Source organism: Bidens hawaiensis, unplaced genomic scaffold (genome assembly GCF_021521415.1).
Source record: "Bidens hawaiensis isolate Kalapana, Puna unplaced genomic scaffold, B.hawaiensis_p1.1 tig00041143_1, whole genome shotgun sequence".
Taxonomy (NCBI): Eukaryota; Viridiplantae; Streptophyta; class Magnoliopsida; order Asterales; family Asteraceae; genus Bidens; species Bidens hawaiensis.
Genome location: NW_027497272.1, coordinates 60,757 through 125,780, shown reverse-complemented (window position 1 = coordinate 125,780; position 65,024 = coordinate 60,757). Strand labels below are relative to the sequence as shown.

The 65,024-nt window shown below is 38.7% G+C and overlaps 1 protein-coding gene and 1 pseudogene across 1 annotated transcript; one reads left to right on the top strand and one right to left on the bottom strand.

Moving 5' to 3' along the window:
* The first annotated feature begins 5,157 nt into the window (after window positions 1-5,157).
* On the top strand, window positions 5,158-9,125 carry LOC143592674 (uncharacterized; annotated as a pseudogene).
* A 3,724-nt stretch (window positions 9,126-12,849) lies between these two features.
* Window positions 12,850-34,067, bottom strand: LOC143592673 (uncharacterized). The gene is made up of 2 exons (XM_077072542.1): window positions 32,876-34,067; window positions 12,850-13,983 (listed from the first exon to the last, which is right to left on the bottom strand). Exons 1-2 carry the CDS (start codon window positions 32,915-32,917, stop codon window positions 12,850-12,852), a joined length of 1,176 nt encoding a protein of 391 aa, XP_076928657.1. The 5' UTR covers window positions 32,918-34,067.
* Window positions 34,068-65,024: the final 30,957 nt, after the last annotated feature.

Below are 65,024 nucleotides of genomic sequence, written 5' to 3'. Positions count from 1 at the left end.
GGTGGTTAGACTTAACATTTGGTTGAACCCATGTTTAGAGATACTAGATCTAGAATACTGTAACGACTTTGTAGAACTGCACACGCCTGTTGAATACCCAAAGCTCAAAGTGCTCAACCTAAGTCCTTCATTGTGAGAAGTCTTTACATTGGGTCGGCCCCATGTTTTAGAACAGTTAAATATAGCATACTGTAAAGATTTTGTTGAACTACACATGCCGGTTGAATGTCCAATGCTCCAATTCCTTGAACTTAGTGGTTCTAACGTGAGGAGCCTTAACATTGGGTCGGCCCCATGTTTAGAGAAGTTAAATCTAGCATATTGTTATAAATTAGAAGAAGTGAACATGCATGTTGAATGTCCAAAGCTCAGATTCCTCAATCTTTGTGGTTCTAACGTGAGGAGCCTTAACATTGGGTCGGCCCCATGCTTAGAGGAGTTAAATCTGAAGTGTCAAGTGTGTAGAGAGTACAATGAATGAAAAGTGCATACTAGTTTCATTAATCGATTGGCATTAATAGCTAGAAATACAACTGCTTCAACAACTACCTACTAATAAGGAAATACATAGAAATAAAAGGAAGACTTAAACAAATTAAATAACGTGCCAATTATCCCCTAAGGAACCGGCTTATTTAAAACAAACTAGAACTTGAGCCACAAGGAGAATAACAGCTCCTTTGACCCAGGCTGACTTTGACCAAGCAAACCAACAAATCCTCCCCTAAACAAGAATCCTTCAAGTTCTTGTTTTAATCATGCATACTCCATTGCCTCTCGTACCTCTTTAAATGTTTCTTCCTTGATGGGCTTTGTCATAACATCTGCCATTTGCTGTTTTGTACCACAAAACTCTAACTGAATTACCTCCTTTTCAGCCAACTCCCTTAGATAGTGATAACGAACATCTATATGCTTTGTCCGCCTATGCATAACGGGATTCTTCGATAACTTAATAGTAGAAGTATTATCACATTTAATAATCACCATTACAGTGGCTTCTCCATTCCTTTAACAAACCTTTCATCCACACACAATGACATGCACATAAACTTGCAGCTACATATTCCGCCTCGGTCGTTAATAGAGTCACAATCTCCTACTTTCTAGAACACAACATACAGCTGCGCCGCTGAACAAACACACATAACCGGATGTACTTCTCCTATCATCGTTGTCTCTAGCATAGTTACTATCCGTGTACACTCTTAGCCCCTTCTCGTCACCTTGTCATACCTTAAACCAAAATAATATGTGCCGATTACGTACCTTAGAATTCTTTTGCAGCAATCAAATGATCCTCCCTAGGTTTCCCCATAAACCGAGAAACAAGACTAACAACATACATAATATCGGGCCTAGTAACAGTTAAATACATAAGACTTCCCACCAGACTTTTGTACCACGATCCATCAACCTCTTCCCCTGATCCGGCAAAACCGGGTACCATTGGAACTTGTACCGGATTCGCCTCTTCTAACCCGAACCTTTTGACTACCTCCCTAGCATCTCTTTCTTGACTCAATGATATAGCATCTTTAGTTTGACTTACTTGCACCCCCAAAAAATACTTCATCCTCCCCAAATCGACATATCAAACTCTTTTTTCATCGACTCCTTGAACTCGAAACATATCTTTTCATCACTTCCGGCATAGATTAAATCGTCCACATATAAGCTCACCATTAAAGTCTTACTTTGTGCCTTTTTAATAAACAACGTGTGATCATAACTACTTCTTTTGAACCCTTCCCTCTTAAAGTAAGCTTCGATTCTATGATACCATGCCCTCGGAGCTTGCTTTAATCCATATAAGGCCTTTCTTAACTTATACACTTTATCTTCCTCACTTTTCTTACGAAACCTTCCGGTTGTTGAACGTACACAACTTCCTTCAATTCTCCATGTAAAAAGGCACTTTTTACATCAAGTTGGTACACGGTCCAGTCTCGTTTAGCAGCCACATAAAGAAACAAACAGATAGTATCCCACCTGGCTACTGGTGCAAAAACTTCACCATAGTCAACTCCTTCCTTTTGTGCATACCCTTTTACAACTAATCTTGCTTTATATTTATCTACTTCACCCCTTTCGTTCAACTTTGTTTTAAACACCCACTTTACCCCAATTGGCTTCACACCAGCTTCAACTTTAACAAGCTCCCAGGTATGTTTTTCTCTATCGCTTCTATCTCCAATTTCATAGCTTCACCATTTTTCTTCTTTAACAACTTCTTCATAAGCGGTAGGGTCTTCAATAATACTCATCATAATCATCACATCATCCTTTGCAAAGTTAGTGTGATAATCCTTTAACCAACTTGGTGCCCGCTTAGTTCTACCCGTTCTTCTTGTAAGTGTAGCAACTTCTTCTTCTTGTGAATCTTCCCTTCTGACCCGTCTCCATCTTGAGAGTCATCTACCACTTGAGGACTCTCTTCCATTTCTCTTTCTTCATTTTCACTTATAGGATATTCCTCAAACGGCTTTCTCGGAATCTCTTCTTCTTCCAAAATCAACTCTTCTTTTTCTTCCTTTCCTAAATTCCATCCCACTTTCTTTCTTCATCAAACGTAACATCCCGGCTAATTACAATTTTCTTAGAATTAGGATCATAAAGCCGATAGGCTTTTGATTCCGTACTTACACCCACAAAGATACATTTACGACTCTTGTCATCCAACTTACTTCTTAGTTGTTTCGGTATCTGAGCGTACCCAATACACCCAAAAACCTTGAAGTAATCTACACTCGGCTTCCTACCCGTCCATAACTCTTGAGGCACCTTCTTGTCAAGACTTCTACTCACACACCGATTAAGAACGTGGCACGCCCAACATACGGCTTCGGCCCAGAAGTGTTTAGGCATCTCTTTTTCGGTTAAGAGACACCTAACCATATTCATGAGTGTCCGATTACGCCTCTCGGCCACCCCATTTTGTTGGGGTGTATAGGCAGCCGTTAGTTGACGTTTAATTCCTTCTTCTTCACAAAATAACTTAAAATCTTTTGAAAAAATTCTCCCCCTCTGTCACTTCGTAAACACTTAATGTAATTCCCAGTTTCTTTTTCAACCTCTACTTTAAACTTTCTAAACATTCAAATGCCTCCCTTTTTTTCTCCCAAGCATAAACCCAAGTTTTTCTAGTAAAATCATCAACAATACAAGCACATACCTCTTATTGCTCAAGGAGTTCGGTTTGACGGGTCCACATATGTCGGTATGAAGGAGTTGTAACTTCTCAGATGCATGCCACTTGCTTTTCTTTGGTATTTCAATTCTATCTTGTTTACCGAGGGAACACACTTCACATGCTCGTGTTTTCTCGGTCACCTTTGAAAGGCCTTCAACCATACGGTTAAACTGCATCGTTCTTAAAGCTTTATGATTAACATGCCCGAATCTCCTATGCCATAGATCTTCTCCCACGGCAGCATGCATACAATCGGCTCGGGTGTTTACGTTGACAAAGATTGGGAACATCCTGTTCTTTGTCATTGTAGAAGTCATGAACAACCCTCTCTCTTGATGGTAAGCATTCGCCTTCCCATTCTTGAATATGAACGTAACCCTTTTTCTTGTAACTGACCCACACTAAGTAGATTTGCTGTTAGTTCTGGGGCATAATACACCTTACTCACCACCTGACACACCCCATCTACTTGCAACCGTACGTCACCAACACCTTGTACCTCGAGCCTTTTATCATTCCCTAGCTTTACCGAATGTGAAAAAGTTTCAAGTCTTGTAAACCAAGTTTTATTTCCCGTCATATGATTCGAGCAAGCCGAATCTAGAAACCAAATTCTTTCTCTCCCATTCTTCATTGAACCCGACTCAGCCATTAGAGCCTTCTCTTCAAGCTCGAACTTCTCAATATCTATTTCTACCATCAGATTTAATTCTTTATTCTCGTCAAACTCTGCATAGTTTATGGCTTTCTCTTCCGATGGACATTCATACTGAAAGTGCCCCAGATTGTGGTACTTATAGCACTCCACACCACTCTTATCGAACGACCCGCGGCCTCTTCCTCTTCCTCTACCTCTACCAAATGAAGATCTTCCCCGTCCTCGACCCCTTCCTCTTGAAGCTTCCTGTTAGGCCGTAGGGCCTGGTCTTCGGGTGACTTTTTCATTAGCTTTTGTTCATGGACTAAGAGAGAACTTTGCAGCTCGTCCACGGACATTGTATCAAGATCTTTGGATTCCTCTATGGAGCACACAATGAAATTGAAGTTTTCAGTGAGTGTCCGAAGAATCTTTTCTACAATCGTAACGTCCGTCATTACGTCTCCACAAGACCTCATCTCATTTTCTATGACCATTACCCTTCCCAGATAATCGGTCACCGTCTCCCCCGTTTTCATCTCCAGCACTTCGAAGCTTCGTCGGAGTCGTTGTAACTGTGCTCTCTTGACACGAGCACTACCTTGATATTTAGTCTTCATCGCATCCCAGACTTGTTTAGAGGTTTCCTTTGAGGTAATAGTCTTTAGTATTGATTTATCAATTGACTGGAAAAGATAATTCAATACCTTCAAGTCTTTCAACTTGTTTTCTTCAAAGTTCTTTCTTTGAGTTGCAGTGGCTTGTTCTCCTTCTCTTATCACAGCATACCCAACATTCACAATGTTCCAACATTCTTTCGATTGGATCAAATTTTTCATGACCATACTCCAATGGTCGTAGTCCCCATTGAATTTTGGAACGTAGGTAGATTGATAATTACTTCCTCCTTCTTCCGCCATCGCAACAGCCTTTGTTACACTTATGAATCGAGTTGTGCTCTGATACCACTTGAAGTGTCAAGTGTGTAGAGAGTACAATGAATGAAAAGTGCATACTAGTTTCATTAATCGATTGGTATTAAATAGCCATAAATACAACTGCTTCAACAACTACCTACTAATAAGGAAATACATAGAAATAAAAGGAAGACTTAAACAAATTAAATAACGTGCCAATTATCCCCTAAGGAACCGGCTTATTTAAAACAAACTAGAACTTGAGCCACAAGGAGAATAACGGCTCCTTTGACCCAGCTGACTTTGACCAAGCAAACCAACAAAATCTATCATATTGTTATAAATTAGTAGAACCGTACATGCCTGTTGATTGTCCACACCTCAGATTTCTCAACCTTTGTGGTTCTAAGATGACTAGCTTTTACATTGGGTCGACCCCTCGTTTAGAGATGTTAAATCTATCAAATTGTTATAATTTAGTAGAATTGCACATGCCTATTGAATGTCCAGAGCTCAGATTCTTCGACATAAGTCATTATAAGTTGAGTAGCCTTAACATTGGGTCGACCCCATGTTTAGAGATGTTAAATATAGCATATTGTAAACACTTAGTAGACCTGCAAATACCGTTCGAATGTATAGAGCTTCAATTCCTCGAAATATGTGGTTCTAAGGTGAGTAGCTTTAACATTGGGTCGGCTCCATGTTTGGAAACACTAAATCTAGAAAATTGTAATAACTTAGTAGAAGTGCACATGCCGATTGAATGCCCAAATCTTAAATTTTTCAAACTTTGTGGTTCTAAGGTGAGTAGCCTAAGCATTGGGTCGACCCCATGTTTAGAGATGTTAAATCTATCATATTGTTATAACTTAGTAGAACTGCACACGTCTGTTGAATGGCCAAAGCTCAAATTCCTCAACCTAAGTTATTCTAAGGTAAGTAGCCTTAACATTGAGCATGCCCCAAGTTTAGAGAAATTAAATCTAGCATATTGTGATGACTTGGTAGAACTGCACATGCCGGTTGAATTTTCAAAACTTTGAACTCCTCGAACTTTGTGGTTCTAAGGTGAGTAAGCTTAACATTGGTTGGCCCCGTGTTTAGAGACGCTTAATTTAGCAAATTGTAATGAATTAGTTGAACTGCACGTGCCAGTTGAATGTCCAAAGCTCAAATTTCTCGAACTTAGTTATTCTAATGTGAGTAGCCTTAACATTGGGTCGGCCCCATGTTTAGAGATGTTAAATCTATCACACTGTTATAAATTAGTAGAACTGCACACACCTGTTGAATGGCCAAAGCTCAAATTCATCAACCTAAGTCATTCTAAGGTAAGTAGCTTTAACATTGGACAGGCCCCATGTTTACAGAATTTAAATCTAGCATATTGTAATGACTTGGTAGAACTGCACATGCCGGTTGAATGTCCAAATCTCGAATTTCTTGAAATTTGTGGTTCTAAGGTGAGTAATCATGACATTGGGTCGGTCCCTTGTTTAGAGGCGCTAAATCTAGCAAATTGTAATGACTTAGTAGAACTTCACTTACCGGTTGAATGTCCAAAGCTCAAATTCCTCAAACTTTGTGATTCTAAGGTGAGTAGCCTTAATATTTGGCCGGCCCCATGTTTAGAGATGCTAAATCTAGCAAATTGTAATGACTTAGGAGAACTTCACATACTTGTTGAACTTCCACATCTCAAATTCCTCAACCTTAGTTGTTCTAAGGTCAGCAATGTGAACCTTGAGTTGACTCCACATCTGGAGAGGTTAGATCTTCAAAATTGTTATTTTCTTCAAGAAATTCACGATCCGATGGGATGCCTAAAAAAGCTTGCCTTTTTAAACTTAAGAGGTTGTTCAAGGTTGACTTTTCTTGATTCTGTAGTTACCATGTTAAATTTAACTGCAGAATAGATATATGCCCATTGCATCCCAACAGCAATTTTCCAAAGTTCCAGTTTAAATGTGTATATTATGAAGATCTGCCCTCATCAAGTGGAAATATTGAGAAGCTTCTTTCATTTGGTCTATGTGCTTGCACAAACCTTGAGTCTCTTTCAGCAAGCGTATGTGGTTTACATCATTTAAGAGATCTGACACTTGAAGGCGATATTCCAGAAGTACCAAAGCATCTATACCTATTAGAAAGTCTAGAGTACCTAACTTTGACAATGAAAGAGATTAAGCATCTTCCAGATAGCATTTGCATGTTGAAACATCTGAAATCTCTTAAGCTTAGATATTGTGAGCTTCTCGAGCAGCTACCAAAGAATCTTGGCATATTAGAGGATTTAGAGGAGTTACACGTAACGGATTGTATATCCTTACGAGGCGTTCCAAACAGCATCTGTAACATGAAAAGTTTAAAATACTTAGATCTCCACTTTTGTATTCTTATTGAGAAATTACCGGAGGAATTTGGACGTTTGGAAGAGATTAATATAGAAGGTGCAGGCATAAGGTATCTTCCGCGGAGTATTTTTCAGCTGAATGGTCTGTATATTGTTGGGTCCACCTGGCGGCTTGAGTCGTATGGGTTTACATCCTTAAAAGAAATCTCAACATACACGGCCTCCTGCTACATTGGAGACTCACAACATGAGTCTATTCTTCCAACTCAAGGGATGATTTAGTGGAGGCAATTTACTAACAAGTATCGCAACAGGTATTCTGTTAAATTTTGTCTTATTTTTGTTTAATCTTTTTGTAGGGTAATAATGATTGAAAGTATCAATTTTGTCTAGGTGTTAAGCTGTCCAAAGTCAATAATTAATCAATGATATTCAAGCGGGTGTGCATTGATTTTCTAGCAGGTAATCAAAGTTGAAGCAATCGATGAAGTAAATGTGATTGCATCAAGTGCCCTATTATTGTTTTTTCTCAAATCCATCAAGTGTTAGTGATTTCAAATACTTTTTAAAAAATGAAAGCATTTTATTAGTTGGCGTTCAAACAATTTGTGATTTACTTTTGTAATTTCTGAGAGTGTCAGCCCTTGAATATTTTTTGTCTGTGATTTCAGGCAATCAAATGTTGAAGTACTCAGTGTTAGTATATGCTCTAAACCAATCAATCGAGTTCAAGCGATGCCATTATGTTTTGGTAATTTTTAGAATGTTTCTGTTTATAATTTATGGTATACGAAAATGCGTATTCCTTATGTTTCATATAACTTCAGGCATATTTACAATCGAATTTTCCAGTAGCGTAGCTGGATTCATGGAAAGTCTGCAAAAGAAAATATGGATTTGATGTTAATGTCAAGTCTGCAAGTGAAAATTGAAGAAAATTGGAAGCTGGGGGAAGTCAGCGTTGACTTTTTGGTCAAAATGAGAGTATCAATGTTGCTACTGCTGGTAATGAACTAAATTCTGTAGTTTTAAAATAGGTACTGTTTTGGGCTGTATAAACTGTTTACGGTTAGCGTTACTTTTTTTCAAGAGAGAATATGGTAATCAGAGACAAATTAAAGCCAAAGGCGGGATGTAATATATAGAGTTTTGTGTAATAATTGTTCGTCTGTAGATTTGTGTCTTCTTTTGGATTTTAATACGATGGTGAGTATATTTTAATACAAGGTTAAATTCCAGCATAAGAAAATATGTTGGTTTTTTATGATATTAGCTGGTTTAATTGCTTAAATTGTTTTCTTTTTTTTTCAGATTTGGAGTATGGGAAGCTGCAACATGGGTTGTACGTGTACGTGACTGCACTGATTATAATCCAGGTCATCCTATACATCTTAGTTAACGACCGATAACATATTCCTAGACGGTGTATATTGGAGGTCAAAATGATTGAGATCTTTTGTGTTGCTGAGACCTTAATTCCTGATGCTGCTATTCATGTTGCTGTTGCGGTTATGATCTGGTTTGGATCTTGTTCTTTCTTTTAAATCCTCTAGTCAGCAAACAGTACGCAGCGTTTTTAATCATATATCATTTTAGGACCTAGTAACAATGGCGTTGGGCAGTGGCGGTCTGGTGGCGCTGGTGGTGGCAACAGTGGTGGTGTTGAATTAAGGCACCTACAATGATGATGGAGTTGGTGGGTTGAAGTGGCGGGAAGCGAGGCGGGGTGGCTGCGGCAGCAACGACGGTGGTATAACCAGTGCAGCGATGACCAGTAGGTGGTGGAAACGGAGAATGGTCAATGGTGGTGCTGACCCATTCGGACATGTTTCAAGCGAGCAACTATCATAATGATGACCAAAGTTGAACCCTTTGTATAATTCGAGTTAGACCCTATGACAAACTTCCTTTTAACCAAAAGTCAACTCAATTATTAAAAAATGAGTCATGATTGACACAACACCCTACACATTTATATGCATAAAAAGATTTAGTTTATAGTTTTAGCCATTGTATGATATGATAATGAGTGAATCCGTTGTTTTCTGAAACTTGTGGCAGATGAACCCGGGCAGTGCATTATTTGCACTTATAATGTTTGATGGTTAAGTTAATTTTTAACGCCGCGCGTGTAACTTGTTACAAATGGTAATATTTATGGCTCATCATAGATCTACATATTTTGTACCATAAAATGGACTCCTAAGCTTGAAAGTATTTTAAAAAAATACACAACACCTGAGAATTATATAAAATCATTTGAAACATTATTGTCGATCTCATAATTTGTTAGACTTAAAAACCATATTTATGGCCCTTGAAACATTATTGTCGATCTTATTATTTTACAATCAATTTTTTACTTTACATCATTGACTCTTTTTCGGTTAATCGGGTGACTGATCGAATGGGGTGGGTTAACGGAAAACATAATTCGTTACTAGAGGATGGCATTCAGATTACTTAGTAATATGAGTGGAGAATGATTTTTTTCTGGCCGAATATGAATGAATCATCAAAGCTGACTTTTCGGTCAAATTTGACTTTTTTACTACGTTTTGACCTTTTTTTTATGTAGAATGTGGTTGAAATGGTATAAAGAAGGATTTCTTTGAAATGGTTTACGGTTTTATGTATAAATTTAAAAACAAGTTGAACTTTCTTTTTAATTTCAATTAATTAACACAAACTACTCCACCGAAGTAGTAAAACTCGACTACTCGGAGGGGTACTTGGAGGCTCCGAGTAAACCGCCCATCCACCCTCACACAGATGAAGATTTGAGTTATTACAGAAACATGTTGGGCTGGTATAAAGAAGGATTTCTTTGAAATGGTTTTCTCGCTGGAGTGAGACCCGATTCTTGGTTTGTAACTACTAGACTTGTGATCGGAGTGAACAGGAGCAATATATACCTAATGTAACAGTAGCATGCATAGCGGATTGAGGAAGATGAACAATTGATATATACATTGGAGATGTTGAACAATGCACTATTTTAATTTTAGAAACGATTGGGTTGATAGCAAGCACCTGAAATTTTGAACCTGTTTATGTACTTAAGGTTTAGAAACGATTTTCCGTTAGAGACTGTAACTATATATGTTTGCATCTGCATTAACTGTAAACTCAACAATTTTTGTGGTACTTTTCTTCTGTTTGTGAGTAAGATTTACCGACGTCGTACAATCATTATCTCAGATTTGCTGTTTTGTGCAAATTGAACTTAAAAGAAACAATACATAATTCAAGGTCACTGTAATTTTTTTTTTTTATTTTAGAAAAATTGTAATAAAACTAGCTGAAATTGATTGAGGCAAAATTTTGAATTTAGAATAATGGTATAATAAGTCTCTGGTTTTAAAATAATGGTATAATTGTTAAAGGATATTAAGGTAATCGGGTAATTAAAATAATGTATTGATTGATTTGTAGTAATTAAAGTGGGTCAAGAAAGTCAACTGTGTAGTTGGTCAAAATATGCAAAGTTGAAGAAAGTCAATAGCGGGAGTACAATTGATAAAAACCGCAGCTTATGTTGAGGTTGGATTACAAAAAAAGCCAGAACAGAGCTGTTATGTGTCTGGTCATAACAAAAGCCAGTTGTTTTAAGGTTGAGTTTATATAATGACCATTAATTTGGAGAAGTTAACAAAAGTCAAAAGAACTGGGATTATGCAGCTCTTGATTGAAGCTGTCAAAATGGTGGTCAATGATGGTCAACAGTTTGATGAATCCATTCTAATGCAGATTATTGTTAATCCTAAAAGTCAATGTCAAATGGCAAGTCAACGAATAAAAAGAACTCAATGGCAAATAAAGGAACTGAAATAGTTGCTTTTAATAATGTGTATAATGTCCCAGTAAGGGATATTACAACCCTCAAGACTCGGTATGTGACCAGTAAAGATGTGTATACCTCATTATAACATGAATAGTATAACACAATATAGGCATTGAAGAGCTAAGATGACTCATTACAGTTACCCATTAAGACCTAATATTTGTAATGTTTTATTAAGAAAATTGGATTTCAATAATCCAAACTATTGACTATTGGTCAATATTAATCTCAACTAACAATGTGAACCAACAACAATCCCAGTCTAATGAACATTTAACTCCGTTTATTTCTGCTGACATGGAGTGTGACGTGACATTAACTTGGACCCTACTATATTAATTTTTAATATTTATATTTCAATAAATAATATTTAATAAATATTAATATCCTTCTTATGATGATCATAGGGCGGCGATGGAAAAAACGGAGTTAATATTAATATTAGATTTTCTTCTCTTGCTTTCTAATTCCCAGTTTATATATTTAATTGTCCAGGAAAAGATGCGAACAAAAGTTTCCTTAGGTTGTGAGTGTTCTTCACAAAAGACCAGCTTCAGGTAACATAACTAGTCTGTTTGATGCGCGATACAACAAACCACAAAAATCTAATTCAAACTGTCATCAGCCTACTTTAACTCATATAAGAAGCTCAACTATACTGAGCAGTAGGGCAGAGCGGATAAAATAACGCATAGGGCCATTTTTTTCATTGACAAGCCTCTCTCCCAAAATAAATACTAGAGATGATCATTTAGTCTCGCATAACTCAACTCAGACTACATAATTAGCATACCAATTTTTGGCTGAAAACGTTTTAAAAAGTTCAAATCAACGTAACAATACAGAATGTAATTCCTTGTTACATTCTACAAATCACAAACTTAAATATTCAAAGACTACATTCTAGAATCACCTGAAATGGATTTCCTGGAACTCGGTTGAATGCCCGAAAATCATTTATTTATGCCTAGAATGCTTCTTTTAGAATCGAGAGCTCCTTGAAATCATCCCTGGGAGACTAATCTTGTGAGTGCCTATGTCATACACAAGGCAACGTAGCAGGAGGCCGTGTATCTTGAAATTTCTTTCAAGAATGCAAAACCATACGACTCAAGCCGCCATCTAGACCCAATAATAAGTAATCCTTTCAGTTGATAAATGCTTAGTGGAAGACGACTTATACCCACACCTTCAATATTCAACACTATCAGACATTCCAAAAGTCCTAGTTTCTCAGGTAGTTTATCAAGTAGAATACAGTACGAGAGAAGTAGGCGTCTTAAATACTTCATATTACACATGCTATTGGGAATATCTCGTAAGGATATACAATCTGATAGGTCTAATTCCTCTAAACACTCTAATTTGCCAAGATCCTTGGGTAACTGCTCAAGAAGCCAGCAAGATTTGAGATTTAGATACTTCAAATGTTTCAACATGCAAATGCTATCTGGAAGATGCTTAATCTCTTTCACCGACAAAGTTAGCTCCTCTTAACCATCTAACCGATATAGATCCTTTGGCACCTCCGGAATATTGCCTACAAGTGTAAGCTCTCCTAAACGTTGTAAACCACAAATAGTTGTTGATAAAGACTCAAGGTTTGTGCAAGCACATAGACCGAATGAAATTAGCTTCTCTATATTTCCACTTGATGAGTTCAAAGGTTCATCATAAAAACATTTTAACTGGAACTTTGGCAAATTATTGTTGTGATGCACCGGGCATATATCTATGGACTCAGTAATCAGTTTTAATGTAGTGAAACAATCAAGAGAAAGTAATTCATGCCGCTTAGAAACCACAAAACGTTCAAATCTCGAACAACCGCTTAAGTTTAAGTAGATAAAGTTTTTTAGACATCCCATGGGAGCGTGAATTTCTTGAAGTAGATAACATTCTTTAAGATCTAAGGTATTGATATTCATTGCCATCCCAAGGTTTAGCACATTCAATGGGCATTTGGAGTTCAACAAAGTCATTACATCCCCCAAGATTTAACATCTCGACATTTGGGGTCATCCCAAGGTTAAGGTTACTTAATTTAGAACCATTGAGGTAGATGAATTTGAGATGCGGAAATTCAAAGGGCATATGAAGTTCTACAATGCCATTACATCCTCCAAGATCTAACGTCTTGAGATTTGGAGTCATCCCAAGGTTAAGGTTGCACACCTTAGAAGAACTCAAGTCAAGTAATTCTAGCTTCGTACATTCAAGGGTCATGCGGAGATCTACGAAGTCAATACATCCTCCAAGATGTAATTTAGAGAGATTTGATGTCATCCCAAGGTTAAGGTTAGTCACCTTAGTTTCACAAAGGTAGAGGCAATTGAGAATTGGACATTCAGTAGGCATGTGGAGTTCTACAAAGTCATTACATCCTCTTACATCTAACATCTCTAGATGTGGAATTAGCCCAAGATTAAGGTTACGCACCTTAGAACCACTTTGGTTGAGGAATTTGAGTTGTGAAAATTCAATGGGCATGTAGAGCTCAACAAAATCTTTACATCCTTCAAGATTTAACGTCTCAAGACTTGGAGTCATCTGTAAGTTAAGTTTACTCAACTTAGAACCACTGAGTTTGAGGAATTTGAGTTGGGGAAATTCAACGAACATGTGGAGTTCTACAAACTCTTTATATCCAGAAAGATCTAAAATCTCGAGACTTGGCGTCAAACCTAGGTTAAAGCAACTCACCTTTAAACCACCGAGGTTGAGGAATTTGAGCTTTGGACATTTAGCGAGCTTATGGAATTCTACAAAGTCAATACATCCTTGAAGATTTAACTTCTCCAAACTTGGAGTCATCCCAAGGTTAAGGTTAGTCGCCTTAGAACCACTAAGGTTGAGGGATTTGAGCATTAAACATTTACTAGGCATGTAGAGTTCTACAAAGAACTCACAATGTTCAAGATCTAACGTCTCGAGATTTGGAGTCATCCCAAGGTCAAGGGTGGTCACCTTAGTACCTTTAAGGTTGAGGGAGTTCATATTTAAACATTTAATAGGCATATAGAGTTCTACAAAGTCCTCACATGTAAGGCCCCGAACCCGGTAGCCTTACTTTAGCGTCGGATTTACTCATAAACACAGTTCTTGCAATCAGAGTTAATTAAAACTTTCGCGGAAACGTTTACTTGAAGCATTCGTTACAAAACATTCAATCTCTTATCTGATACTATAAAACAAATCATTATATTTAAAACATCTTTTCTTCCATCTTAAGATGCCAGCCTTTCAATCCATGCCATGTGCCATCCTCATGCTAGTTCTTTGGTCTGATCACCTGCGTGCATACTAAAAGTCAGCTACGCTGAGTGAGTTCTAGTTAATTAAGCAACTTATCATACAACCACTACATGCATCATATACGTATCCGCAGACACGTAGTCCACTATCTAACCTGTTTACCTTACCACTTAGCCTTTTACACCTACCACCTTGCCACTTTGCCACTTTAATAACGTATAACGTTATGCCACTTTGCCACTTTAATAACGTAAAACGTTATGCCACTTTGCCACTTTAATAAGAAGGCACGTATAGGCTTACCCTACCACGTACTATCGTTATGCCACTAACACTCTTACTAGACTCTTGCCACTTCTAACACGCTCTACCTCTACTTGTCTACAACACGCTTCATATCATTTACATAATAAGCAAGTCACATCAACAATCATTCACACATAATAACGATGGCACGTACAGGCTTTCCCTATCACGCGCTCACGTTATGCCACTAACACCCTTACTAGACTCTTGCCACTTCTAACACACTCAACCTCTACCTGCCTATATCACACTTCATATCAGTTCAGTATTTACGTAATAAACAAGCCACATCATAACATTCATACACACTATCAACCACTTGGAATTTACTATCCTTGGCGATACGTGCAATATCCGAAGATCGTTCACGTACCGACAAGCATTATAAAATATATACCTCGTATAACATCTATAGCATACACTTACCACTTAAGGTAAATGTATTCACACTTCACATCGAGTATGCACACAGCCCCGAAAACATAACAAGGAAATGGGGCTAGAAACTCACCTGAACTCTGCTTCTTCCTCCGATAGTTGTAAATCCCTTCTTTAACTGAGCTTGGCTGACTGTATAAGTAACACGTATCAATACTCGCCTGATTTTAATCTGGTGGCCTAGTATTAGATTACTTTTACTTATCGTTTTAATTTATTTTCTAATAGAACTTGACTCTAGGCGAAGTTAAACCTTAGGCGAACTTAGCTTTAGGCGAAGTTGTCATCAGGCGAACTTAGCTTTAGGCGAAATTGTCATCAGGTGAACTTAGCTTTTAGGCGAAGTTGTCATCAGGCGAACTTAGCTTTTAGGCGAAGTTGTCATCAGGCGAACTTAGCTTTTAGGCGAAGTTGTCATCAGGCGAACTTAGCTTTGCAGGCGAAGTTCATCAGGCGAACTTAGCTTGCAGGCGAAGTTGTCGGCTGCAGTTACTGTTCGTCCTTAATCATCTTCGTTTCTTAACCAATAACTCGATTTAGGTATCCACGGAATCGTCTGACCAGCGCCTACAAACCCCAACCATCAAATCGGCCTAACATCGATGTTTAAGGGGTGCGATTTAGGCATATAGGTTACGGGTTCTTTTATCAATCGATTAACCCATCAAATCTTAACCATTTTCAGTATGTTTAGCTTTGTAGGATTCATTTTTACCATACAAACACTGATCTATCATTTCTATACTAATCCAAACCTAAACGAACATGTTCTAGATATAAATGTACCGTAAATTAGTCGAACTACGAACACGAGCTGGTCTTGTTGCTTTGGTTCGTCACGACGATCTAGCACCAACGAGCTCGGGTCCTTGCCTTTGGATCTTGGTTCGGGTTGTGTGTTTTGGGGTGTGTAGAGATTAGGATGGATAAATGGATGGAATGGAAAGAATTGGGGTTTAAGGGGGTATTTATACTCCCTTAAGCCCATGGACCGAAGGCGCATATTTCCTTTTGGTCCATATCTAATCCCATCTAATTATCCTACTAAGTCTTCATATTTTGCTATTATTATTATCGTTCCACTAACTCGTTTATTTCACCCGACAAAATAATATATTAAATATTACTTTAGAAATTTCGGGATGTTACAAGTCTTCCCTCCTTAAAGAGGTTTCGTCCCCGAAACCTAGCTTATTTCTTGCAAAGGAATACCTTTTTTTTTTATAATCGCACACTTTATTGAATCACCTTTGCTTTCTGAGTTATTCTTCTTACTCCTGACTTGTAGTCATCGAGCGGTGATCATGTGTTTTAGCTATTAAGGTAGCTTGTCCATGAGACCCTCAATGTGCCAAGTCTCATCTCACCTTCCCGAGGAACCTTGTTTTATATAATAACGCTAAATACTAAGGCGACGCTTTACCCTCACACAACTATTTATCATAACCAACACGCATTCAAGATAAATTCATAGGTCGTTCATACAAAATCACAAGAAATCACAAGTACTTCATAGCATAAAAGGAAATCATTCAAGCTTGCTAAACAAACATAGGTTCAACTGTAACATAAAACACTCTTTAACTACTAAACATAAAACAACTGTGACATGCCACTTATTCTCCTGCAACCTCCTCAGCAGCTAATAGACCATCCTTTCACGCGTCTCCTCTTCCTTCCCCCACTGCCACGGCTTCTCCACACTCCCTGGCTATGTGACCTGACTTACCACACTTGTAACACTTCTGGTCCTCGGTGCATTCATGGGAGATGTGCCCCTTCCTCCCACATCGGTAGCATTGATTTGGACCAGCCTTGCATTCCCCCAAGTGCATCTTCCCGCACACCTTACATGCTTTCTTTCCTGCCATCTTCTGTGTCTTTCTCCCTGCACGCTCCACGACATCCCTAGCTCTTTTAGTTCCTTTCCCTTCTTCCTCATCTTCCATTTCCACATCATCCGCCGCCAGATCAACATAGACCATCTCCGCCAACTCGACCGCAGACTCAAAGGTAACAGGTTTGTTGGCCCTGACTAACATGCGGACCTTCTGGGGAAGTCCTCTAACGTAGCACTTGATCCGTTTCGCCTCGGTGTTCACCATGTCAGGAACCAGCCTAGACATGCTGTTGAATTCAGTGGTGTACTCACGATGTGTCATCTTGTCCGCCTTCAGATTCAGAAATTTCTTCTCGGCCCTCTCAACCTCCACATCAGCACAGAACCTTTTCATCACTAACTCCTTAAGGTCATCCCACCTCATGGCCTTAATCTCCTCTCGGGTCTTCCTTTGTTCCACAGTTTCCCACCAGTACATGGCCTCATCTTAAAATGCCTAAGTGGCATAACCCACTGTTTGGTCGGGACGGCATTCGCTAATTCGGATTTTCTTGTCCATTGTGGTTATCCACTGGAGAGTAGCGATTGCGTCTCCCAACCCAGTCAGCTTTGGCAGGTCGCATCCTTTGAAGGACTTATAGTTGCACCCATCTTGGCATCTTTTCCTGTCATCGACCTTCAAAGACTTATCCTCACTCGAGGCCTCTCTTTCTCCTTCCCCATCCTTCCTACCATCACCACCCGCCCCTTTAGCAGTTCGTTCACGGCTTCCAGCAGATCTTTCGGGATTTAGGTTCTTCACAGCAACAACTACAGCTTGAACAATGGCTGCTTGAACTGCAGGGCTAAGTTGAACCTCTTTGTTGTTGTTCTGGTCTCCTCCAGCTGCGCTTCCTTCATCTTCGGTGTTAGAAGCTGTCTCAACCGAAAGTTGCTGGACACGACGAGGCCTGCCGCGTCGTCCAGTGCGACCTCCAGCTCCAACAATGTCTCCAGCTCCAGCCATCGTATTCTAAAAGGGAAAACACAAACATCATCACTCAAGGAACTATTTAGTACAAGGATAGCAAGGCTAACAGGTAATAACAGTAGCCAGCTTTGACTAGCTGATCACGTTGCTTTCCGTGTCCTATACACTTCCCTTTATGAGTCTCTTTGTGCTGGTTCTACTTAAGCAGTTAGTCAAATCAAACAATCAATTATTCCTATCCCTGCCGATCACATATCTTTTCTTTCTCATTAACATATGTCATTTAATCATACACTTTACCTTTGCTGATCTTGGTTGAGCGACACATGGCATTCTTGAACTGGCATCTTCTTTCCTTTCTTACTTAAATCTCATTCTCTGTTCGAGTCTAAGCATGTAGGATGCTTAAATCTCTCGAACTTTGCTCTGATACCAAATTGTAAGGCCCCAAACCCGGTAGCCTTACTTTAGCGTCGGATTTACTCATAAACACAGTTCTTGCAATCAGAGTTAATTAAAAATTTCGCGGAAACGTTTACTTGAAGCATTCGTTACAAAACATTCAATCTCTTCTCTGATACTATAAAACAAATCATTATATTTAAAACATCTTTTCATCCATCTTAAGATGCCAGCCGTTCAATCCATGCCATGTGCCATCCTCATGCTAGTTCTTTGGTCTGATCACCTGCGTGCATACTAAAAGTCAGCTACGCTGAGTGAGTTCTAGTTAATCAAGCAACTTATCATACAACCACTACATGCATCATATACGTATCCGCAGACACGTAGTCCACTATCTAACCTGTTGGTGCATAGATGTCAGTAGTTCATATGTCTAAAGTCTGTAATCAAGTCTGTAATATTGTTTATGTAATTGCTTGTTTAGAAGCGAAGTTGTTGACAAGTTCGCTTAGGCGAACTTGTTAACCAAGCGAAGTTGTTGACAAGTTCGCCTAGGCGAACTTGTTCAACGAGCGAAGTTATAGACAACTTCGCCTGAGGCGAAGTTGTCGTGTATTTAAGTAGTTTAACTGTTTACGGTTTATAGGTTAATCAGTTGGTTAGTTAGTGTTTTGGTTGATCGAGTTCAGTTACGTGTGAGTCTATTGACGTGAGTCTGTAAGCATCTCGGTTTGAGTTATCAATATAACGTGTGGTTGTTCGTATTGTGTGTACGTGTGTTCGTGAGCTAATCTTCTACGTCCGTAACGATCTACACAGGGATTCCGCACCTGTGTATATCAGGATATCTTGTGTGATCCGTCCAGGGAACCTACAATTGGTATCAGAGCATTTGCTCGATTGTGTGGTTCGGGATATTCACGCGGGTGTAGAATTCGTCTCATTTCGGGTATTACCGGGACGAGTTTGTGGTATTTTTGCTCATTCTAGCTTCCTACCAGTGTGTTTAAGCCTTCAAACCGTCAAAATCGTCGTTAAAATCCGTTTTTCAGATCTGCAGAAAGTTCAAGTTCGTCAGGCGAAGTTGCTGTTCATCAGGCGAAGTTGCCGTCAAGATTCGTAGGGTTTCAGCGAAGATATAAGGAGAAGCGAAGTTATTCACAACTTCGCCTACCTCCTCAACTTCGCCTAACTCAGCGAAGTTCTTCTCAAGTTCGCCTAGTCAGCGAAGTTCTCTTCAAGTTCGCTTACTTTCTAAGTTCGCTTAACCTAAGCGAAGTTATTCTCAACTTCGCCCAGTTACGCGAATTTAAGAAGGATCCAGCGAAGTTATTACTTAAGCGAAGTTATACTTAACTTCGCCTACAGTACTGTTTCGAAGAAATTTTTCTAACTTCTCCCTTTTCAGAATTTTTCGGGTTTCTTAGTCTTCAAGAAGGATGTCGTCAATCAACATTTCAGAGCTTGTCAAGATGGAAGTTGAAGCGGGGTCGGCTACAAAGGCCCCAAGATTGCTGAAGGGAACCGACTTTGTTGCGTGGAAGGATCAGTTCATACAGTATGTTAAGTACCAGGATGCGAAGATGTGGGTATGCATCCAAGATGGATATATTCCACCGATCATGGAGTATGAGGGTCGAGACCAAATCAAGAAATACAGTAAAATGGAAGAAGAGGAGAAGAAGATGTATGAAGCCGAAAGTAAGGCTTATGCTGCAATCACAATGGCTCTTCCACAGGAGATCCTCCGTACTTTCAGAAAGTATACATCGGCTAGAGAGCTTTGGGAAGCTCTTGAGAGCAGATTCGAAGGAAATGTAGGCATTCGGGCCTCAAAGATAAAGCTGCTTAAAACTCAATTTTCAGTCTTTAAGTACTTAAAGAACGAATCTCTTGATGATATTATCACTCGATATTATCATCTAATGACTGAACTGAGTAACTACTCCATTTCCTACCGAGAAGAAGAAATTGTAGAGAAACTTCTCGATGCTCTCCCACCAAAATGGGAGATGTATACAGTGCTGATGAGGGAAGACAAGGACTTTCCTACTTACGATCTTGAAACCACTGTGAACAAGCTCAGAACTTTTGAGCTTAATATGGTAAGAAAAGAAACATCTATGGATCAGGTTCAAGATCCAGGCATGTACGGTGCGAAAGTAAACTCCAATACAAATTCAAAGACTGATTCTGCCGCCTACTACTCGAAGGGTGAGTCGGGTGCCAATTCTTCACAGGAGGGGCAAGTGTCAGTAAACTCGAATGGGGATGTTTGCTTTGTTGCGGGTGGATCAAGTGGTACTCAACAGACAGCAAACAAGATTAGTGGATCTTTAAGTTCCTCAAGCAATAATTACTCAAAGATGCCAATGAGCGTCAAATCTGCTGAAGAGCAGTTTGGACTCTATGCTTCATTTATTGCTTCTTATGAAAATTATATTCAAGGAAAGGTGGTTGATCCGGTGATGCTAGATGAAGACTACGACCAGATCGATTCTGATGATCTGGAGGAGATGGATTTACAATGGCAGATGGCCATGATAGTGAGGAGAGTGAAGAAGTTCATGCGAAAGACGGGGAGAAAGTTTGTTGGAGGCAGGCCAGGATTTGACAAGTCTAAGGTGAGGTGCTATAACTGTCAACAAAACGGGCACTTTGCCAAAGATTGCAGAAACGAGAGAGTTGAACGTGGTCAGGGCCGGTCTGCACAGCACACTGGAAGTGCTAAAGATGTCAATGCCATGCTGTCTAGAGAAGCAGGTGAATACAACTGGAACCTGCATCTGAATGAAACTAGTGAACAGGCTAATATGGCTAAGGTTGAGAGTGAAGAACGTGAGAAAACCACCGGAGAAGAGAAAGCTACTGGTAAGGAAAAAGCTTTCATGGCAGATAACAATGATCAAATCTCCGAGGTAAGTTCTAAATCTTTTTGTACTAAATGTGAGAATTTGTCTGAGCAACTTGCTACTATAAAAGATCAGTATGTTCGTTTAGATGCTGAATTTAAAACTCTTAAAGAAGATCATCACTTTACGAAAGCAAGAGAAAACAGTTACAAAGTTAAAATAAAAGCATGTGAAAAAGATGTTAAAAGCTTAAAAACTAAACTTGCTGAAAAAATTGAAGTAATTGATCTTAGTTATGAGGTTTTAGAAGAAAAGACTAAACTGATTGCTGAACGAGAAAAGCAGATTGCTGACCACCAGGTGAAAGTGGTGGAACTGAACCGAAAACTGGAGCAGTTCCGAAATTCCTCAGCTATTCTTGATCACCTTGTTAGTGATCAAGGTACCTCTACAAAGAGAGGAGGAATTGGTTATCACGAGGTTCCACCACCGTATAACCACAATTACACTTTTAACCCTAGTGTACAGAAATCTGCTGATTTTGAAGTTCCTCAGACAGTTCCTATCAAGGTTACAAGTAAAGAATCAAGTGTTAGTAGTGGCGAAACGAGTTCGCCTGTTTCAAGTATAAATATTTCTGTTACGAGTCCAGTCTCATCGGATTCGGATAAGTTGTCCGAATCGGGTAAGACAAAAGAGAAGGTTGTGTTACCCACTGGTGGAGAAAAAGATAAAACTTCTAAAAAGAATACTCCACTCAACCCGTACGTCCCACCTTATGTGAGACGAACGGCTGGTAACACTGCCTCTACATCCAAAACAACCTTCGAAAAGAAAATGGAGTATAGGTGTTGTTTTAGATGTAATAAGGTAGGACATCTTGTTGCAGATTGTCCTCTGACGCCGAAATTCAGAGGCGTGAGACCTATTAAAACTGAGCATAAGTCTACTGGTAATTTTAATTCTGTTAAAAATGAAAACCCTTTAATGTTTCGAAACGTAACTAATTCAGGTTTTCACAGAAACAAACCTCAGTTTAACAATGCTAATCACCAAACCGTAAGATATAATACTTTCCACACACATAGGTTTGGTAGGCCTCCCACTCAATTTCCAAGGAGATTTCCTACTAGGACTGACAGGAATTATCCAAATGCTAACTTCGGAAAGCAGAAGTACGGGATGTATAGATCCAAGACCAATTGGTCTTGGGTCCCTAGATTCTAATAATTTGCTTTATTGTGTAGGAACAGTTGAACAGGGCTGCCCACAGTCTTTGGATTGTAGATAGCGGCTGTTCCCGGCACATGACGGGTAACAAATATTTGTTACACGACTTAAAACCTGTTCAGGGAGCGAGAGTTAGTTTTTCAGGTGAAAGTGGAGGAAGAATTACAGGTAAAGGAACGGTGTCCAATGGGAAGATGACACTTGAGAATGTGAATTTTGTGGAAGAGCTGAAGCACAATCTGCTGAGTGTGTCGCAGATTTGTGATAAGGAGTATACTATTCACTTCACGAAGAATGAGGCAATCGTGTTGAAGCCTGGTTTTCAGATACCAGACGAGTGGATAGTGATGAAAGCTCCACGTGATACAAATACGTATGTGATGGATATGAGGTCTACTGAAATGGCCACGGGAGAATCATGTTTAATGACGAAGGCAAGCGAATCAGAATCCGAACTATGGCACAGAAGGATGGGGCACATTCATCTTCGGAAGATGAACCACATTGTCAAAAATGGGCTTGTGATGGGAGTTCCCTTGAAAAGTTTTAACTTTGAAGACAAATGTATAGCATGCAAGAAGGGAAAGCAACACAAGAAATCCCATCTCACCAAGAAAGTCAACTCTATTGCCAGTACTCTAGAACTACTTCACATGGATCTCTTCGGTCCAGTGAATATACAAAGTCTAGGAGGTACTTCTTACTGCTTGGTGATCACTGATGACTACTCGCGATATTCGTGGGTATATTTTCTGAAATCGAAAGATGAGACGGCTCAAATGGTGAAGAATTTGATTACCAAAGTTGAGAACGTCATGAGTAAATCAGTAAAGTTCATCAGAAGTGACAATGGGACAGAGTTCAAGAACTTTGAAATGGAGATCTTCTGTCTTCAGAAAGGAATTGAACATCAATACAGCGCTCCGTATACTCCGCAACAGAATGGAGTGGCTGAAAGGAAGAACCGAACTTTAATTGAAGGAGCCAGGACTATGCTGGCAGATTCGAAGATTCCTGTGATGTTCTGGGCTGAAGCGGTTGCTACAGCCTGCTATGTTCTAAATAGGGTGTTAACCGTTAAGAGACTTGGTAAAACATGTTACGAGCTTATGCATGGAAGGAAGCCCAACTTGAGTGGTCTTGAACCATTCGGGTCCCCTTGTTCGATCTTGAAGAAAAATTCTAAATTTGGGGAAGTAGCCGATGAAGGAATATTAGTTGGTTATGTTGTTGGTACTCCCAACAGACGGGTCTTCAATACTTCGACTTGCAAGGTGGAGGTGGTGTGCAACACTGACATCACAAGTTACCAACCGCCAAAACCTAGCAATGGACCTGCTGAGCTTTTCGACTATGTTAAGCTTTTTAAGTCGTTTAACGTACCGGATTTGGAGATTTCTGAAGAAGAAGAAAGAGCTGCGACGAAGATGATACTCGATGAGGAAGAAAATCTATTACAAAGACAGATGATTGATAAATGTCAACCTTCCTCATCAAACACTATCGATACCCCTGCTGCCTCAACTGAAGAAGAATTTATCAATCCTCTTCACTCTCAGCATGAAACAACCATTGATGAGATCTCTTCTAATTTGGAAGATAATTTGCATGTCGGTTCTGTTCCGACCACGAGAATTCATAAAGATCACCCTTTGGATAATGTGATTGGTGATGTGTCCTCAGGTGTACAAACGAGAAGTAGCTTGAATGAACATACCTGTGTTTATACAAGCATTAAGGAGACAGGAATAATCGATGAATGCCTGTATACCTGTTTTATAAGCCAGATTGAACCGAAAAATTATCAAATGGCTTTAAAGGACAGCTCGTGGGTCGAGGCCATGCAAGAAGAGTTGGCTCAATTTGAGAAGATGGAAGTTTGGACTTTGGTTGAAAAACCAAAGAATGTGCATGCGATTGGCACAAAATGGGTGTTCAAGTGCAAGAGAGATGATAAGGGGATTATTATTAGAAACAAGGCGAGGCTAGTAGTCAAAGGTTTTAATCAACAAGAGGGAATTGATTATAACGAAGTGTTTGCTCCTGTCGCTAGGTTGGAAGCCATAAGACTGTTTTTGGCGTTTGCTGCTCATGAAAAGATGAAGGTGTTTCAGCTAGATGTGAAGAGTGCGTTTTTAAATGGGAAAGTTGATGAGGTTGTGTATGTTGAGCAACCTCCTGGTTTTCCTGACCCAGACTATCCAGATCACGTGTGCAGGTTGAGCAAGGCGTTGTATGGATTACATCAGGCACCTCGTGCCTGGTATGCAACTTTATCGGATTACTTGCTCGAGAATGGTTTTGAAAGAGGGAAAATTGATAGCACGTTGTTCTTCAAAAGAGATGGAAGCGTCTTCCTGCTGGTACAAGTCTACGTGGATGACATTATATTTGCTGCATCAAAAGTCTCCATGTGTCAGGAGTTTGAAGCCGTCATGAAGAAAAGGTTTGAAATGAGTGCTATGGGTGAACTAACTTTCTTTCTAGGATTGCAGGTTAATCAGAGGAAGGACGGGATGTTCATTCATCAGACGAAGTATGTTCATGATGTGCTCAAGCATTTCAAGATGGAGGACAGTTCTCCATATGATACTCCAATCTGCGTCAATCACAAATTGGGTGCTTAAGTAGACGGTGATGCAGATGTGGACCCAACTCAATATCGGGTGATAATAGGTTCTTTAATGTACTTAACTGCATCTAGGCCTGATATAATGTTTGCTGTTTGTCTTTGTGCACGTTTTCAGGCAAATCCAAAAGAATCTCATTTGAAAGGTGCAAAGAGGATACTGCGGTATCTCAAGGGCAAGCCAAAGCTGGGGTTGTGGTACCCGAGAGGAGGAGAATTGGAGCTGGTCGCTTACACAGACTCTGATTATGGAGGGTGCAATCAGAGTCGGAAGTCAACAACTGGAGGATGTCAGTTTCTTGGTGGCAGATTGGTGTCATGGCAATGCAAGAAGCAGACTTCAGTCGCAATCTCAACCTGTGAGGCAGAATACATGGCTGCATCCAACTGCTGCTCTCAGGTTCTTTGGATACAACAACAGCTGCGCGACTATGGTCTGAATTTCTTACTTACTCCTATTTGCATTGATAACACAGCTGCTATCTCAGTAACTAACAATCCCGTGAAACATAGTAAAACTAAACACATTGACATACATCATCATTTCATACGGGATTGTGCTGAGAAGAAACTGATAATTCTTGAAAAGGTGGATACACTTGATAATTTTGCTGATTTATACACTAAAGCGTTTGACAAATCCAGATTTCAAAACCTTATTGAACTGAATGGGATGATCAATCCCGAGTAACCATGCTTTTCTTGTGTTATTTAAAAAAAAAAAAAAAAAAAAAAAAAAAAAAACGTCACTAATCGCTTAAAATTATGTCGGTTACATTAGTTTGAAGGACTTGTCTTCGGATATGTTTTGGTCCTCATTTTCTACTTGTAGATTTTGAGGATAGCCATTAACCAGATTACTGATAGTGACCGGGGCGGTTTATGATGAATTTTTCGTTCTTTCGCTTAAAATTAGTCGATCATACTTAGTTAGAAGGACACATACTAGTATGTGGTCGGTCCAGCTGATCCATTGGATCTTCGGGATAGCCGTTTACCTGAAGACTTTGTTTTGGTCGGGGCGATAAATGTTAAATTTTTTTTTAGAGGGAAATGAAATTATTTTTCAAGTCTGTTACTTCGTAAGAAGTTCGTTAGCTATGTTAAACGGAATATTGATCCAACCTTGGAAAATGATAGTATACTAATTCTGTGTGCTTAGCTAGTGAAGTTATTAGGCTTAAAAGGCTTTAGGACAGCCATTGTATGTCATGGTAACTTTTAATGGTGCGTAAAAGTAGATGTGATACAAACTAAATTTAATTGATTTTACGTGGAAACTCCTTAAGAGTTTTGCGTGTCTTCATATATATCTTTTCGAATGAAAGGCAGAAAAGCGATTACCCAGTCATACACGAGCCCATATGTGTTCTGATTCCCGTGAAGATAGCGTTTCAAGATACTGCAGTGATCCAGATTCGGGACTTGCAGTTAATTTCTACTTTGAAGTCTATGTTTATTTAAAAAAAAATCTATATTTGGAGTTATTGAAACATATTAGTGATGATAAAATCAAGACTTCTCAATCTTAGAGTAAGAAGAAGAACGGGAACCAGAAGAAGAGTATTTACAATTTAATCAGACACTATGGGTCGAAGTCAATTCGGGGTGACTTGGGGAAAGCCAAATACGCTTTGAGGATAGATAGGAGGCATCAATATTTCTGAGTTGTTGCCCACTTAAATTTTAAGGATTAATTGAACCTAACTCGTATCACAGAAACGATGAAAACCATCTTAAGTATATTACCTGCTTACAACCTGTCTCTATATGTCATAATACAGCTAAACACGGATCTATGTGACAGTCACGTAGTTAGTATGATTCCTGTTCGGATCTTTTCTAAAACGTAGCAGCCCCTACCGAGACTGAAATTTGATCCCTTATACTTTAAATTTTTAAGTTTTTGTACTTAGATAATTTTATGATTTTTCAACTGGTTACTTAGAATTGATCATGTTATTTATGTCTTCTTGGAAAGTTTTATAACTTAATTGGAAAATTGTTAAAATTATAAGGTTTGATTTTGTAAATATATAGGCGATGTTGTTGAACAGGCGAAGTTGTGGTTAACTTCGCCTAGGCGAAGTTATCTGTAACTTCGCCTGTACAACAGATCCCCTATATAAGGATACTTAAGGTCAAAACTGTTCATCAGTTTATTAAAATTCAGCGAACTTATTCAAGCTTATTCTCCGGCGAACTTGTTCTTTACACCGTTTACGTGTTATCTATTCCGATTTTCACACCGATCAAAGGTTCGAGATGTTGCATTATCGTATATTACAAGTTCTTTCATGATAATCAAGGGTCGTTTCGACCCGGTTATTAACCTCGAACCAATCGGTTTTGAAACCGATTCTCTTAACTTGTGTTTTTACGTTTTAAACACTATACTGATCGTCAACATGTCCGTAAAACTTATGTTTACGAGTGCTTAATCGTCTAAAACAAGCCGAATCATCAACTACACGTTGTTCCATGAATCTCACTGTCGTCGATTCAGATTCAGGCGAAGTTAGGGTTTAGGCGAAGTTATCTGTAACTTCGCCTGGAGCTTAAGTTCGCCTGAGGCGAAGTTAACCGTTACTTCGCCCGAAGCTTAAGTTATCCTGAGGCGAAGTTATCCGTAACTTCGCCCAGAACTTAAATTCGCCTGAGGCGATGTTGTGATGAGGCGAAGTTAACTTTAACTTCGCCTAAGATCAATTTTACTTAGTTTTAATTAGACGAACTTAAAACTGAAGCGAAGTTGTTCCCAACTTCGCCTCAACTTTAACTTCGCCTATACAGAGTTTATCACAACTTCGCTCATGGTAACAAAGCGAACTTGTGCTATGTCTTTGTGTCGTTCTAACTTGGTTAGTTTGTTGCAGATATGGCTGCGATAGCTGGTGCTGGTGGTGCAGGAGGAGACGATGGGGATAACCAACGTCAATTCTTCCCGGGTCACAACATGTACATTACACTTGACCCGGAAGCGAGAGGCGTTGACGATTATCGCGAGATTATAACGTTCCTCCTGCGCTCGAGGATTTTTTACGCGATTACCAACACTCTACCGATATCTCTACCGAACATCGAAGACTTCTGGGAGACGGTAGAATATGATTGCCGTGTTGAGCCCCCGGTGATGAGAGCTACGGTGAACAATCAACAGGTTCAGTTCAACTCTGAACAGATCCAGGTGGCGCTACGGTTCGGAGACGAGACTCTAGACGATCCTACAGAGTTCGTAGCTCCTTTTCGTGATGGAGCATTTCTTCGAATGGGCTACTCTGGTCCATTAGGAGACACCCAGAGGAGGAAGGGTTTCCTTCTAGACCAGTGGCGCTTCCTCATGCACGTTATGATCGTGTGCATGTCGGGGAGGAAGGCGGGCACAGATGGTATGGGTGCGACCATGCAGTCTGCCATGACTGCACTGACCTATAACAAGCGTTATAGTTTCAGTCAAATGGTCTTTTACGAGCTTGATAGAAAAAGACGGGCGATGTCTCGGGAGCGGTTCATCATGTACCCACGCTTTCTACAGATGATATTGAACCATGTGGCTCCGAGTCTACCTCAGAGACGCTCCGATCAGATACGTCGAATCAGTGAGCAAACGTATCTTTGCTCAGTGCCGCACGTCAAGTGCGAGGAGCAATCCTGAACGTCGTCCCAGGCATACTCCTCTATTTGGGTTTTTAATCAACCCAGAGTATGTTCCTGCTGGTGGGGACGAGTTCAGAGATCCTCAACCGCAACAGGCAAGAGCAACTCAAGCTGTACCTGCTCCTGCTGTGCCTGTTGCATCTACTGCAGAGGATATAGACCTTGACGTTGTTTTTGGAGGTCAAGGCTATTTTGATATGGATCATGTGGAAGAGGTGCAAGTTTCAGCTGCACAAAGTTTGGGTGTGAGTATGACTAGAGCAGCTACGTCGATGGCTGACTCCGATTTGGACGAGATTATGAATGAGGGGAGACGGTTGATGGTGTCTCGGGAAAGAACGATTGGGAAGAGGAAGAGAACAGAGGATGATGATGAGTCGGAAGAAGAAGAGGACATTCATAAGCTGATTAGAAGATTAAGACGGGAGAGGACAGGTGCTGGCATGGGAGCTGGAGAGACTTCAAGGACTGTAAGATTTGCTCCGGCCGCACTGTCTGGTATGTCCATTGTTCCTTCTTCTATACAGGTGACGAGTACAAGCGCTGCGGATGTTCCCGTGGTGGCTACATCAACGGCTGGCATTCCATCCACCACTATCATCCAGACGTCGACTCCGGAGATCGTGTCTCTACCACCGCCAACGCTTACTCAATCGGTGGTAGCTGCTCGTTTTGTGGAGTCAACGGTCGTCACTGCTGCAGGGTTATCAGGTATGATACCACCTGCGGTTACGCCTGCTTCTGGAGTCTCGCCTTCGCCAATGTCAGACACAGAAAGGATAGCTTCACTAGAGCGGATCGTGGCAGAACAGTCGAAGACTATTCAAAGCCTAGTGGAAGCAAATCAACTACAGGCATCCCTCCTGGTTGAGCATGGGAAAATCATAGATGCCTTGAAGGAGTTCTTGGCATCTCAGGGGGAGATGAGCTGTAAGGGCGACGAGCTCAGATCGAAGAAGAGGAATGACCGAGACGATGATCCCAATGCATCGAAAGATGCAGGTGGTGAGCTGCCAAGAACTTCTGAAGCTCTTGGTACTTCCACAGCTGAGGGGGAGTCTACTGACGTGGCTGGTGGTTCTGGTGATGATGTAGTGTTAGTTGAAGATGATGTGATAGATGCGCTGAAAAAGCTGGACGATGAGATGTTCAGTGACGATGTTCTGTTTGATGAAGATGTGCTGCCGAATGATATGATTGAGAAGATCGGTGAGCAGATTGAGATTGAAGGTGGAATAGAAGAGGGGGAGATAGTAGAAGAAAACGTTGAACACGAGATCCCTGAGGTTGAGAAAGCCGATGTGAGGGCTGAGATGGATGAGACTACTGAGTGGGAGGAGCAGCCTAGGTGGAAGGAAGGCTGTGCTCATTGGTTTATCAAGACCAAGAAGCCTGCTGTTCCAGCCATGTTCAAGAAGAGCTATAACATTAAAGGCTATGCTGAGTCGAAGAAGGGAATCATCTGTTGGATTTATGATGAACAGATCAAGTTATTTGTGGTGAAACGTTATGATGGCATTCAATACTTCAAGAGAATGTTGAGATCTTTCAACACGTTGCCGGAATGCGAGGTGAAAGATTTGGCCAGGTTGGGCCTGATAAACAGAAGTGACAACAATATGGCAAGAATGATTGAGAAGATTGTGTGGAAAGAAGGAATAAAAGAAAAGAAGTTTGAACTATTAAAGCCACAAAAGGGAAAGCTCGTGGAGGATACAGAGAGGGAATTGAGAGCAGATGGCAAGCCATGGATGGTGATGAAGTACAAACCGATCCGATGCATCAAGGAGGTTCCAATGAATATTATGCCTCAAGATGTGTTGAAGAATCTAAAATGGTGGTACGTTGATTGCCAGACTGCAGAAGCCGTGATGGAAGACGAAGATGAACAAGAAGTGCTGAGGGTGTATGACCCGATGCATCTTGTTAACTTATCGAAAGCTGATTTGCAAGCGTTGAACGAAAAGAAGATATTCTACATTCCTGCTTGGAAGGATGAAGCAAGGAAATATCAGCGAGTAGTCACGGTGTGTGTGAGAGAAGGAGTGCACGCTTGAAGATACAGGATTACGAGACAAGAGCTGAAAGATCAAGATATGAAGCTACTGCCAAGGGGGAGTCTGTTGGTGCATAGATGTCAGTAGTTCATATGTCTAAAGTCTGTAATCGAGTCTGTAATATTGTTTATGTAATTGCTTGTTTAGAAGCGAAGTTGTTGACAAGTTCGCTTAGGCGAACTTGTTAACCAAGCGAAGTTGTTGACAAGTTTGCCTAGGCGAACTTGTTCAACGAGCGAAGTTATAGACAACTTCACCTGAGGCGAAGTTGTCGTGTATTTAAGTAGTTTAACTGTTTACGGTTTATAGGTTAATCAGTTGGTTAGTTAGTGTTTTGGTTGATCGAGTTCAGTTACGTGTGTGTCTATTGACGTGAGTCTGTAAGCATCTCGGTTTGAGTTATCAATATAACGTGTGGTTGTTCGTATTGTGTGTACGTGTGTTCGTGAGCTAATCTTCTACGTCCGTAACGATCTAAACAGGGATTCCGCACCTGTGTATATCGGGATATCTCGTGTGATCCGTCCAGGGAACCTACATAACCTGTTTACCTTACCACTTAGCCTCTTATTTACACCTACCACCTTGCCACTTTGCCACTTTAATAACGTATAACGTTATGCCACTTTGCCACTTTAATAACGTATAACGTTATGCCACTTTGCCACTTTAATAACGTAAAACGTTATGCCACTTTGCCACTTTAATAACGAAGGCACGTATAGGCTTACCCTACCACGTACTATCGTTATGCCACTAACACTCTTACTAGACTCTTGCCACTTCTAACACGCTCTACCTCTACTTGTCTACAACACGCTTCATATCATTTACATAATAAGCAAGTCACATCAACAATCATTCACACATAATAACGATGGCACGTACAGGCTTTCCCTATCACGCGCTCACGTTATGCCACTAACACCCTTACTAGACTCTTGCCACTTCTAACACACTCAACCTCTACCTGCCTATATCACACTTCATATCAGTTCAGTATTTACGTAATAAACAAGCCACATCATAACATTCATACACACTATCAACCACTTGGAATTTACTATCCTTGGCGATACGTGCAATATCCGAAGATCGTTCACGTACCGACAAGCATTATAAAATATATACCTCGTATAACATCTATAGCATACACTTACCACTTAAGGTAAGTGTATTCACACTTCACATCGAGTATGCACACAGCCCCGAAAACATAACAAGGAAATGGGGCTAGAAACTCACCTGAACTCTGCTTCTTCCTCCGATAGTTGTAAATCCCTTCTTTAACTGAGCTCGGCTGACTGTATAAGTTACACGTATCAATACTCGCCTGATTTTAATCTGGTGGCCTAGTATTAGATTACTTTTACTTATCGTTTTAATTTATTTTCTAATAGAACTTGACTCTAGGCGAAGTTAAACCTTAGGCGAACTTAGCTTTAGGCGAAGTTGTCATCAGGCGAACTTAGCTTTAGGCGAAGTTGTCATCAGGCGAACTTAGCTTTTAGGCGAAGTTGTCATCAGGCGAACTTAGCTTTTAGGCGAAGTTGTCATCAGGCGAACATAGCTTTGCAGGCGAAGTTCATCAGGCGAACTTAGCTTGCAGGCGAAGTTGTCGGCTGCAGCTACTGTTCGTCCTTAATCATCTTCGTTTCTTAACCAAATAACTCGATTTAGGTATCCACGGAATCGTTTGACCAGCGCCTACAAACCCCAACCATCAAATCGGCCTAACATCGATGTTTAAGGGGTGCGATTTAGGCATATAGGTTACGGGTTCTTTTATCAATCGATTAACCCATCAAATCTTAACCATTTTCAGTAAGTTTAGCTTTGTAGGATTCGTTTTTACCATACAAACACCGATCTATCATTTCTATACTAATCCAAACCTAAACGAACATGTTCTCGATATAAACGTACCGTAAATGAGTCGAACTACGAACACGAGCCAGTCTTGTTGCTTTGGTTCGTCACGACGATCTAGCACCAACGAGCTCGGGTCCTTGCCTTTGGATCTTGGTTCGGGTTGTGTGTTTTGGAGTGTGTAGAGATTAGGATGGATAAATGGATGGAATGGAAAGGATTGGGGTTTAAGGGGGTATTTATACTCCCTTAAGCCTATGGACCGAAGGCCCATATTTCCTTTTGGTCCATATCTAATCCCATCTAATTATCCTACTAAGTCTTCATATTTTGCTATTATTATTATCGTTCCACTAACTCGTTTATTTCACTCGACAAAATAATATATTAAATATTACTTTAGAAATTTCGGGATGTTACATCACAATATTTAAGATCTAACTTTTCGAGATCTGGAGTCATCCCAAGGTTAAAGGTTTTCAACTTTGAAAAGTTGAGGTTAAGGAATCTGAGTTTATTAAGGCCCTATTATAAGAAGAAAAATGATTATCTGTTTAATGAAAAAATATAGCATTATGCAAAATAACCAATCAACCATTACTCTACCTTTCTTTCTCCCCGTTCCCAAAGTTCAAAAATATTGCTCCGCTTCATTTCTAGGTTACGCAACATATTTGCTTGAAATGCTTTAGGTAAACACCTAAAAGGGTATCTATGTCAATGTAGAGCTCGTAAAGTATTTGGTAAGTATTGGCAAACTTCATCATCATCATTTTTCCATTTGTGAAAGCAATTATCCACATAAAGAAATCTAAGTTCTTTCATCTTTTTAAGGCCTTTCATGATAACAGTCGGATGGAGATCCATGTTCTCCAATTTCATATATCTTGTTGCGTTAGTACCCTGTAATATGAAAAGTTGACAAGAAACTTTTAGAAATAAAATTGTGTTAGTTTTCCATCTCACAAAAAACTTGAATCTTACCAAGTCATTATTCAATATATCTTCAATTTCCTCTTTAACCCATAATCGGTTATGCTGTTTAGGCTCGTCAGGGTGCAGATGACGGATAACATTCTTGCCCATTTCTTCTATTGGTTATGCAGCCATAGAACACCATATTCCGAAATAGTTAACAAAGATTTTTGCTCAAGAACCCTTAAACCAATTTCAGCATGATATCCACAACTTTCAAGCATTCTGATAGCTTTCTTCTTTTTCATACCCTTTAGTATGCATGCAACATCTAAAAATATTTCTTTGTGATCATTCTCTAGACATTTGAAACTTAGTTCCAGTCTTTTTAAAGTTTGATCTTCCGGGATTCTTTTGTCTTTCTATGGCATCTACCCATTCTCGCTCGGTTTTACGACAAAGAAAGGAACCCAAAAATTTGATTGTTAAGGGAAGTCCAGTAGCATAATGTACAACTTTTCCTGACAACTCTTCATATCCTTGAATAGGAATATCTCTCTTAAATGCATACCTACTAAAAAGAGAAATTGCTTCCTCGTGTGATAACAAATTGACATTATGAATAGCGTCATTATGAACTCCATGTGCTACCAAGACATGCTCATCTCTTGTGGTGATAATGATTTTACTTCCTGGCTTAAACGCCTGTGTATAAAGATTCAATCAGATTTCTAAAAATCCATCACAAAACAAATAAATCTTAAATCTACAAGTTGGAATTTGACAATAAAAATGAGATGAGGAATTACCCATCAAGAGTGTTCTTCAACTCCCACCCAGCTAGATTGGCTGTTTCTTTGAGAGCATCTCTCCATCTACCAACAGCCTCCTTCTCTACATGCTTTGCGAAGGCTTCTCCAACTGCCCCAGTTTGGTTGCGGATTTCGGTGGGTTCTACATCGTAGAAGATGGGGTAAGCAGTATGCTCCATCGTCTTATGGCACTCCACAATCTTTACAAGCTCGTCCAAGCACCACGATGAAGATATTAGACCACAACCGAAACCGGATCCACAACCCGGTCCATGCACTTAACTTTGGTCCACGGTTATTAATTCAAAATTTGAATTAGTTTGAATATTGTATTATTTTTTGTATTGATTTAGTCTTCCTTGCTTGTTGTATTCTTTCCTAATCTTTAGTCATTTATTATGTATTTATATTTTACACATTCAATGAAATAAATTATTCCATTACAACTTAATATGGTATCAGCCAGAAAAGATATGATCACCACTACCTGCCGCCCTATATCTTCCGTTTCCGGCCATCTTCCTCCTAAAGCATGTCGATTGAGAACAACCAAATCACATCTATTTCTTCCATTCATATCACATCAACCTCTAAAACATGGCAAAATATAAACAACTCTCAACCTCAAGGCATACTACCAACTCCATATCAACCCAACAAAATTTCGGCCATTCTTAGGAAAATGCCAATTTTATTTTAAACAAGGCCATTCTCTCACCTTTTGTTATGCATTCAAAAAGCTACACACAAACATAACCCTTCCCACATATCAACCACAAGCACATATGAAGGGAATCAACAGCAATAACACTTCCAACCCCACTTGGTTATTTGACAGTGGAGCTTCTCACCACATTACCAATGATCTCAACGCCTTGTCGTTTCACACTCCATATGATGGTAATCAGGAACTAATCATTGGTGATGGTTCGCCACTTATTATAACTCATATTGGCTCTATTAATCTTCCTTTTCCAATGTCTCTTTCACACTAAACAACGTCCTTTGCGTTCCGTCTATCTCACGTAATATCATATCTATATCTCGTTTATATATTGATAACAATATACTAATTCAATTCTTCTCTTTCAATTTTGTTATCAAAGACTCCCAAACTCATCTACCACTCCTAAGGGGAACAACTAGTAACGGTAACTATGAGCTTCAGCCTTCAACCCGACCACCTCATGTTTTTCACATGAGGCTTCCTTTTGGCACCATCGCCTAGGACATCCACATTCCAAAGTCAAGCAACATTTAGCATCATCCATTTCTTCAATTTTAGATTTTCATGATCATTGTAATTCATGTTCCATCAATAAGAGTCATAAACTCCCATTTCATATTTCTTCAATTACTTCTAATGCACCATTAGAAATCTTGTTTTCCGATGTATGGACCTCACCGGTTCCCTCTTTTGATGGATTCAAATATTACATAATTTTTGTGGACCACTTTACAAAATACATTTGAATTTATCCTTTGAAACAAAAGTCAGACTCTCTCGACACTTTTACTCGTTTCCAACGCCTAGTTGAAAACTATTTTCAATCCAAAATTAAAACCCTATATTCCGATAACAGGGGTGAATATCTTAAATTATCTTCCCACCTATCATCTTGTGGTATATCTCACCTCACATCCCCGCCTCACACCCCGGAGCACAACGGCTATGCAGAACGACGCCATCGCCACATAGTCGAAACGGGTTTATCTTTTCTATCCCATGCAAAATACCTATCAATTTTTGGACTTTTGCATTTACAACCGCAACTTACTTAATCAACCGACTACCTACAATTAACCTAAACAATAGCTCGCCCTTCTATTGTTTATTTCACAAGCAACCTAACTACAACAAACTTTGTTGTTTTGGTTGCTTATCTTACCCGTGGTTACATCCCTACACAAACCATAAACTTCAATCTCATTCAAAACCATGTATATTTGTAGGTTACTCGTCCTCTCAAAGTGCCTATCATGTCCTTGACCCTCTAACGAACCGCATATATACTTCTCGTCATGTTCAATTCATAGAACATATTTTTCCATATGAATTTCTACTTAATAGTCCTACACCCCCTACCCCACATCCAGACAACTTACTCCCACTCACTGTTCAATTTCTTAATCCCACCCAACCAACTATAACAACATCCCCTCCTTTAAATATTTCTGTTACTCAACCTCCCACCACAACTCCAACAATATACACGCCCCCCTCAACTAGTGTTCACGCTTCTCCTGCCATACAACCCGAGACCAACATTCTTACTGATTCTTCTAATCGCTCACATGAGCCCTTCAATTCATTGGATGCATCTTCATCTCCTCTCTCCAGCTCTCCTACAACCTCCAACTCTTCCATTACTCCCGCCATTACGCCACCAATTACTCGTAACACTCGAAAACCAAACCCAAAATATCATTATTCCGATTTTGTTCTCTACACTACTACTCTACAACCATTCACCGAACCGTCCAACATTTCACAAGCTCTTAAACAACCGCAATGGCGCAAAGCCATGCAAGATGAGTTCGACGCTTTGCATCGAAACCAAACTTGGACTCTTGTTCCCTCTACTTTGGCACCAAATATTGTTAGTTGTAAGTGGGTCTTTCGAACCAAATTCAAACTGGACGGCTCGGTTGAACGCCTCAAAGCACGACTCGTTGCTAAAGGCTTTCATCAAAGACCCGGCTTAGACTATGTTGAGACTTTTAGCCCCGTAGTCAAACCCGCTACTCTCCGTCTCATACTTGCCTTAGCAACCTCACATAATAGGTGTCTCCGCCAACTTGATATAAACAACGCCTTTCTTCAAGGTTCTCTTACCGAATCTGTCTACATGTCCCAACCTCCGGGTTTCGTCGACCCTTCTCACCCTACTCATGTATGCAAGCTCAACAAGGCAATTTATGGCCTCCGTCAAGCATCACGAGCTTGGTACAATGAACTCAAAACCTACCTTGTTTCAAATACAACTTCAAACCCACTATTTCTGATCCTTCCCTCTTTGTCAACAAGCTCATATCTTCTCCTATCTATATTCTTGTTTATGTAGATGATATAATTATTACAGGTCCATACTCGTCTCTCGTTAACAGCTTCATTCATTCACTTGCAAAGCGTTTCTCTTTAAAAGACCTTGGTCCTTTATCTTATTTCCTTGGTGTTGAAGTAATTCCTCACACCAATGGTTTGTTCCTTTCCCAAAGTGAATCCATACTTGATTTCCTTAATCGAGCAAATATGAGTGATTGTAAACCGGCAACCACACCCATGTCTACCCTCGACACACTTACCAAGATTGATGGAAAACCATTAGCTTCTCCAACTGAATATCGTGCCTTTGTCGGGGCTCTTCAATACCTATCATTGACCCGCCGTGATGTAGCATTTACTGTTAACAAATTGTCACAGTTTATGCACTCTCCCACTGATCTCCATTGGGTCGCTTTAAAAAGACTTCTTCGTTACTTACATGGTACAATGCATCATGGACTTTTAATCCGTCGTAATTCACCTTTGCAGTTACATGCCTTTACGGACGCCGATTGGGCTGGTGACAAGCTTACATACCGAAGCACAACTGGATATATTGTGTATCTTGGTTCAAACCCAATATCTTGGAGCTCTAAAAGACAACCAACTTTAGCTCGTTCATCCACGGAAGCCGAGTTTCGAGCAGTTGCATCCAATACAACCGAAGTACAATGGATCATTTCCTTACTATATGAACTCGGTTACAGGTCATCGGTCACCCCACTGTTTACTGTGATAATCTAAGTGCCACACACTACTCGGCTAATCCGGTATTTCACTCTCGCATGAAACACTTAGCACTAGACTTTCATTTTGTTCGTGAGAAAGTTCAAGCCGGCACAATACGAGTTACTCACATTTCGGGTGATGACCAACTTACAGACGCTCTCACCAAACCCCTACTTAAACAACGATATCAATCTCTTGTGTCCAAGATTGGACTTCTCCCAAAATCGTCCATCTTGCGGGGGGCATATTAGACCACAACCGAAACCGGATCCACAACCTGGTCCATGCACATAGAAACCGGATCCACAACCTGGTCCATGCACTTAACTTTGGTCCACGGTTATTAATTCAAAATTTGAATTAGTTTGAATATTGTATTATTTTTTGTATTGATTTAGTCTTCCTTGATTGTTGTATTCTTTCCTAATCTTTAGCCATTTATTATGTATTTATATTTTACCCATTCAATGAAATAAATTATTCCATTACAACTTAATAGAAGATGCATAGTTCTTAGAGAAAACAATGATGTAAAATCTCGACTCTTCAATGGATCTAACGAGCTGATCACCAATCCTTTCCCCTTTCTCTATTCTTTCATCATCTTTGTATGTGGTAATGCCTCCATGGTGAAGAGCATGGTAGAGATGATCAACAAAGTTCTTACGAGTGTCTTCACCCCTAAAACTCAAGAAAACATCACACTTGAAGCTCTTTTGAATGGATGAAGCTAAAATAGATGCCATGTATGCTTCAAGGATCACAGAAATTAAGGACTTTGGAAGAGATGAATAACCCTTCAACAAAAGACTTTAATTTGTATTTTTTTTATTTTTTTATTTTTTGTAAAATAAGGAACTTGTTCAGAACCAATGGATTTCAGATCCACAATCAATCGGACTCTGACCTTTAAAATCCAGGCTACCAAATATGCGTTGGGTCACTTCCTGGTTTCTTATCAATTAATGATTTGATTAAATAAAATAAACCAAGTAGAAATTTAAAACTGAATATGTAACGCTACCAACGTAAGCATATTTAAGTAATAAGTTTATGCAACTGCCATTTTGTTTAGAGATTAGTGAGTTATAAAACAATTATAATACAACAAGTTGTGAGAGTTGACAATCTATTAGAGACTTTAAACTATGTGAAGAAGTTACAGTTGCTTTAAACTATGTTAATATTGAAATAAGATATAAAAAATGATAAATAATAAAGAGAGAGAATTGCTTGTATCCCCTTCTATGTTTTCTAAGTTACATACTTACCAAACTTAATATCCAAATTTCATACTTCCTCATGAAATTTTTTTTTAAATAAGAAAAAAAGGGAAGAGGGTAAATGGTTTGTAGGAGAAAAAATTAATGATTTTGGTTTGTAGATACTAAAAGTTGTAGAGGTGTTGTCGGCTCTTGTCTAGTGACATAGAAGTTTCATTAGTGTTTGGCGGAACTATTTGAACATTCTATGTTTCATATGTCTTTAGGCATTTACAATGGAATTTTCCAATAGCTGTTGTTGCATTCATGGAAAGTCTGAAAAAAAAATATGAGTTTGATGTTAATGTCAACTACACTGCTGAAAACTGAAGAAAACAGGAAGTTGTGGAAAAGTCAGCGTTGACTTTTTGGTCAAGTTGAAAACTCTGATTGAGATGTTATATGTTGCTGAGACCTTAATTCTTGTAGCTGCTATTCATTTGGTCAAAGTGAGTAATCAATGTTGTTGCTGCTGGTTAGATCTGAATTCTATAGTTGCGAAACCCAACAGTATTTTTGTGAAATCGTTGGACTTGCGTTTTATTCCTATGGGCCTACGCTCGAATGGTTTTATGTTTTAAGCCGCCATAGGTACTGTTTTGAGAAAAAGGAAATGTCAGGGGAGAAGATGGAATACTTCCATTGGCATCAAAACACTGCTTTTTTCAATCATAAGTATTAATGTTATTGATCTTTTCTCGACTTTGAACCACATTTGTTGATTACCAATGGTTTTACGATAATTGATGTGTTCTTGCCAAGATAAAACGGATTTAGTAACAAGAAATATTAGGGAAGAAGATGGAATACACTCATGCTTGTTTAGTTGTTTATTCGAATATGATTTCAAACGTCAACACTTCATTTTGGGGTTGCAATGTGATACTACATTTGTAAAACCTTTTATCATGTTGTGAGTTGTGACTTTAGTTTTAGCCTAGGCTAGTATGTGATCTCTTAGTTGACAAATGGTTATGATTTTTAAACCTAGAGCCTATAGTAAGCATATTTCATTGCTTTATTTATCTTATATAGAGCCTATAGTAAGCATGACAAAAAGTTTGAACATACAAAATGGACTATTAGTGGACACCTTATCAGTGGCGAAGTCAGTAATTTATTCCTATGGTGTCTTTTTTTAGGTACTCGAAATTATACAACATGGCGTCAAACTTTTTGGGTTTGATACATTTACTCATGTTTGATGTTTGATCAGAATCGTTCGTGATGCTTTAAAATCTACTCTCGGTCTTGGTTCTTCAATTTCACCTGCCACCTTTGGGAATATCAACTCGATGACCCTTCAGTTGTCTAATGCATTGCCGATTTGGATTAATTAAGCGGTATTTTTATTAATGTTAAAAAACTGGGTAATTGGTTATTGAGTTACGGGTAAACAATAAGACATGGATTGGGCTTTTAATTGGTTAATAATAAGACATGGGCCTTTCAATCGTTTAATAGTACAACATGGGCTTGATTATTAAACTATAAAAAGTGGTCTTAGGTAAAACGTTAATTAAACTTTTTTAATTTACCAAAAATTTATATAGTTTTTTCATACCAATGGGGTCAAAACTTTTTTAATAAGCTCTTGGAGTCAATTGTAAACAAAAAAAAAACTGGGTTCCTTCGGAAATTTTCTATTATACGTTAATACGCAAAATATAATGGTGTCGGATGAACCCGATGTGCCCTATGTGGTTCTCCTGCCACGGGCACCGATGATAAAATGGTTCATTCATGACAAACACCACGCCAACATCTATCATCATCAACATTAAATTCATGAACGTCAACGAAATCTCAGCTGTTTTGGTCTATGGGTAAAAAAGTCAACGAAAGTCAATGGTGTTCTAAAGGAAGCAAGTGTATTGGGCCAGGTGTTAAACAGTTGGGCTGACACGTTGCAATTACTACTACCCACCAATAGAGGTGTACAAATAGGGTTTTTCAAATTCCCAGATTCGGGTATTGGAAAATCGGATATTGGCAATACCTGGGTCGGGTTTGGGTCCATGTATTGTCTCTAAAAAACATACCCTATGTATCGGGTTCGGGTCGGGTATAAAACCGGGTATTCTAAAACCGGTATTTGAATACCTTATTTCCGTGTATTGAAAAAACCTTATTTTCAGGTTTTTCAGGCTTTTTCTCGGGTATTTTTCGGATTTATTGGATTTTTAAGGGGTTGCACCTTTTAGGACTATTATTCCGGGTATTATTCGGGCAATATCGGGTATAGATCGGGTATTTGAAAGACCATGTTCCGGGTATTTGTAAAACCGGTTCGGGTATGGAATTGGTTCGGGTTTTCGGGTTTAGGGTTTAGGTCTTTTAGTCAACTATTGAGGACATAGCCGAAATCAGACGAGATCAAGAGAAGTTGACCACTATCAAGGTAAGTTTAAATTCATTTGTTAAATGTTTAATTGTTCTTGATGTGGTTAATTCAATTAACTTAATTGTTAACTTATTTATTAAATTTTAGTTTTAATTTTTTAGTTTGTTAGTTTTAGTTTTAAATTTTAGTTCTAATAGATACCTGTAGAGTGGGTTAGACTCCAAGAACAAATAGAGAGAACAAGAACTTTTTGGAACAATTTTCGGTTCTGAATTCTCAAAGTACGAATACAACGATTCTAAAAGATGAAGACTCATAGGGAACAACTATAAGTATTATTTTTTTAATTCGTAAAGACTATTGTATTTTTATTATGTGTTTTTTAATTTCTAATGATGATGTCTTCTCTATTATTTTATCGTAATTTTTATTATGTAATGAAGTTTGCCTGAACCATTGAACCGACCCGAATTTTTTTATACCTGATTCTATGAAATTGAAGCATCTAAAGTAGTGCACCACCTAAAAGAATTCATGAATCCGCCAATGATGGCTATTTATGTGCTGAGGTGGGTGAAATACGGTTAAATCAGAAATCTCAGCTATTTTGGTCTATGGGTAAAAAAAAGTCAACGAAGGTCAATGGTGTTCTAAAGGAAACAAGTGTATTGGGTCAGGTATAGCTCATGTTAAATAGTGGGGCTGACACGTTGCAATTACTGCTACCCACCCACTGCCTTCCTCGGCCCACCAGGTTTTAGCACTTCAATTTTTAAACCAACTGAAAAAGCTTGCATAAAAAATGCAAATAAAATTATTTATTAGTAAAAAAACTCATGATTAAAGATTATCAGGAACTCATTATAGAATAATAATTTTATAAAGACCCATTAAGTCAATAAAATAATTTTATAAAGACCCAATTAATTAAACATGTTAATTGAATATAAAATATAATTTTATAAAGACCAAGAAGTCAATAAAATACCACTACAATGATCAATGGTCATGACGCGTCATAAATTTGTATTAATTTGCAACTTGGTAATTTAATTAGTACATTCCTTTATCTTTAAGCATGTCTTTTTGTTTTTTATTAAAAAAGTAAGAACTCTTTGTCCCCAACCCATCATAAATTTATCGTAACTTGCAACTTGGTAATTTAATTAGTACTCTTATCCCCTGCATTTAATTAGTACTCTTGTCCACTACCAAGTGGTCGGTCTTAAAGCTGTTCTTTTTCCTTTTTGACGACCAACAAAGATATATTTTATTTATGCCTACTATAAACTTGTACAATAATTGTAATTTAAATAATTTTCGATAAAAAACATACTTAATAAATAATTATTAAAGATTATAGGACCAATGAGGTAGCGGTCACCAAAGTTTGAGAGAAGAAAATCTTAGATTCAAGTCCCACAAACAATAAAGAAAATTAAAAGAAATTCATCATTCAAAAATAAAATAAAATTATATGGAATTTATATTAGTATTAAAAATGCTAATCATCTAATAAGAATAACTTAAGATGGGAACCTCAAGATGCATTGAACTCCATGCTCAATGAATGCATGAAATGGATCATTGAGATGAAAAAGCAAGATGAGCTACGGTATTAAAGACACGAGGTTGTGATTAAGCAGAGCAGTCAGTTAACTACTGAGGACATAACCGATATCAGACGAGATCAAGAGGAGTTGACCAACGGTACCATATTGGTGGTGATGTGGTGTATGAGGTTGTTGATATTGAAGACACAACACCTTCAGAGGAGGCAGAGCTGAAGGTAGTCCATGTTTATCCCGATCCTACTCCCATACGTCTTATTCTAACCAACAAGTGTGGAGAGGGGGGGGGGGGGTGGGTGTTCGAGGATATAGACTAGGAGTGTAGGAACAAAAGTCGTCGGACAATCTATCAAGAAGTAGTCGCACAACAATCGATCAACTAGAATTTAAATCATTGTAAAGCGATTATGGACACAACATGTAAACTATCGAGCATAAATCGGTGGGCAAGTGCTCACTTTCAACCACCTTAAAAGAATGTCATGTACAGTCTAGCTGAAGACCTAAAACTTGCGCTAGTTAGCCCGAAGAACTTTGTGTGTATGTTGACTAGAAACCTCACGAGTCTTCACTCATTCAATTGATAAAAAAAGTCATGTTGCATACACTAAATGCAACAGTGATTCCTACGAAAGTAACTTTAGGATTTTTTTTATTTACTTTATTTCAAATTAATCAATTTTTATCAATTAAAATTTTTAAGTTAACCGTTGCATTTGGGACAACATAATGTTTTAATTTTGCAATGAGGGGGGGGGGGGGGGGGGGTATTTATTTTGTTTGAGTGGTTCAAAAGTTTTGAAAAAGCTTTAATGCATGAAAATATTGCAAAAAAAAATTAAAATTTGTGTGTTAATCACGACTTGAGAAGCTTGCTTCTACACATTTTTTAGTGAATTTTGCAGGTCGTTGAGATAAACCATGAAGATTGATCATCAGACTTTGAAGATCTTGCCACGATGACTAGTCAAGTGAACTCGTTCTTTTCAGGAATTTTGTTAAAAATAATTAATTTTATTTTTTTGTGTGTTGCTATTAGGTCATGTGAAGATTTTTGCATGTGTATTTTTAAATAATAAACATAGATTATCTCCCTATGAAAAAATTGATTAATGCCCCTTGAATAAGAATTTTGTATCTCTGAGAAATAATAAGAAATTGGTTGTTGAAGCTTATACATGAATTAGATTTTAGGGGAGGAAAATATGGATATTTTTTAATATGTTGGTAAGGTGGACCTAAACTTAAGAACACTAATGTTGTGTGCAATAACTTAATAAATAGATATGTGTTTAGTTTTCGATTGAAGCGGAAAAGGAAGCTGCCTCCCTACTGGTTATTTGTATTATTATGGCCGACTAAGTTTTCCCAAGTCGTTACTGGGTAATGATTTCAGTTTTTGTTCATATTATGTATTGAATGAATGATGTTAATTAATTGATGATCTGTGCATCTTGATGGTTAATATTATTGAGCAAACATTCAGATTAGGTTTATTTCAATATGGGCTATTGAGGTAGGGTAGTGAAAAGACTCGAGAACCATTGTCATAACATCCACGGGTCATACAAGACACACATAAAAGTCACCCACGGGTCATTTTATAGCACCCGCGCATCATCCACATTATATATCAGAGACATAATTCCAAATACCCTTCTAAAGAATAATGGAAGCCGTCCGCGGATGCGGAAGCTTTCCACACACGAAAGGATAATATGATGACTTCACTTGTTGAAGGAAAGACAGTAATAACCATCTCCATTCTAGAAGATTGGTGGAAAGATTCCTCGACGGTGACATTTACTCGCTTTTGAAGATAACGTGGCAGCCTAACCAATTAAGATCCGTTATAATCATGCATATGGCTAGGTGTCACCTCATATAAAAAACAGCCACGTGTCCATTCAGGTTGAAGAAAAACATCTTTCAGATAATGACAATTCCACCAATCATCTCCTCCCCCCTCCTACAGACTATACACACCAAACTTATCATCATGAGGTATTCATTTAATGATATTTTAAAATCCGTTTAAGGAATATATGAGTTTGGCGAGACCTATACCCGTGAATTCGGGTAAAATGCATGAGAAACCTCCATTTACAAATAATGCAATATGATGACTTACCATAGAACCTTTAAAGTTTTCGTTTATATATATTATAGATTGTTTTAATTAGATAATTATGACTTTCAAAAAATTAGACAATTAGATATCATGTAATACAATAATGATTTTTATTTATTATAATAATAAGTTAAAATTATAAAGACAACAACTTAACTATCTTCATTATATGATATATTATGTGACTTAATTATTTTTAACATTAAGTCACATTTATTAGTGATAATTATGAGATTTGAATTCACACCTATTTAAAACAAAGTCTATTGTCTAAGGGTGGAGGGTGAAGGAAGTGTCACCAAAGAGTATCATGTATTGCATATCACTTTTCCCCTTAATTATCCTGAACTATCCTATATGCTGATAATGGTGTATCCATATTACCTCAAAAGAAATTTATTTTTAATTTAAAAAATAAAATGAGTGTATATTCACATACATACAATGGTATTATGCACTCATATGTGTATTATGTACACATACTCTGTTAACATACGTATAATGGTGTATATATATGTATGTACACATACTTTGTTCACATACATACAATGGTGTACTTATGCATGTGCGTATGCTTTATAAACATATATGATGAATATACACGCGTGAACATACAAATTAGAGAGAAAAACTTAGGATTCTTATAGAAATTAAGTCTCATGTTTGATTTTGGCTAATTTCAACTATTTAGGGGGCATGGTTTGATGATTAGAAAATATATATATTTTGAATATGAAGGATACTTGAAAACTTACTTTTATACTAATATTTTAAGGAATTGATTAGACAATCATCACAAAGAAGAAAAGAGAGAAACGGGGAACACTAACCTAACAAAGTGTGTGTGGGGTGGTCCGCAATTATTTGCCACTTGCCGGCACCGAAACGGTCCGCAATTTTTTTATATTTTATTTTTTTGTACAATTACCGTAACAAACGTACCAAAAACCGGCCGAATGCAATAATGCAATGGTGGCGTAGGGTATGACACATTGACACACTACCATCACATGGAATGATGCAATGGTGGCGTAGGGTATGACACACGACCATCATACGGTGGCAAGGTAATGTAATCAACAATTGGCGAGTCAGTCAAAACTGGTTGCCCCGCGTGGCATGCATCATGCATCCTTCGGTATCATGAATGTACCGGTTTTTCATCTCTTGTTCGAAGGCATAAGCACTAGTTCGGTTCCATTGTTCTTGGCGGCCATAGCTTTGCTTTAATGCCCTCTCCATACTTGCACCCATGTATGTTTGTTGATCGAAGATGGTTAGGGAAGATTCGGACCAATCCACAAACGTAGGTGTTCGGTGTCGTTCCACCACCTCTTCCATGGTCCCTTGGTAGGCCCAATTTGAATCATAGGCCTTTGTGCATAATTGAACGCACTTCCCAAATAACATGACTAAACACAGTTGCCTTTCACCTCGACTCGACCTTGCTTGATCCGTACCCATAGGCACATGCGAATTATCTTGATAATCCTCACCACTTTCACCTTCCTCCTCACTCTCGGGTTCATCCTCTTCATTTGCTTGCAATGGTCTTGCATCTACCTAAAATACTCTCCATCTTCTTCCATCACTCTTCAACTTATGATACCTTTAAGATTGTTTGCATTCCCAACCAGCCCCTAAACGTGTAATATCAAACGGTTTGATCTTTTTGTACGAGCCCTTATCACCATCATTAATTGCCCCATACATTTTCAACAATGCGGTAATTAATCGACAAGAGGTATTATTTTCCTATCCACGCTGTTTTTGCTTATCCATTCATTACTCATAACCAAAAAATGATATGGAATAAGCGTGATCCATGTAACAGTGAGTATAAGATTGGTACCTCTGGATATCTCACTTCAATCCTATCACCCCATCGCATAATGATATTATGTATACTTATCATAATCATTAACTTCGTTTCAATCCTCAGATTTTTCCGATAAAGCTTCCCGGTGTATGTTCCAGGAAAGTATAAATAATACAATATAGTGTTCAACATTGGGTGCTTATCAGGCTCAAAATACAAATCATTCCAACTCAAAACCTATACCGATTGGCGGGCTTGCTATCAAACCTCGCAACCCGTCTCAAACTATCAATCGACATATCCACATCAATTTCGTTCACAGTACCTATTAATTTCGACTTTACCTGTAACACGTCTTAAAGTAGCAACCCAATCCTGTATTTCCGCATCAAACATATTAGTCGACTCCCGGTCATAACACTTTAAAGCAGCTTCTCAACCCAATGCTTGAAACTTATCAGTAACCCCAAACGTACCAAAATCCGCTTCCCGAGCTTGTTTTTCACAAATGAACGCATCTTTCTTCTGAGCTAAAGCGTTCATTTGTTCATGAAACAGTTCTGGTTGCCATTCCACAGGTTGGTCTGACAAAGACTCAAAGTTCCAAATTGATTTCTCGCCTCTCTGATCTTCTTGTTCCTCTTCTATATCCGGCTGTAATAGTAATCTTCTTCGTTTTTGTTGCTCAGCCGGATTGCTAGAAGACCAAACTGGCTCCTTACCTTTGCGACCCATTCTGTAATCACAACAAACAACAACCAAGGAGCAAGTTATACTCTTCAACCTTAAAAACATCCCCACACTTGCATGACACTATGGTTGTAGATGCAAATTAAACACAATACTCAATTTTCTCAAAAAGTTTGAGCATTATATCAACTAAGTAACCAAAATCTACCCAACAATATGTTTGAATGTATAACTTAACATCTACAACCATAATGCATTCAAACTCATAAGTCCAATCATTCAAAAATTCAAGCAAGTGTGGATGCAAAATTATTATGAACAACTTACAATTTTCCTTGCAATACACCTTCAAGAATGAAAAGAAATTGCATACCTTTGTGTAGTAGAAGGCGAGGATGACAAAAGCTTCAATCTAAACCAAAAACCCACAAACACCAAAAACTATTCGGACCAAGTTGCCCAAAATTGACCACCAAAACACAATATTCTTCACAATACGAGTACACAATTGAAATCCTTGTGAAATTTTTGTCAAAATAGACCCAAAAATCACTTGATTTGGTTAATGGATGAAAAAATTATCATGAATAGAAGTATAGAAGATAGGGTTTATAAGTTGGGAGAGGTATGAGAGATGATAAGTAGAATATGTGGTTGGAGAAAGAGATTCCCGTCTTGTGGTGGAAGAAAATTTGTTTTTTTTTTTAATTTAAACACCGAAACCCGACGCCCAATGCTTAGGGGCTACGATAAGCTACGGTAGCCACTGTAGCTTACGGTGCCCTTTGGGGCAAAATTCTTGTCGTAAGGCAGATTTAAACCGCCGTAACGTTTTACAAATCCACCGTAGCCTACGGTGTCCACCTTAGGTTACGGTTGCCCCTGTAGGTTTAAAAATATTTTTTTTAAGAAAACACCAAAAATTACCTATGAAAACACCAAAATTACCCTACCCCCATGAAAGATCCGAGTTGTCCCAACACAGTAATTAAATTTTTAAGAAATTCCCCACACTTGAGTCGAACACACTCCGAGACGAGAATGATAATATTTTAAACCAAATTAAACTAAACTAAACTAAAATATACAACAAACCTGGGCCTCTTAGTTTAATTCCTCATCCGGTGAGCGTAAGAAGTAACTCACCCTCTCAACATCGAGCATGTTGATGTCATTTCTTTCCAAGTAAGGCTTGAGTCATTGTCCATTCACCACTTGCTTCGTTTGGTCTTGGCATCTTCTATCTCCACATCGATAAACTGACCCACTCGTGTAATGATATATGGATCCATCCATTTACTCTTGCGCTTACCGGAAACAACTTCAAACTCAAATTATACAACCACACTTTATGACCCACTTCAATAGTCCCCTTCCACAACTTTGCATCATGATCCTTTTTAAGTTTGTCTTTATATGCGGAAGCACATTTGTATGCTTCATCCTGGATTTCTGCAATCTCATTCAATTGTAAATTTTTTAACTCACCCGCTTCCTTATAATCCGCGTTAACAGTCTTGATCGACCATAACGCCCGATAGGCCAACTCCATTTGTAAATGACACTCCTTCCCATACACTAACCTATAAGGAGTTGTACCAATGGGAGTTTTGTAGGCGGTTCAATATGCCCACAACGCATCATCTAACTTAGATGACCAATCCATTCGATCATCATGTACAGTCTTCATCAAAATTTATTTGATTTGTCGGTTGGACACTTTGATTTGTCCACTCATTTACGGATGATATGGAGTAGCAATTCGGTGATTCACATTATATCTTATTAAGAGCTTCCCAGAGTTGAAAATTTTAAAATGTGACCCGCCATCACTAATAATAAACTGCAGAATACCAAACAAAGCAAAGATCTTTAATTGAACGAATTTTCAAACCACTGAATGATCGTTAGTTCTCGTGGCTATCGCTTCGACCTACTTTGACACATAATCAACCGCAACCAAAATACAAATACCCATTTGAATTTGGAAACGGGCCTATGATGTCAATGGCCACATATCAAAAACCTTTATCACCAAAATAGGTTGCAATGACATTTCATCCTTTTTCGAGATACTACCCATCTTTCGGCAATTTAAACAATGTCGGGCATAATCACCTGCATCCTTGAAAATGGTGGGCCAATAAAACCAACATTGAAGAACTCGGTAGCCTGTTTTCTAACCACTAAAATAACCCCCACACGCCGATGCATGTGCATGAGTCAAAACCTCCGAAACCTCGGTATCGGGAATACAGCTTCATATCACTTGATCCAAACCAATCTTGAAAAGGTCCGGTTCATCCCAAATATATTGTTTCACTTGTGCCATGAACCTTTGCCTTCTTTTCTTAACCCAATGAATTGGAATAGACCGCGCGGCTAAATAATTAAAAAAATGAGAATACCTCGGTGCGGTAGACACAACTAGCAATTGTTCATCGTGAAACCGTTCGTTCGTTTTTGGTGGTGGTGTAATTAAGTTGTGCTTCAGATAGCGTTTTACCCGCATAATAAATTACCACCGGCTTCGTTATCAATCCGTTGACCCATAACCGTTCCTATGGTACTATCACTAGCTAGCAACACAATAATCTTGAAGGGCTTTGTCCAATCCGACAGGTGCAAAATGGAGCTTTCACCAACTGTTCCTTCAAAACATTAACGCTTGCAAACAATCATTAGTAAAATCAAAAGGGCTATCTTTTAATAACAAATTACATAAAGGTTTGGTAATCACTTTCAAACCCTTAATAAATCTCCTATAGAAACCCGCGTGCCCAAAAATTTATCTTGCCCCTTTAACATTTTTTGATGGAGGCAAAGATGATATTACCCAAATTTTTGCCTTATCCACTTTCATTCCCCTTTCTGAAATAACATGTCCCAAACAATACTCTCTTGCACCATGAAGTGACTTTTCTCCCAACTTAGAACCAAATTTATCTCAACACACCATTTTTAAACTTTTTCTAATTCATTGAGACAAGATTCATAAGTTGGACAGAAAATGGAAAAGTCATCTATAAATACCTCAAGGGAATACCCGACCATGTCCGAAAAAATTATCATCATACAAAGTTGAAATGTGGCTAGGACATTACACAATCCGAATGACATTCGCCGAAAAGCAAAAGTGCCATACGGATATGTGAAGGTGGTTTTGTGTTGGTAATTCGAGCGGATAGCAGTTTGGTTATACCCCGAGTAGCCATCCAAAAAGCAATAATACTTTTGACCCAATAATTTTTCAATAATTTGGTCAATGAAAGGTAACGGAAAATTGTCTTAGATGTAGCAGTATTCTATTTACGATAATCAATGCACACTTGCCACCCGGTGACCGGTCGGGTGGCGATTTATTCACCGATTTCATCCTTATTTACCTAGTATACCTGCTTTTTGAGGTAGCACCTGTGCAGTACTTATGCAAACACTATCCGAAATAGGATAGATAATTCCCGCATCTAACCATTTAATTACCTCCTAGTTTACCACTTCCCTAAAATTGTGATTTAACCTTCTTTGAGTCTCCCGAGTCGGTTTTGCATCATTGTTGGTGATAATTATATGCATGACTATGGATGAACAAATGCCTTTCAAGTCGGCAATCGTCCAACCTATAGCCACATTGTTCATCTTCAACACCTTAAATAACTCTTGTTCTTAAACCTCATCCAAATTAAAGGCGATAATAACCAGTAATGTTTCATTATCCCCCAAAAACGCATACTTCAAATGGCTAGGCAAGTCTTTCAACTCCAGTTTTGGTGGACATTCCAATGAAGGCTTTGTATCTGAATTGATTTTGGCCGACAAACTTTCGATTTGATGGGTCCATGGCGGTCGCCCCTCTTGCACCACCAACACTTCTTGAATTTTCTTTTCCATCCTCAAAGCACAAAGGTGTACCTGTTCAGAAAAATCACAAACACATGCTTCCAAAGCATCTTCTTCATAATCGTGTGGTTCACGCATGTCAACTATATCTGCCATAAAACACTCATCACCACATAAGGAATTAGAACCGTTGGTGAATATATTTAATCTCATCTTTCTATTTCCAAAAGCCATATCAACCGTACTCGATTTACATTCAATAATAGCATGGGCGGTGTTTAAAAATGGTCAACCCAATATGACATTTTGTTTTTGAGTCGAGTCAACCGATTAATAATTCAAAACCAAAAAATCAATCGGATAGTAAAATTCATCCACTTTTACTATAGAATCCCTCATAATCCCTCGGGGGAGTTTATGAAACAAATCGGTTAAAACAACCATCGTCTCAACCCGTTTTAATGGACCAAAATCATATTGGTCATATAAACCCCCTTGACATTTGAAAATCACCAACTTTAATATTTATTAAAGGCGTTCCCGGATCTTGGAGCTTAGGAGGAATATCTCCTTTCAAAACCGCACTTACCCGGTCAGTTAAATCAACCCGTTTAGTCACTTTTTATTGCCTATTTTGGGTACACAATTCTTTTAAAAATTTAGCATAAGCGGGTACTTTCTTAATTGCCTCAAGTAAAGGAAGATTTACCTTTACTTGTTTGAAAACCTCCCACAATTCCTCTTTTTGAGGCCCCCTTCTTGAAATTATATTTTTTCTACCCGGGTCAACTAAAGTCAAAGGAAATGGGACTTGACTTAATCCCACTCCCCTGTCTTTATCATCTAGAATTTTACCCAATCGCCGGTTTTTCAATTACTTTTTCAAAAATTGGGTCTTTAGAAACAATTGTGGGTGAGGCCTCATCCACATCTCTTTCATCCCTCATAATGTCCTCAACCAAACCTAGTGATAAGTTCACTTTATATTGTTTACCACATCTCAAAACACTAACATGGTTAATAGGAACATTAGGAGAAGAACTATGAGAAGGATTTACCTTAGTGTAACTTGGAAGTTGACCTTTATTTTTCCTCAAGTCTAACACTTCGGTTGCAAGTTGACCCATTTGAGTGGCCAATGATTGAATGACTTTGTCACGGACTTCATCTTTTTTGCATGCAGACTTCATCAAGTTGATTCCTATTTTGCATATCTTGTTGCATCATCTTAAGCATATGCATGACTTCATTCACACTAGAAGAACTTCGACCCAAAGACTCACTTTGACCACTACTTATTTCTTGAAATTGTCCTTGAAAACCTTGATTTTTTCTGCCTAAAAATTTCCTTGATTTTTATATTGTTAGCACGGCACAAAATTGACTTGATTCCCTTGGAATTCGGATTGGACTGTGTAGCCGGATTCCCATAACAAAAATTTAGATGATTTCTCAACCTAGGGTGGTAGGTGTTCGAGTTCATGTTATAATTTCTACCACCTCCCCCTTGACCTTGAATTGCATTGACCTCTTCCACTCGTTCTTGACCCACCATACAAACATCCTCTACATGACCCAATTCATTACTATTAGTACAAACATCATATACCTGATTTTTAGCTTGTGCCCCTCCATCATCTACGACATGGACTTGTGTCTTGAAATTGTCGGCCTTGATCTTCTTGCGGTTTGAGCCAAATGTACCATTTGTGATGGACATTAAATCTCGTGCATCCTCCGAATTCAACCCCTCATGAAAATCATTCAATAAATCCCAAAGAGCAATATCATGATGAGGACAATTCTTGATCATCATGTTGAACCATTCAAATGCTTCATGAAACATCTCACCCGATTATTGTTGAAAAGTCCTCAAACTCCTTCTTGCATCATTAGTCTTTTGAGCCGTGAAAAACTCTTCCAAAAACCTTTGTTGCATCTCGGCCCAAGTACAAATTGACGCGAAAGACAAGTATAAAACCATCCTTTTGCCTTATCTTCCAAAGAAAATTGAAGAAGGAACAACTTAAGATCATCTGATAAGAAAACTTGACCCCCAATCGTGTTGCAAATGGAATCATACGCCTCCAAATGAAAGTAAGGTTCTTCAATTGCCAAACCTTTAAACTTCGGTACACTTTGGAGTGAATTAGTTATAACCTCAAATGTTCTTCCTTGTTGGTTTTGAGGAATAACCACAAAGAAGGGTTATTAGTGATGACCGGTCGAATGTGAGCTTCAATTCCCCTCACCATTTCTCTATTATGTCTTCTTGGTACCCCCAATGGTACTCTTGGTTGACTCATTTTCCTTATCATGAGCCTTGGAGGTGAAATTTTTTGAAGTGGTGGCGGGGGCATTTGTTGTTGAAATTGTTGCTCTTGTTGTTGCCCTTGTGAAGGAACATATTGTGGAACTTGTTGTTGTATAACCGGTGGTGGTTTTCTATTAAATTCATGAACCAGTTCCGGTTGTTGCCTAAGAGCATAGGAAAAAGTCCCTTGATTCCCCATTTGATTACTATCACCCCTCGTGTAATAACCTTCCTCTTCATAAACCTCGAACTCCTCTTCGAACCCGTCACCGTAAAAGATTTCATAAAAGGCGGTGGTTGATATTGGAAACTTGATTGTGGTTGTTGAAAGATCGGAGTGGTATGCACTGTAGGTGGTTCTTGTTAGTATGGAGGTGGTTGATTTTGTTGAGATGATGATTGACTGAAGGTAGGAAAGAAATGGGTAATAGGAGGCAATGTTAATGAAGTTTGGTATGTGTATTGAGTATTTGTGGGCACACTTTTGTTGGTTGGTTTCACTTCACTTGATGAAGTAGGAATGGTAGTAGAAATTGGTGGATGTGTGGTTGGAAATTTTTGACCCGTAGTGGGAGTTGATGAATCCATTTGTTTTTCAATGTAGTAGTAGGAGAACCAAGAAGTTTGTTCTTCCGAAGTAAGACTCAGTTTCTTCGAAGTGGTCGTTCAATTTCAGGATAAAAAACTATTGGTGATGACCTGTGAGAGCCTCTAGTATACATACACCTTTAGGTACTTGCACGCAAATACAACCAGCGTAAACCCGAAAATAACAAACAAAAACTACAAAAGTTAACACACGTCGCACTACTCCCCGGCAACGGCGCCAAAGCTTGACGTGAGGTCTTAAACTCACTCAAATATAAACCAATTACACTAATTAGATAACAGTAAGTGGCTATCGAACATAAGGAGTTTGAGGAAAATGTATTACCAAGTAGTTTTGTAAAACAACTATATTAAAACTAATTGCAGAAAATAAACTCAAAAATTTGATTGTTTGGTTTGATTAATAAAAAGAACTAAATGCAATGAACAAGTTTTAAGTCAAATACGAGAGAATATGTTCTCCCTCGGTTTCAGGTTTATATGAATATTAATATATACGTTTAATCTGAGATGGACTATAAAAACATAGTTCGTGATCATGTAATTATTTGTGACAATTGGGGACTAAGTACTTGGATTATAAAACGCAAGGTAATCATCCAATGATCAGTCAATTTATCCAACCTCGAACCTAACTTAATTAATCTCAATTGCCTATAGCACTAAGAACAAATGGTTTGGAACACGAAATCAACAAACTAACAATTTATCAATCAATACATGAATACCGTAGCAATGAAATCAATAAGATTAAACTACCATCTTAGAAATCACATAAACATTCAATCAATATTCAACACGAAACCTTACAATCTGATGGAAAATACAAAGAAACTTAGCTGAGCATAATTCAGTTCGTCATCCCTTCGATTATAGAGTGCATAAGAACCAAAAATGGATATCCAATGATTATAAAACCCACAATTAAGCTATGGCACCTGAAAATCGCCCCTCGGTCTTCTCTAGTTGAAAGATATGATAAAGATACTCAAAATCCGTCCAAAAACGTATTATAAATGGCCTGTTACAAGTTCAGCGTCAGGCCCACCGTAAGCTATGGTGGCTTTCTTCTTTGCCTCCTTGGTTTCTTTGTAAACATTCATATTTTGTGTTGGTGCAGTGTGCCAGTAGTTCATTGGTCTATAGTTTATCATGTCTGTAATCAGTATATTGTTTGTTACGTTTTGGTGAACTTGATGTTTAGTATTGGGTAATAGGCGATGTTAAGCCCGTGGCGAAGTTTGGGACAACTTTACCAAGCATGTTTGGCGAAGTTGTCGTAGGTTATATAAACCTAACTTCAGCCGTATGTTACAAGGAGATTTTAGCCATAACTTTCAAACGTCGTCTTGCTTATTGGTTACGAGCACTGAGTTGCTAATAACAATTAAATATTTGGTTTACGTGTTTGTTCTTGTTATGTGTTTGATTTGTTCTTCGTTATAAACACTCGTAATCGTATACATACGGGATTCCACACCCTCTGTGTACGAGATACTCCTGTGTGGATCCGCCTGGGAACCTACAATTGGTATCAGAGCCTTTGCTCTTGATTGTGTGGTTCGGGATTATCACACGAGTGTTAAAACCATTCCGCAAGATTTTTTGCGGATTGTTTCACGTAAAAATCAGCCGTTTAGTCCATCCATATACCCTACACTCATTTTCTTCCACCCTTCCACCTTCTAACAGAACCGAAATCAAGAAAAACTATGCTCAAAATCAGATCCAAAAATCCAGTTTCTGCAAGAGCAGTTTCCGTCTGTATTGTTAAGGTTTAAGCGAAGATATAAGGAACGAAGTTGACTTAAAGTGAAGTTGAGAAAGATTTTGATCTTAATTAACTTCGCCCTTAGAGAAGTTAACTTTTAGGCGAAGTTAATACTAACTTCGCCCTTCACTGTTCACAGAATGAAAGTTGAAAGAATTTTAGTTTTCGTTTCGTTTAAACATGACATCGATAAACATTACTGAACTAGTCGAGATGGAGGTTGAGGCTGGTTCAGCGACTAAGTCTCCAAAGTTACTTAAAGGTACTGACTTTATTGCTTGGAAAGACATATTTGAGCAATACGTGAAGTACCAGGATGAAAAGATGTGGGTATGCATTCTGGATGGTTATATTCCTCCAACAACAGAATTTGAAGGTCGTGAGCAACTAAAGAAGTATAATAAGATGGAGGATGTTGAGAAGAAGATGTATGAAGCAGAAAGTAAAGCCTTAGCAGCTATAACCATGACACTTACTCAAGAGATTCTACATACGTTCAGAAAGTATAAGTCTGCTAGAGAGTTGTAGGAAGCATTGGAAAACCGTTTTGAAGGAAACGTGGGAATCCGAAACTCAAAGACAAACTTGCTAAAAACTCAATTTTCGGTGTTCAAGTACTTTAAAAATGAATCACTTGATGACATCATCACAAGATACTACCATTTGATGACCGAGTTGACTAACTACTCCATAGAGTATACTGAGAGTGAGATAGTACAAAAGCTTGTGGATGCTCTTCCACCAAAATGGGAGATGTATACTGTTTTGATGAAATAAGACAAAGAGTTTGGAAGTTTTGATTTGGAGAAAGTGGTCAACAAGTTACGTACCAATGAGCTTAATATGATAAGGAAAGAGACGCCTACCGATCAGGTTTAGGATCCGGGAATGTATGGTGCAAAAGGTTCTCCAAACTCAAGCTCTAAGGCAGCATCAACTTCTTATTACTTTGGTAGCGAAACAAATTCAACTCACGATGGTCATGTGATGATGAAAATGGATGGAGACATATGCTTTGTTGCTGGTGGAAGTACGTACTTCCACAAAACCTCAATATTCAGTTAGTAACTCTTCTGCAAGTTCTTCAAGTGTGAATTACACAAAGATGCCTATGAGTGTAAAATATGATGAACAACAATTTGCACTCTACGCTTCTTTCATTGCTTCTTATGATAACTACATCAAATGAATGATAGTTGACCCTGCGAATTTAGATGAGGATTATGATCAAATTGATGTTGATGATATGGAGGAGATGGATCTACAAAGGCAAATGGCTATGATAGTCAGAAGGGTGAAAAGGTTTATGAAGAAGACAAGGAGAAAGTTCGTGGGAGAGATACCAGGGTTTGACAAGTCCAAAGTTCGATGTTACAACTGCCAACAAAATGGGCACTTTGCAAGAGAATGTACTAATGAGAGGGTTGAAAGGAGTCAGAATAGGTCTACTCATCAAAATGGAAATGGAAATGGTACTAAGACAAGAGCCATGGTGTCTCAACAGGATGGTGGGTATAACTGGAACATCCAAGTATAGGAGGTGTTTGAACAAGCTAATCTGGTGAACATTGTGACCGGAAGATGTGAAAAGGAACCAGTGGAGGACCAAGCGTACTTGGCCAAAATGAATGATCAGGTCTTAGAGGTATGTTCTGACTTTCAGTGTGAACAGTGTAAGAAATCGTCTGAACAATTAACTGGTCAGTATATGAGTTTGGAAAAGGAATTAAAATGTTTAAAAGAAGAACATCACTATTCTAAACAAAAGGTAAACGGTTACTCGGTGAAGATAAAAGCTGATGAAAAAGACATTAGAAGCCTTAAGGCCACTCTAGCTGAGAAAATACAAGCAATTGATTTAAGTTATGAGGTAGTGGAAGAAAAGACCAAACTTATAGCGGAAAAAGACAAACATATTGCTTATTACCAAGTAAAAGTGGTGGAACTAAATAGAAAACTTGAATCGTTCAGGAACTCTTCCATGATGCTAAATCATGTCCTAAGTGTTCAACGTTCTCCGAACAATAAAGAAGGAATTGGATTCTCTGAAGTTCCTCCACCTTTAAATAAAAACTATACTTATAATCCTAGTAATCACCCACCTGTATGTGTTGAGACTGATCAAACTATAACGGGTACCATAAACTTAGACACATCACCCGTTAAGGTCCAGTTAAGCAATACCGATGTTACCCGATCAATCTTGAAGAGGTTGATAAGGATATTAACGAACCTGTTCAGACAAATTCCCCAGTCATTAATCAAGAGTCTCAGTCTAGTAAGCCTGTCAGCACTAGTAAAATGAATGATGAAGTTGTGTTACTAAAAAGGGGGGAGAATGTCACTTTTAGTGAAAATAAATATTCTTTAAACCCATTCGTTCCCCCCTATGTGAAACTCAATGTCAGTAAACCAACCTCATCTTCTGAACTTATTCCTAAAAAGGATGTTCGGATGAACACAGGTAATTTGAATAAGAGTTGCTTTAGATGTCATAACAAGAGACATGTTGTCAGTATTTGTCCCTTGAAAATAAAGAAAACTAAGGGTATGAGGCCAAACAAAACGAAACCTAATATTGGTGTTCACTCGAGTGTCAGATCTACTAACACCAAACCTTGGATAAATCCAAGATTTCAAAGAAATCAACCTCGTTTTTTTTCAGTTAACCATAAAACTCCTAACTTTGAGGCATCCGAAACTTTTAATACTAGAAACTCAAGGATGTTTGGTTATTGTTACTTCAGAAATCCTCCTTTCAGACCATATGGCAAGTTTCCTCAGAGGGATTTTAGACAACCAACGAGTTGGATGTCGTTTAAGAGGTTTGAACAACCCAAGACCAATAGGTCTTGGGTCCCCTGCTTTTAATTGTTTTCTTTAAATGTGCAGGAACAGTCTGAAAGGACTGTGAACAACAGATGGGTTCTCGACAGTGGCTGTCCCAGCACATGACAGGTAACAAGAAATTGATACTTGACTGGAAGGCTGTACAAGGAGGAAGAGTAAGTTTTAAAGGAGAAAGTGGGGGAAGAATTTTAGGCATTGGTACGGTTACTAACGGAAGGATCCGATTGGAAAAAGTAAATTTTATGGAAGAATTAAAGCATAATCTTCTGAGCGTTTCTCATATTTGTGACAAAGAATACACCTTGCACTTTACAAAGGACGAAGCCTCAGTGCTTCATCCTAGCTTCAAGATCCCTGCATGTTGGATAGTCATGAAAGCTCCAAGAGAGAAGAATACCTATGTGATGGACATGAGGTCCACCAATATAGCAACAGAAGAATCCTATCTTTTATCTAAAGCAACAGAACTGAGTTTGAATTGTGGCACCGAAGAAATGGGTAATCGTTCAGAACAAGGCGAGACTGGTAGTCAAGGGATTTAATCAGCAAGAAAGGATCGACTATATTGAGGTGTTTGCTCCTGTGGAAAGGCTGAAAACAATTTGTCTTTTCTTGGCCTTCGCTGCCCACAAAGAAATGAAGGTGTTTCATCTAGATGTTAAGAGTGCTTTTCTGAAAGGTATGGTCGACGAAGTGGTACACGTCAAGCAACCTCTAGTTTTTCCAGATCCAGATTTTCCAGATCATGTGTACAGACTCAGCAAAGCATTATATGGTCTACATCAAGCTCCACGGGCTTGGTATGCAACCTTATCTGATTACCTGCTAAGAATGGTTTTGTTAGAGGAATGATTGACAGTACATTGTTTGTGAAGTGGAATGGGAAGGATTTTCTTTTAGTCCAGGTCTATGTTGACGATATTATCTTCGGGGCCTCAAAGATTTCTTTGTGTCAGGAATTCAAAGAAGTCATGAAGAAAAGATTTGAGATGAGTGCCCTGGGTGAACTAACCTTTTTTTGGGTTTACAGGTAGATCAGAAGAAGGACGGGATGTTTATTCATCAAACTAAATATGTTCACAACGTGCTAAAACGATTCAAGATGGAAGAAAGTACTCCGTATGATACTCCAGTCTGTGTCAACCACAAACTGGGTGCTGACTCTGACAGTGATGAAACGCGAATCCCACTCAATATCGCGCAATAATAGGTTCTTTAATGTATCCAATTGCCTCTAGACCTGACATTATGTTTGCAGTTTGTGTTTGTGCGCGTTTTCAGGCTAATCCAAAGGAGTCACACCTGAAAGGCGTGAAGAGGATACTGCGGTATCTCAAAGGAAAACCTAAGCTCGGCCTCTGGTATCCAAAGGGAGGTGAACTGGATCTAGTGGCATACACATACTCTAACTATGGAGGATGTAGCCAGAATAGGAAGTTAACTACTGGTGGTTGTCAGTTTCTTGGAGGGATATTGGTGCCTTGGCAATGCAAGAAGCAGACCTCGGTTGCAATATCCCCCTGTGAAGCAGAGTATATGGCAGCATCAAATTGCTGCTCCCAGGTTTTGTGGATACAGCAACAAATGCGAGATTATGGTCTGAATTTCACTCATACTCCTATTTGCATTGATAATACCGCTGCTATCTCAGTAACTAACAATCCCGTAATGCATAGTAAAACTAAATATATTGGCATTCGTCATCATTTTATACGGGATTGTACTGAGAAGAAATTAATCGTGCTTGAAAAGGTTGATTATCAGAATAATTTTGCCGATCTTTTTTACAAAATCTTTTGACCGATCTCGTTTTCAAAATCTTATTGAGTTAAATGGGTTGATCAGTCCCAAGTAACTGTTTCTTGTTTTGGTTAAAAAATAAAACTCCACTCCCGCTTAAAATTATGTCGGTTGCTCAAGTTTGAAGGACATATTCTTGAATATGTTTGGTCCTCTTATCTACTTGTAGATTCAAAGGATAGCCATTCACCTAAAAACTGAAAGCATCTGGGGCGATTGTGATGTGTTTTGTTTTAATTCCTTCGCTGAAAATTATGTCGGTCACTTTAAGTTTGAGGGACACATATTTATATGTGTTTGGTCCTGTTAAGTAACTAGACTTACAGGATGGCCATTTACCTAAAAACTAAGAAGTAACCGGGGCAATTGAATTTAAACTGTTTTTCTGTTTTCTACGGGAAGAGATATAATCATTCAGTCTTTAGCTTTTTAAGAAGCTTCAAAGTTTGTGTTAAATTGAAAATTGATTCAACCTTTGAAAAATGATAGGTAAATTGTTTTTGTGTGCCTAACGGGTGAAGTTATTAAGATTAAAATGCTCTAGAACAGTCATTGATTGGCATGGTAGCTTTTCATGATGCATAAAAGTTGAAGTGATACAAACTAAATATGCTAGATTTACTGTGGAGAGTCATTTTGAAGAAATGTACATGTCTCCATATATATCTCTCTAAATGATTGGCAGAAAAGTGATTACCCTCTTAATCACCAAAAATATTATGCTTCTTTGCTTTATTTAACAAAAAAAGTTAAAAAAATGTGTATTATATGAGTTGTTCAATTTAGTTTTTTCACAGGATTAAAGGGTCAAACTAGAACTACAAGGGCAGGGCATTCAAATAAGTCCTAAACACTCTGAATGAAGGGCATGTAAGTCCAACGTTCAACCTTAAAGGCTAAAGGTTTTCTGGCTATCTATAAAATTTTTGATCAAGCACTAGGGATTTGGAGTCAAATTGGGGTGATTTGGGGAAAGCAAAACACGTATAAAGAATAGATAGGAGGCATCACAGGTCCATAAGTGATGTCCATCTAAATTCTATGCCTAATTGAACCTAATTAGTATCACGAATGCGGTCATAGTTATGCTAAGGTTCTATATACCTGCTTTCAAGCTGTTTCTCTATGTCATAATTAATAATGCTGAACATGAATCTTCGTGATAGCACCATAATCAATATGATTCCATGTTCGGATCTTTTCATAAACGCGATGGTTTTTCTCAAAGACTGAAATTTGATCCCGCAAAATTTTATTTACTTCTTCTAATCATCTTTCTTTTAAATCACGGGTCACTTATTAATGTTTATTTTCTAAAAATTTAAAATTCTTTAACTCATTAACTTCGCCTTGGCGAAGTTGTATTTTGAGCGAAGTTAGCCTAAGTTCGCCTCCAGGGTTTCCTAAAGGTATATAAACGTCGCAATGGTCAAAATAGGTCAAACTTATTTCCTTATACCCTCGGCGAACTTATCCTAAGAATCAATCTCGTTCAAATCAGTTGTTGTTCACTTATTAAGGTTCTTTGTCTCATAATGATTCATAATTCATAACTGGTTATTGTTAATTCTTCCTATATAGTTGGTTTTTATTGATTTTTTCGGATAGTAACTAAAGGTCATTAATACTCTTTCATTGTTAATGTTTTTGTGATATCGAGTATTTGTTGATCTTAATCGGAACATAAATAACCTGTGATGGCCTTATGATTGTTTTTGTTTGCTACAGAAAAAGAGTAGTAATTCTGATATGTTCTTGGAGCGAAGTTACCATAATGGCGAAATATGGCCGAGGTTGCGGGTGCTGGTGGTACATGTGGTGATGGAAATAAGAGGCAATTTTTCTCGGGTCACAACATGTATGTAACCCTAGTTCCTGATACTCGTGGGGCCGAGGATTATGCAGAGATCATCCAGTTTTCATGCGCTCACAAATTTTTCATTCTGTTTCTACCACTCTTCCAATCTCGTTGCCGAATACTGAAGACTTTTGGAGAACGGTAGAGTATGACTGTCGCGTGGAACCTCCGGTTATGCGTGCTACAGTTAATGAGCAAGTTGTACAGTTTTTGGCTGATCAGATACGTGCAGCTTTGCAGTTTGGGTCTGTTGCAGATGTTCAGGGTCCTACTAGTATCAAACTACTTTTCGGAATGGTGCTTTTCTTCACATGGGTTACTCAGGACTTCTGGAAGATTCTCAACATTGCAAAGGGTTCTTACTTGATCAATGAAGATTTTTTATGCATGTGTTATTTTTTTGCATGTCTGGTCGCAAAGCTGGTTCTGATGGTATTGGTGCAACTTTGCAGTCTGTAATGAACGCCTTGACATACAATAAACCATTCAGTTTTGGTCCGATGGTGTTTTATGAGATTGATCATCAACGGAGGGTGGTGGCATGGGAACGGTTCTTGATGTATCCCAGATTTCTGCAGATGATCCTTAATCATGTGGCTCCGAATCTTTCACAACATCGTCCTATTTCGTTTGTGGATAGTGTGAACAAGAAAATCTTCGCTCAGTGTCGGACATAGAGCGCACGAAGTAATGTTAAGCGTCGTCCGAGACACACTTCTTTATTTGGTTATCTTGTGAATCCAGCTTATGTTGCTTCACCAGATTATGTGTTTGCTGATCCTGTTCAAGCACAAGCTGATATTCCACAACCACCTCCTGTGGTTCAAGATGCTCCAGTTCAAGATGCTCCAATTCTGGATGATCCAGTTAATGCACCTATTATGTCTGCCGTAGAGTAGGTAGATCTTGATGTTGCTTTTTGGGTACAAAGGATATTTGGTATGTCCTCCGTTGATGCTTCTGAAGTTCTGGTTTCATTGGTCGATATGTCTGGGGTTCATGATTCTTCGGTTTTCGGTTCAATTGGTCAGTCACTTCCCTCAGTTGAGGATTCTGAGGAAACTTTATCTGATTCATCCGCAGATGAGGCTGATGAGGCACTGAAGGTTCTGGCTACTCATGAAAAGATACGGGGGAAATGTAAGAAAGGTTATGATGATGACAGTGAGTTTAATTTTGAGGATGAGATGTATGCTTTGGTTCGTAGATCCAAGAAGGCTAGGGCTGATGAAAGCTTAAGTGTAGTTCTCTTTGCTCCTTCTCAGTTATCTGGTATGTCTACACTCGTACCATCCACACCTGCTCCTTTGTCAGTGACTTATAGTGTATCCACAGTGGTTTTGTCAGCACCGTCCATTGTACCTTCTACGGTGGCTTTGTCAGCACCGGAGATTGTCTCTTTACCTCCTCGCTCTGTTACTCCATATGAGGTGGTTGCTATGCTTGTGGGGTCTACACTGGTCGCTACTGCTGGATCTTTGTTTTCTGTCCCACCTCCAGTTACTATTCCACCTACATCTGAGATTCCAGTAAGTTTGAGTATTCCTCCTCCATATGCTCAGGATACTTCTCATATGTCGTTTGCATTTGATACTTCCCTGATGGATTCTGAGCGGATTGTGGCTCTAGAACGTGTTGTTGCTGAGCAATCGAGGATCAATGTTGTTTAGACTCAGGCCATTCAACGTCTGGTGGCTGAAAATCAACTTCAGTCGGCTCTCTTGATTGAACACTGTAAACTTTTTGATGGTTTAAAGAAGTTCTTAGCATCTCAGGGGAGAGTAGTTACTAGGGAGATTAATTGAGGTCAAAGAGAAGGGAGGACATGGATGATGATCCCAATGCATCGAAATATGCAGGTGGTGAGCTGCCAAGAACTTCACAATCTCTTGGGGCTTCAACATCTCCGGGAGTCTAGTGCTCCGTCTGGTAGTGCAAGGGATGATATTATAGAAGTTGATGACGAGATTGATGTTGTTGAAGATGTATTATCATACAGTGAGATTGAAAAGATTGGTGAACATATTGAGATTGATAGTGGTCTTGAGGAGGGGAGATACCAAAAGATGGTGTTGAACATGAAATTCCTGGTAGTGGTCAAGAACAGGTGATTCAAGATGATTGTGTAACTGGTGACTCTGAGTGGTAAGAACAACCAAGGTGGAAGAAGGAATGTGTTCATTGGTTTGTTAAAACAAAGAAACCAGA

Bases quoted from the DNA above. Each gene is read 5' to 3' on its own strand.
- LOC143592673 (XM_077072542.1), bottom strand. From the start codon at position 32,917: ATGACTCCAGATCTCGAAAAGTTAGATCTTAAATATTGTGAT. The intron at 13,984-32,875 runs GTAACATCCCGA...CTTACATGTGAG, and splicing joins TAGATCTTAAATATTGTGAT to GACTTTGTAGAACTCTATAT.